Here is a 72,089-nt window from a genome sequence, read left to right on the forward strand (position 1 = left end):
ACAAAATACAACAAAATATAGACAATACATAAATTTAAAATGATAAAACCATAGAATTACAATCACATGCATACATAATTACAATGTAAAACATTAAAATCATAAAATGCAGTCATAGCTGTGATTACCATGAGAGTAACAAGGGGTGCATCTCCACTGTAGAATTCATGCAATTTGACACTACTTTAACTGTAATAGTTCGATACTATGGAATGAAGGGGGTTGTAGTTTTACAAAGCATTTTGCCTTCTCTGCCAAAATGTACTGCTGGTTCATCAACCTACAACTCTCATGATTTCATAGCATTGAGCCATGGCAGTTAAACTGGTGTTAATCTGCATAATTCAGTAGTGTAGATGCACTCATGTCTCCAAACTGTAGACCAGGAAAAAGGTTCCTATGAGCTGAACCAATTTCAAATCAAATCAATTAGACACACTTGGCCATCATTCATTTTAATTTAAAGGCTTAAAGAAGGGGTTTTCCTATTTACAGTTTGTAAATCAGTTACCAGTACATAATTTTGAAACGATGCCAGCACACTAGATGTCTGAAGTATATTCATTCATTTATTCACTCCCTCTGTTCTGATCTCCAATAGTAAAGTGCACTCTGGACTGCTCCTACAAATAAAAACAATGCAACAAATCTTTCAGTTTCATGAAACAATTAAAAGAACTGCAAATAAGAACACAACGGATAAGGAACCCCAATGCTGTAGAATAATCTAAAAGATCTGAGGAAATGGTTCATTATATTGAATTAAAAACAGAAGAAGTTGCAGGCTAAAGATTTCAGAGACAGGGTTCCACAACCGTTTAGGCCCCCTTGACACCCCCCATTTACACCACTATAAGGCCATTTAAGGAAGCATCCATATTTTAAATTGCACTCAAAAACAGACTGAGAATCTGTAGAGCACAAATTAGATCTGATCTGTTTGGCTACTAATGATGGTATTTTCAACAGAGGTCACTGTTCAGTTCTTAAAGGCAGCCCAATACACTCCATATTATAGCCGTGCAAGAGAGACAGAAAGGTGCAATGGTTTGACCATTAGACTATGACCCTGAAGACCAGGGTTCAAATCTCTACTCAGTCATGGCAGCCCACTGAGGAAGTCACACTCAACCATGGAAACCCAGGGTCCTGGTCTTAGAACTAGTCTTAGTCTCACTATACTTCTGACTCCATATTGGCCTAGTTTCCCAATTTCTGTCCTATAGCAACCCTCAGAGATCTTAATATTTCCCTTAATGTAAAAAATGATACTGTGGATAATTTATAGAGTTTACCTAGATTATGTGTATTCATGGAGATGATAGAGCTCAAGGAAGATGACACTCACTTCAGTTCCTGATTTAAAGCTACTGGGGCTAAAAAATTGGTTAGATGCTGAAAAAGCATTGCCAGTGCAAAGCAAGGTATAACAGACAGGAGACATTATTATTCTGATTCAGTATAGGGTGGTTCTTAGGATCCTTGCCTATACGTAAAAGAGGCTGTCATAATTATGTGAATGTAGCTGTTCCCGCCCCTGTATGAGAAGAACTACGTAAGAAGTGATGTTCTTTCCAGTAGTAGCTTGTGGATTTTAAGCCAGTCGGGCAGTCAATTTTCCCAATGGTTTAGTATGAACTTTAAAGGAATCTTTAATTTTCTGCATCCTAGTTCCCTGAGTCCCCAGTGGTGCAGGGGGTTAAACCGGTGAGCTGATGAACTTGCTGACCCAAAGGCTGGCAGTTCGAATCCGGGGAGTGAAGTGAGCTCTCACTGTTATCCCCAGCTTCTACCAACCTAGAAGTTCAAAAATGTGCAAATGTGAGTAGATCAATAGATACTGCTCTAGCGGGAAAGTAACAGTGTTCCATGCAGCCACATGACCTTGGAGATATCTACGGACAACGCTGGCTCTTTGGCTTAGAAATGGAGATGAGCACCAACCCCTAGAGTTGGACATGACTAGACTTAGCGTCGGGGGAAACCTTTACCTTTACCTTGTTCCCCAAACAAGGTTCAGCACCTCTGATAAAGTTCTGATTAAAATTTAAAGTGATCTACTGCCCCATTGATTGTGAATGAAAACCAGTCACGAATCCATAACTCTAAGTTGCACATTCAAAAGCAGATTAAACATTTGTAATATTTTGGCCACTATTTTTTAAATTTTCACATCTGCTATCTTCCTTTTTTATTATATAAAATTTCATGACCCAATGGAAGTCACAAATCTCTCCGCTGGTTCTATTAAGAGAAGTAACATCTCATCTGAACCATATCCAAACATTTGGCAGGTATAATTGATTAATGCTTTTACTTGGTTTTAGTCTTTAGATTGGGATAGGAATGACATCTCCAATCATCTGACAAGAAGAAATGAATAAGCTTCCTTATTTACAACTTCTCTCATTATGGAGGTCTTGAGGCATATTGGCACTAAAGTATCCATTTAAGCCGTTTCTATTTTTACATGACGATGGAACAAATCCAGTCCATAGTTGAAAAAGCACCATAAGTGAGACAGAGCTTGTCTAAGGTCCATGACCATATGAGTTTATATTGTCCCATGTCAATAGATTTGATCTACTTAGCCCACTGGTAGTATAACTCTGCAATAAAAACACGCTTTAGAATGAATCCAAAGCTTGGAAAATTTCTCAGCAATAACAGATTAGCATACAGATGATGTCTGGGACTGATTATATTGTATTATTATCACATATATTAACACATAGAAACCGTCTGAACAATACTATAATACATTAAGTCATTTTGGAGCAGATTTCCTCCAAAGGCTGATGTCGTTCCCATTGGCTATCCTCCAGACAGAGCTATTCTGCATTGGAGAATATATTAAAATACTGAAATAGAGGCTTACTGTGGAATGCTTGAGATCCCCATTCTGAACATAAATGCATGCAATACATACTCATTAAAATTATATAAAAGATGAGACATATTGGCAGTTTGTTTGCGGAATAGTACTGCATTCCATCAGGCATAGCTTTAGCATTGCTGCCATTTATTTCATTAAATGTTGTGCACAATCCTCACATACAAGTCCCATGGGAAGAAATGCCAATAGAACTTTGTTTTGAAAAGCAATAGCTGGTAGCTTGTTGTTTTTAAAGATCTTTACAGCCAGTAAAGCCATATAGTGTCTATCTTTTCCCACCTCATGGCTGTTTGGAGTCTTGGATGATTGCTATCCAGCTATGTGGTCCTCTCTTTGGAGTATTCCAAAAGCTTTGCTAGCTCTCCACATCCATTACATAAGACCTGGAAAACTGGTCCAGTAGTATGCCTGCCTATGAAGAAGTACCACACTGCGTAACAAGATTTATTTCAAAAATGTATTTGGAAAGGCCTTGAGACAGTTATCTCGACCATCTTTTAAAGAAATCTCTCTGTTAAATGGAACTGAATAATAAGACTAAAGCTTTGATTAATTTACTTATGTGTTAGTTTTGGTAGAGGCTTTGGAATTTCTTAACAGTAAATCTAGGGAACAGGCAAGGGGGATAAAGATTTTCTTGCATAGTTTCTCTTTGTTTTCTAGTTCCCAAATTGTAGGAATGATTCCAGAGCCAAAATGTGAGAATGTTTTATGTCATTTTCAACCTCAAACTCCCCTGAAGCTGAGCAAAAATATGTCTTTTCTGTTCAGGGGTGAGCTGAAATGTCCTTTAATTGCCAATTTTTCTGAGTATTTTTAGAAGCAGTATTGAGCCATCCTTCTTGGATTCAAGGGATCATGATCTGCCTAAAGTGATATGAATTACATATTAACAAAATGATATGCCACAGATGACTACATGGGGTTTTAGGCAGGCTTTCTACAAGGTTTTGCTGATGCAGACACTTCGATAAGCAAAACCTACTCAGAGCTTTACTTGCTGCTGTGCTACTGGCCTTGTTCAGCTCAAAGAATGTATGGATTGGTGAATTCTCCAGTTCCTAAGAGGTGTTGATGCCTTAGGTATGAGTGACTCTCCCAGCCTTCCAAGTGAGGGAAGTAGCAAGAATTAAAACCATAGTCAAAATTTTCCAGAGACATCATTTACGTGTCACAGCAGGCTTGAAAAGAGAAGAGACATTCTAGAATACCCCAGCAGAAAAGAAATCATACATCCATTACCTTCAACCCACAGGTTAAACTATGTTCTATGTTCTAAAGAGGACTATGGGGAAAGCTTTGATGGTAACGCCAGCTGTGTATAAGGCCCTTCCCCAAAATCTGTGTAAGACCCCAATAGCAAGATAGTGAGCTTCTTACCTGGAAAATTGAGTGGAACTATTTATTTGGCCATTAACATTGGATAAACCAGGCTAAATTAGTTTAATCACGTGTTAAGTAAACCCAGGGAATGCTCCAGAGTTTCACTAAACACTTTTGCACTGTCATCCCCTTTCTCCTCCACTCAGTAGCGCAACATAAAGATTGGGGCTGTTAGCAAAGGCCAGGAGATACAATGGTGATGAGATTACAGAACAGATAACAGATAAAGATGATGATCCAGCCAGGCCACATTGGTTTCAGCATGGCTGGACCAGCTAAACTCCATCCCACCACTGCTGCAGGCCAGGGGCAGGTGCCTCTAAACAGATCTATGGCTTCTGGAACCAGTATGGATCTTCTGGAGAGGCCCTTCTCTTGCTCCCCTCCCACCACCACCTAAAGCACAGTTGGTGGGGTCGAGAGAGAGGGCCTTCTCGGTGGTGGCCCCCCGGCTCTGGAATTCTCTCCCAGGGAGATTAGGCTAGCACCCATAGTATCTACCTTTAGTAGGGACCTAAAATGTGGATATTCCAATGTACATTTGCAAATGATTAAGCCCTGTTTATGATTGCCAGAATGTATTAACTGTCAGATTGAACTCTGCACTTTACCCTGGCCCTACAATCTATTTTTGCACAAGCCCATACCTAGCCCCTCCCTCTTTAGATTTGATATGCCCACTGTAGTCCTGATTTTGGTTTTGAGATTGGTTTTGATTTTAATGATTTTTTTAATATTTTACTGTTTTTGGTTGCTTGATTCACTAATGTCATATGTTTATAGTGCTAGTATATGTTTGTGTTTTAAATGTGTTTTATTTGGCTGATTCTGTTTTTATTGGACTTGGTCCCACTTATAAGCCTCCCCGAGTCGCTTCGGGGAGATGGTGGCAGGATACAAAAATAAAGTTGTTGTTATTATTATTATTATTATTATTATTATTATTATTATTATTATTATTATTATTATTGAGGAAAAATGCTCTAACTGGTTCCAGATTTTTGGATATGTGTATATGAGCCATATATCTTCCCTAGAATAGATTCACTTATTCATTGTGTCTACTTCATTTGGGACTAATGGGTATGATTCAGCCCTATTCCTGTTTTATGTAAGCTATGTTGTGAAGATTTCACCTTAAATGGCAACCTAGATATTAAAGCCTTTGACATTTGAAACCATTAAGAAAACAATTACTTTAAAATTAATATCTAACTTCAGCATGGCTTGAACATGCTAGGACAATCAAACAAGCACAGCATTTTTGTGGAAGAAAAAGTGGACATAACTGGGAGAAAAGCAAATCAAGAATCATTCTGCAGAAAGCCTGAATAGTTTGCTTTAAGCAGTAATGCAAACATACCTGAATTCTTTAAATAAGAAATGCCAGGCTTTTATAAATTATGACAGACTAAACTCGCCTGATGCTCCTTTAAAAAGATTTTAAAGCTGCTTTCTTTTTCTTCAAGTACTTCTTGAAACCTTTTCTTGGCTCCCGTGCCTCAAAGACACCCACCCTAGGTTTACTCCATTATTGTTCACTTTAATGGCTTGAATAACAAAGTATGACTCAAACGAAGGTAAAAGAGTGTTGAACTGGATATATTTATCAAGTTCTTTTCTTTTCTTTTTTTCCTTTCAGTTTTTTGTTGGCGCCAACAGCTTCCACTTCCTAAGATGTTGTAATTATGTGTGTGTGTGTGTGTGTGTGTTTTGTTTCACTTTCAAACATATGGCCCCCTTTCCCCATTAGTTTTCTGATATACATATAGTTGTGATGCATACTCATTTTGTGATGCATATACTATTGCTGGGCCACATGATTGACAACCTCTGGCTTCATAGAGTTAAAGAACAGGATTTATCCTTGGATGTTTTAATATCGAACTTTATTTTCGCACTATAAGGCAGGCATCATGTTCAAACTCAGGTCTGTGGCTGTTGGAGATAGCAACTTTTTCAAGCCTCCTCAATCTAAAGTTTTGCCTGTTTATAATGTATTGTTTATTTTCTGAAGTGTATGTCTTCTTTGGTTTGCAGTTTTCTTAGCTCTATGTATTTGAGGCAGTGGAAGTGGCTGCAGACCATGTGACTGGTCCAGTGATAGTTTTGAATGCAGTTTTAAAAAGGATGACAGTTGAGGAATGACTGTTGAGGCTTGAGTTTGTTTGAGTACAGATGCCAGTGTTAGAAGCTAGAAGTCATTTGAGGCTTGAGTTCCTTGGAAGTAGACTGTTATAAAAGAAAGCTGTACAGAACAATATCGTTTTAAAGAGACTGTTAAAGACTATAAGTTAAAAGATACAAACTGAAATATTTTAAAGCTTAACCTAACAAGAAATGTACCTGGATATTTAAATACACGAAGTTGTGAGTAAAACAAACTTCTTATTTAAAGATGTCTACTTGAATTTTGTCTGCTGAGAGCATTGAATAGAAACACATTTGGAACATTTAAATGCCCAGTGATCTTCCATTACCAAATAAATAAACCAAAGGAACACTCCTAAAACTCTGCTATGCAATAGGTTATGATCCTAAGAAGCTCATAATCCAATACCCCAATAGTGGCTTCCTTGATTGAGCCTATCCAGCTAGTCTTCCTCTTTTCCTATTGCTTTCAATTTAATCAAGCATCATTGTCTTTTCTAATGTGTCATATCTTCTCATTAGATATCTAATGTACAATAGTCTCAGGCCCAATCTACATTGCCATGTAATGCAGTTTCATAATGAAGTCTGCTTCTACACAGCCACTTAATCCCTATCAGAATGTGGATTAAAGAGATACAGACCAGTTTCTGAGAGTCTCCACAGGCACACCAGGAACCATAAAGGAGCTCCTGTTGCATCCACAAAGCTCCCCTCATGCCAAATTAATCCAACATAAAGAATTTATTTTCTTAACAGCTGGGAGAAATGCGCTGAATCAGCCCATCAGATGAGAATCAGCAATGGGAATCATGGCAGGAAGAAAATAAAAAAGGAAAAGCAATTCCCTTTGGGGGGGGGTATTTGTTTACCTTCTTGAGAGCACCATCTGTGTATCTGGATATTCCAGTGGTGCTGTTTCCATGAGCGCCGAATTTCTTCTCTGCAGTGACTATAAACAGGTTAGCTGCACCACATTTTATCACCGATTTTGGACTTTCCAGTGAGATTTTTTAACATACTGTATTGGGCTAAACATGTGCTCCAGCGCACATTGGAGCTGTGCATTTTTTTGACATCCCATTTCTTTCCAGATTTTCAAGCCTGTGTTCATGCTGTAATATAATACAGTTCAATGCAGTTAAACTGCATTACATAGCAGTGTAGATGGGTACTCAGTGTAATCTTCATGGCTTCTAGGAAGAATTCAGATCTGCCTTTTTGGCAGTCTATTATATCTGTAGAAATCTCCTCCAGCATCACATTTAAAATCAGTTGATTTTCTTCCTTCAAGCTTTCCTCACTATCCAGCTTTCACCATAATAATAATAAATAATATTACACTTTATTTGTATCCCGCCACCATCTCCCCAAAGGGAGATAATATCAACCACAGTCAACACAAATAACATAAGATGAAAATGGAATAATTTTAAAACACAAGGCATCTAAGGAAACTAGCTGCCATCAATTTATAAGTAAAGTGCCAACGTTTCAATCTCAAAAGCCTGCTTAAACATCCATGTTTTTAAGCTGGATCGGAAGGATTGGAGATTGGGGACTAATCTAATCTCCTTTAGGAGGGTATTCCAGAGCCGAGGAATGACCACAGTGAAGGCCCGCTCTCTCGTCCCCACCAACTGCACTTGAGATGGTGGTAGGACTGAGAGAAGAGTCTCCCCTGCCGATCTTAAAGCTCGTGCCGGTTCATAGAAAGAGATGCGGTCTCAAAGGTAGGTTACATAGGTTGCATGATACATAGAATGGTATATAATGGTATACCATGGTATGGGCAATCCTGGTTTTAGTATTCAATTATACTTGTCTGGTTCCTTTCTAGTAGCCTTTCAAGGTCCTAGGTTTTTTTTTTAATCTAATTCTTGACTACAGTCTCCATTCTGATTAATGCTTGAACCAAGGCATGCAATTGTTTTAGCTATTTCAATGGCTTCATTGTCAACTTTATAGTTATGTAAATCATCTGTGGTTACCATTTTTGTTTTCTTTAGAAAGTTCTAGTGTTGTAGTATTGACTGATATAATGTGCAGACAAACAATAGTGCTGAAATTTGTTCAGTATGTTCTTTTCATGAATGCATAATTTCAGGGATGCAAGACCAAAGGCATACACACACAAACATGAAAGGAACATACGGTATCAATTTGATAACTGCAGTGTCTTGTCACTATTTGAAGAGTAGAACACCTTTAGGATTGTCACATCCTTAGCAACACTGCCATATAAAATCCAGGTTATCTGATTTGAACTGGATTATATGCCAGTGTGAACTCATATAATCCAGTTCAAAGCAGATAATGTGGATTATCTGATTTGATAATCTGGATTATGTGGCAGTGTAGCAAGGGCTTCTCTCTTTCTTTCTGAATGGTTTTAGTATGCTGTGGATCTGGCTCCTAGCTTTAAACTTAACAAGAAATTTCGATAGCAATAAAAACAACATGATTGTGTTTATGAAACAGGCAGTTTCACTTGCTTTCTGGAAAGACAAAATAAAGTTTGTTTCATGATACGGCACAAGAATTTAAAATACTGGACAAATCTGCTAGGGATTACTTTGTTGGAAACTATTTGCTAAATAGCCTCTCTGTACTCATAACCCAGTTATAATGATAACAATATCTTAAGTTTAGTCCCATAGAGCCAGAATTTAGTACCTATTCCCAAAGATGACAAAAATATCCATATTTATTAGACAACTTCCTGACACACAGACATGGAAGGAAAAGAACTACCATATATTGCAGGCTGATGGCAGATGGCAAATACTTGACAGATCAACACATTCCATTCTGTTGATCAAAACTAAAGTCTTAGACTGAAATCCTATTCATAATTACCAAAAAACAAACAAACTCTCAAACACCCAAAGTCTCATTAAACTCAGTGGGACTTATTTCCAAGCAAATGTGCTAGGAAGTAGTTTGTAATAGACATAAAACTGTATGCTGATACACTACAGAGAGAGAGAGAAAAAGGATAAACACTTGAGATGCCAGGAATTTTTCTTTTGTCTTTTTATTTTACCTTTTAAGTAGTGTTGTCAATTCCTGGCATGCTAAGTTCTAATTGAGCTAATATGTAGATGGCAGAATCAGAGATTGTTTATTGCTCCGTTGGTCAGAGAAGAATGTAATGGGAAATTTCCCAGATCTGACATACCCCACGGTCACAGAAGTGGACATTTTATAGACGAAGGGTTAGAAGGCACAATCATCAAGTTTGCAGATGACACCAAATTGGGAGGGATAACTAACACTTCAGAAGAGAGGAGCAGATTTCAAAATGATCTTAACAGACTAGAGAGATGGGCCGAAACTAACAAAATGAAGTTCAACAGGGACAAATGCAAAATACTTCACTTCGGCAGAAAAAAATGGAATGCAAAGATACAGAATGGGGGACGCCTGGCTCGATAGCAGTACGTGTGAAAAAGACCTTGGAGTCCTCGCGGACAACAAGTTAAACATGAGCCTACAATGTGATGCGGCTGCTAAAACAGCCAATGGGATTCTGGCCTGCATAAATAAGGGTATAGCATCTAGATCCAGGGAGGTCATGCTACTCCTCTATTCTGCCTTGGTCAGACCACACCTGGAATACTGTGTCCAATTTTGGGCACCTCAATTGAAGGGAGATGTTGACAAGCTGGAAAGTGTCCAGAGGAGGGTGACTAAAATGATCAAGGGTCTGGAGAACAAGCCCTATGAGGAATGGCTTAAAGAACTGGGCATGTTTAGCCTGCAGAAGAGAAGGCTGAGAGGAGGCATGATAGCCATGTACAAATACGTGAGGGGAAGTCATAGGGAGGAGGGAGCAAGCTTGTTTTCTGCTGCCCTGCAGATTAGGACGCGGAACAATGGCTTCAAACTACAGGAAAGGAGATTCCACCTGAACATCAGGAAGAACTTCTTCACTGTGAGAGCTGTTCGGCAGTGGAACTCTCTGCCCCGGACTGTGGTGGAGGCTCCTTCTTTGGAGGCTTTTAAGCAGAGGCTGGATGGCCATCTGTCGGGGGTGCTTTGAACGCAATTTCCTGCTTCTTGGCGGGGGGTTGGACTGGATGGCCCATGAGGTCTCTTCCAACTCTATTATTCTATGATTCTATGATTCAATGACATTTGAAAAGAATAGACATTGCTGTAATTGGTACAACTTACAATCTGCAGTTCAAAATACATTCATTATTGAAAGGTTTGCAGTTTGTGATTAGTGCACACATGGCGGGAAACTTCGGGCCCATCCCGACAGGCCCATATCATGGGACCTGTCTGGGTTTTTAATGGGGGCGTCCAAACGACGCCCCCGGTAAAAATGAATTAATTTGGAATAACCTTGGTTATTCTGAATTAATTAAATACTCAATTAGATCTGGGCCTTCCTGAAAGGCCCGAATTGGGCCTATGGGAACCCACCCGCGGGTAGTTTCAGGACCAACTGGAACTACTCAGGGGTGAGTCCCCACAGCCATCATGCGCCTTTTGGGTTCCTGGAACCTAAAGGTGTGGGATAGCACCCACCCCTCCCTCCAAACCCTCAAAAACAACCCTTAAATCCCCCCCCCCCCGGTCTCCTGGCGTGTCATTTCTTCATGCCAGGAGGACTCAAGGAATACCTTAATGGCAGGAGGGTTTTTTATTGTTAAGCATTGTTTTGGGGGTCTTCTGGGTGGCTGTATGCTCAGGCTTTTGAGGAGTGCATGGGGATGAGAATCCGTGCCAAAGTGTGTTTCTTAAACCTGCTTTGGTGTGGATTTTGGTGCTGCCTGGAAGTGCCCTTAATAAAGCTTTTCATTGGAAGAATTTTTGAGTCTGTCTTCTGTATCCACACAACCCCTTTCTCCCAGTGGGAGATTATTAACATAGGGAATGATTACTTTTAGGGGAATCAATGTTTACTGATTGATATCAGCTGGGAAGGGGAAGCTCTCCTTGATTGAACAATTGATGATTATTTTTGGGATGATGGGTTTGAGACTTTTTGGAGAAGAGTACATTGTGTTTCCTGTGGGATTGAGATGCTCTCGGCACACATCTGATGGGGTGTGTGTGTGGAGTTGGCTTCATTAAAAGGTGGGAAAAGCGAGAAGGGTGTTGTCATTGCCACTCAGCTGGAGGTCTTTTTCCAGCTTCTGAAGTGGAGTGGGGTAACCATAGGTCATTTCTGAACTTCAATACTCTTGGGTTTCCCAGCTTCAGACAACAGTCACACAAGGCATAAAGAGATGCACAAATTAATAAAATACCTGACAATGTCATGGCAGCTAGATTAATTCTTTCCCTATGAAGAAATGTTTAGACCAAGAAATTCATTTGGAAGCTTTGGGCAGAGGAAGAGCGGATGGCGAATGGAGTCTACTTATGGCAAAGGAATAGATGTGATCCAGTCTCTATGATAAAAACTTAGAGATACATTGGGAAAATCTACACTGAGCATTTAATGCAGTTTCAAATCAGTATTGAAGAAAGTGTTTTTGATGAGCAGATAACTACTACATAGGAAATCCTGGAATCAGTTTGAGGCCTGGATGTTGATTATAAAACTACAGAGCACTGATGCATATTTTAATGGTTTTCTTGTGCATGCTTTTATGGCAGTTTGTTTTCTGGCTGCCAGAGTTTGAATCAAGCAAGCTTCAAACTGCATTAAATGGTCAGATGGGGCCATTGTTTCAGAAACCACTGTTTCTTTCATCAATGGAAATACAATATTCCCAGGTGGAGGGTTACTTTTATAAACACCTGTAAGCACTTGGGTAGATCTAATACTTGTGTGCAGAGATCAGTGAAATGTTAAAGAAAAGCACATGTGTTTGTACTGTTTAGAACTATGCTAGAATGTGTATATGTGTTGTTATTGTTAGTTTGCTTGTTTGTCCAGAAGTCAAGCAGAGGTCATGCTCAAATTGAGTCTGTCAATGAGTTGCCAAAGGTCACATATTAATTAGAAAGAAAAAGAAAGCATTCCTTCGTGGAATTCTGACATTCGGCTTCGTTTTCTGCATTAATGGTTGTTTTACTGGCTCTGTATACAAGGATCCCCAGAATTAGGAAAAATGAAATTCCCCAGACAAACAAAAAAGTTTGCAAAACTGTTTCTTCTTCCTGGACTGTTCTGGAATTCCCAGTAATCATAGTTATTCTTTTTTTTAAAAAAAATTATATTGTGTATGAATCTTTCATTTGGATCAGGTCAGCTGCTCTACAGCAGAGCCAAGGTTTGAAGTCTCCTGGATTTTACAGGCTTAGAAAGTTATAGGCATTTGAGACTTGATCAATGCCTAAATCAGTGAAGTCCAGGAACAAGACAGATAACTGTGGCTATTCTGAACCATTTCATTAGACTTGATCCTTCCACACATTCCATGAATGCTTTCAGAATCATTCTCATTAAGTAGGCTGTATGTGCCTTGGGAGTACAGTAGTTACAAAAGCCAGCTTTTAGCCAGACAATTCCATTTTACAAGGGCCTGTGTTTTCTCTACAATGAATGTGACTTTCTTGTACCTTTAAAAAAAATCTTGTGCTACCCCTATATTTTGAGTGCATCCCTAGTCAGGAATGTAGAACTTTCTGTTCATGGTTTCTTTCACTCTCAAGTATTTTTGTTGTGCCACAATGACGGGAACAGTGAAATCAAGCAGCGTATCATAACTTTCACTTAATGGACCAGAACCCAATGGGATTGAGTTTACAGGAAATGAACCTGTGTGTACTATGCAAATGCCTTTTCTATTCCAGCATGGCAAGTTCAATAACATCACCTCATTTGTATGTAAATTCAGTACCTGCTGTGAGAATATGAAACAGACAAATAAGACTAAGACTTTATTCTTTCTGAAAGACAGATAAAGAACTACAGCAGTGTTCTTTTGCTGAGCAGGCAAACAAAACTATAACACTTTTCTTTTGTACTCAATGTCTGCATTGCTTTTTGTTTGGTGAACAGACTTCTGTGATGTGAGTTACTTAATAATAAAAAGTGCATTTTCATCTAGTCCAAGTCTGATGTTTGACTTAGAAAGTTGGAGTCAACTTTTATGTACTTCAGTGGTTCTCAACCTTTTAATGCCATGACCCCTTAATACAGTTCCTCATGTTGTGGTGACCCTCAACCATAACATCATTTTTGTTGCTACTTCATAACTGTAATTTTTCTATTGTTATGAATCGTAATGTAAATATCTGATATGTAGGATGCATTTACATTCATTGGACCAAATTTGGCACAAATACTCAATATGCCCAAATTTGAATATTGGTGGGGTTGGGGGGGATTGATTTTGTCATTTGGGAGTTGTAGTTGCTGGGATGTATAATTCACCTACAATCAAAGAGCATTCTGAACTCCATCTACAATGAAATTGAACCAAACTTGTCACATAGAACTCCCATGACTAACACTTTAGAAATAGCAAAATACCTCAATCCCACCGTTGAAGTTTGCTCCATGTGAAGGGCACTGTAAGTTGCCATTTCTTAAATGTCTAGAAACGCTGATGAAGTTCATATTCTTGACTGTTGACTCTGGACAGAACACTGTTGATGTGCTACACTAACAGTTGTACCCCTTGCAGGACTGGGCAGCAATAGCAAGATAAGTCATGCAATATATGCTGGCTCCAAGCATCTTATTTCTTCAATAGATTATTACCTTTATGGCCATTGCACCCAGGGCCTTTAAATTCCTACTGCCATTGTCTAGACCAGTAGTTCTCAACCTGTAGGTCCCCAGGTGTTTTGGCCTACAACTCCCAGAAATCCCAGCCAGTTTACCAGCTGTTTGGATTTTTGGGAGTTGAAGGCCAAAACATCTGGGGACTCACAAGTTGTGAACCACTGGTCTAGACTTTTTGTATATAATCACAGGATTTTGTCACATGTTCCTTTGGGTTGATAGTTTTAATTTGTTGCTTTTTAATGACATTGTCACATATAAACAAATTTTTTTATTATGATGCTATGTTTTTGCATGTGAATTTGTCTATTTGCCTTTTGGAATTATATTTATCAGTTTCTTGCTTATTGCCTGTACTCCAAGAGATCTAACCACATGCAGTAGAAGAAAGAAATCCCAGATGAATGTGACATTCCCTGATATGTATACCTGTGAAAGAATTATGCTAAGGATTGCTTCATTATCACTGCAAGTCCACACGTGAGTAAATTTGTCCTTCCCTGTCTTTTTTTAGAGGAAGATTTATATGTTGAGCCTACAAATACTTCAGTTAATCACCTGGCTATTCAAGAATAGGTAGTTAGGAAGAATCACCCTGGCTACTTTAGAATGTGTAGTTTCAGATGTTGATTTTCTTGCATGTATTAAATCCATGCAGTATTTGCAGTTTCAAGCCATGAGGTTCATAATAATATCTCATTTGTGAATTCTCAAAGAACCCAAAAGAAATTTCATTCTATCATCTCTTTCAGGTAACTTTGAAAAGACAACAGCTCTGTAAGAATTTTCGAAAGATAACGACATTTAACCAGTGCACTGAAAATAATCCTGCCTTTTCTCTGAACATTCCCCTGATATTTTCATTAAAAATGTTAGACCAAACAGAATCCCATCAGGAAATTCCTCAACTCTAACCTTTCAGGGTCAGAGAATGCAGCAGACGGTTTGTTGTCTTGAAGACTGACCTCAGTTTGTTTCTATTCCAAACAAACTGTTCAGATGTTATCTGTGTGTTGTCTCAGGAGACTTTGGCACTAACCCTCAGAGATCAACAGTAGCAGTTTTTGAACCACTTTCTATAAAGAATTACTTTCATAGGGAAGTGACCCTTCCAGCTAATCATTTAGTACCACTTAATTTACTGAGTGATTTCACAGCTGGCTAATGGAAAGTGTTCATTAATAAGATGCCGCATTCCTCTGCAACATTATTCAAACATCTGTTCCATGGATCTGTTTATTCAAATATTCAGGTTCTAACAGTTCTCAAAATCCCCACAGCATAAGTGGCTTATATTCCTCCATGTATAAATAGCTGTATGTTGCCAAATAGTATTGGCTAAAGATAAATGTTATTTACTGATCTATTTAGAAGTGAATGGGTAGAAAGAGTATTAGAGGGAATAAGCAAAAAATCCTTAAGTTGTTTGTTAACCTATTAGATGTCCCCAATATCCTTTCTCACCTCTAGTGAATCATAGTTCAGAACTTGTATTTGACTGGAGAAAAAACAGATGTCAGGAGAAATTATCTGATAAGGGAGTTAAATTATCTGCCCTATATTTTAATCACTTCATGCAGGTGCCCTCCATCATAGGAACACATATGTTTTGCAATTCTATGTTTCAAAACATGCAATTCCATCCATCCATAATTCCAGCGGAATTTATTTGATTGAAGTGTTTTTTGATCCCATTCTGGATATGACATGATCAGAGATCCAGATCATGGAAAGCTTGCTCCTATGTTCATATGCTTTTACTTGCAGATGTACCTGTCCAAGTATGAATATGGAGCAGGTGAATTTAACATTGCCATAGAACCTTTAGGTAAAACTGAAAATGTGGCCCCAGAATACTGAGGAGACTAAATATTTATAGTCAGCATTGTCTAGTTCAACACTAAAACCTCCATACTCACTAGGGATGCCTTCCTGAAACACTGTGGAAACAAGAATACAAACCCTATTGAAATGAATGACTTCTGTAAAATGTTATCATGGAAATGCTCCAAGGGACCTAGAAAATTCCTAGAGAGGACATATTTTGTTGGATATGGGAAGGTGAAACTGCAAGTACTAGCCCTGTAGGTACAGGGGTCATACTGTCTTACTATAACTTTTATTATATTCTACCTTTCGTCCAAGATACTCCAGTAATATGTGTAATTTTTCCCCTGCTCCATATTTTATCCTTGTGGAACATGTCAGGATAGAAATTAGTGGGGATTTTAATTTGTGTCTGTCAAATCTTTGTTTAAATCTTTGACCCTATACGGACTGAGCCCTTTTACAAAACACAGTTATAGTACTATGATTTCACCATGGCTCTTTCCTATCAAATCCTGGAGTTTGTAGATTCATGAGCCACGAGAGCTCTCTGGCTGAGAATTGTAAATGCCCCTTCTTGAAATGCAATCACAGGATTCTATAAGATGTTGTCATGGCAATTAAAGTGGAACATACTGCTATGAATATGTTGTGTAACTTCTGGTGGAGGCCCTGCCTCCAACTGGGTTGAAAGTGTCACTGGAGGATTCACCCACAACACATGAGCCTTTTCGTGATGATCTGATCTAACAGCCAGCACGGGTCCTTTGCAGAAAGGCAATACTTCCCTCATGTGATGGGGAAAGCATTGCCAAGAAAGAGGTGCGTGTGGGGTGACAGATTTGCTCCACTGCCCCTCTCATTTCTTCCCGAAGCCAGGCAAAGCGAAATGCTTCACCTGACCTTTGTGATGAGACCCATAGAAAGGAGTGTGCTGATAGATACATGTAAATGTGAGTCCATTAGTGTTTTTATTTTTTCAATGGTGTTTTATTATTCCAATTAATTATATGCTTTGTTTTCTAAAGCACTTCCTAGCTTTATAGCAAGAGTAGAAAAAGTGTTACTATTCACTGCAACAATGTTCCCAACCAGAGATATCCCCTAACAGCCTGGAATCAAAGCAGTTTAGCTTCTCTCACCCCTACAAAGTTCAACCCAGGTGACAACAGAACAAAAACAAAACTATGACACCAATTTCAGGTCACTGGAAACATGCTTGTCCAACTGGGGAGTGAAGGTGGGAAACAGGGGTGAAAATTCGCCCCAACCCTTAGGACAATCTTCCATTTTTGCTTCATAGAGAGAAACAATTTCCTATACTGTGTGCCTAGAGTATCAAGTCACGTTTCTGATACCATTAGAAGCGTTAATGATGAAAACAAGGTTTGTAGGTATACAGAACTTTCTTGTAGGCATCTGTGCATAGGAATGTAATCTACTGTTTCTCTCAAGGAGGATTCACTCAGGTGAGAAAGGTCAAACAGCAGCTTTGTGTTGACAGTAGACATTCCTGATGGAAAAAGTGTGGCAAGCAATCCCTTCTTTCTCTTTATGTGACTAAGAGAAAACATTCCTTCCTTCTGGATTTTCTGCAGAAGGATCTCAGGATGATACCCTTTCCACTGCTTTCTTTAAACAATCTTCAAAAGACATTGTCTTTAATTCTTACTTTTTATTGGTTAATTCATCTTGGACAAATACCCTTGGTCTTCTAATTTATTTATTTATTTAATATTTATTTATTTTTACCCTGCTCTTCTCACCCTGAAGGGAACTCAGAGCGGCTTCCAAGTTGGCAATATTAAATGCTGTACAAACGGCATTCTGAAAGTTTGTGAAAGTTTGTGCTTAAAGTTACCAATTTGCTGCTTGATGCATTATGTTGCTCCCAGCAGGGGAAAGACATAAAGATTCCCAATGGCACTCCAGCTGTAAAAGCATGTCTGCCATATCAAGTTAGATTGACAGCTTTCTATAGTCAAGGGGCAGGCTAATGCTATTAAACCTTAAGCTGTACAAGAACATTTTGGTATTCAATTTTAAAATATGTCACATACCAGAAACAGTAAATCTTTGTATATAAGAAATCAACAGGAAAATATAGCCAGAGATGAGACCACAGAGGAAACACAGTTCATATTTAGTAAAGAAGATAGATGGAAGGTATGTCTGTGGGGATGGATTTTGGAAAGGTGCCTGGCTTGAGGCCAGGGATGAGAGAAGCTGGAGCTGAAAAGAACAAGCTTAAAGACTGGTATGTCCAAAAGAGAAGACTAAATAGACGTTGTTGGTTTATTCTTAATAGGGCTGTGCACAGATCTGTTTTTTAAAACGGGCTCCGGCTGTTTTAGCCAGCCATAACAGCACAGATGCTGGCACCATTTTTCCTGGCCACAACAGACCACGTGGCTGTCGAAAATGGCTGCCTTTGATTTCTTTCAGCTATATGTGGAGTGTGGGTGGAGTGTGGAGAGAGGGGCAGCCATGCACACAGGATTCCCTGTGAGGTTGTGAGCCCTGCTGCCTGCCTGAGCCAATCAGAAGAAGAAAGCTGATCAAGTGCTCCATGTTCTATCTCAGTGTCTTTGCTGCTCTTAGGATCTTGCTTTTGGACTCAATTCCAATCTTTTCCTTTGGCGATTTCATTTTTGGGCTGTGAAAGTGCATTTGGGGGGTATTTGTTTAAATATTGGGGCGGTTTACTGAAGGGAGGGTATAACCTAGTCAGGTTGAGTCCCCACGGGGAGAATTCAATTCCTCCCCAGGTCTAGTTGAAGGAGATTAAAGGAAAGGATGCCAGAAACAGTGCTTTCTTAAGTCTGATGCCTTAACCCAGGGCTAGCTGAAAGAGATTAAAGGAAAGGATGCCAGAAACAGTGGTTTCTTAAACTAGTTGCCATTCTCCAGGCAAAATGTAGCTATTTGGATATTTTGTTATTTTTACCTTTTTACCTTCCTTAGAAGCTAGCCTAGAAAGCTAGTTAGCTCCAAGAACCTTTTCTGTGTAAAGTGGATTTCTTTTTACCAAAATAAATATTTTGAACCTATAATTGTGACTCTGGAATCCTTTGCCATCCTAAGGAACAAAGGCTTATCCCAGCTCATCACACGTAAGTTGCTGCTTATGAAGTGTGCTTCTGCCACTCTGCTATATTTTATGTGGAATCACCCCAAAAGTGGGTTATTTTTTAGTCTAACCACTCAATAGATTCCAAACAAGAAATGATGCCAGAAACAGTGGTTTCTTAAGACCGATGCACTAAAAATAATGGAAAGGGGAGCCTCGTAAGTTCCTCATTGCTGCCAATGGGTCGGATCTTCCCAGATCTTTTAGCTGCCAAACCAAAAAAAAAAAAAAAAAAGGATTTTTCCCTGGCCAAATTTGGGAGGCTCCTGAAAAACGAATTTGGGGAGGGGGGGGTCACTGAAAGCTAGACATCAAATTGCACACCTAATTCCTAGTCTTTCAATTACCATCTGTTTATCAAGAAGCAATGCTTCACTGCTTTGTTCCAAAAATTGCTGCATATATTATACAGTTATATCCTTTGTTACTACCTGGAGCAAGTGTGGAGATACCAGAAGCAAGAGATGCAGTCCCATGGGAAGTAGAATCCCTTGTTTTGTGGGGGTAGTAGAAGAAGAGGACTTAAAATACCATTTTAGGAAAAGATAGGGAAAACTATTCCCTTTTATATAAGTTCCTGGTTTCAGAAGCACCCAAGACTTTTCTGGGTAACCTCTCATAACAGCATTTCTGGAAATATACACAAATATATGTTGTTTCGTACTTAGACAACTCATTCCTGAGACTCTTTGTACAATGAAGCAAACCAACCACTCAATCATGTTAGATTTCTGGCAAACTTCATGGGATTTTCACATTTATAGTTCATCCCAATAGAGTGATCCATCAACAGGCTATCCTCACAGACTGGACAAAATGGACATAGATGTTTTAGTAGCACATTAAGGAAATGATGACTTGCTTGCTTAAAGTGAATATGGCCGGACTTCGAAGTATACTTTCATAGCTATTGGAAAAATGTATCTTGCATAGAAATCAGTATTACAAATTTCCTTCTGACTAGGACAATAAATGTACAGTTTATCACAAATGTGGAATTTTCTTTGGGTAGATGAATGAGACTATTTATCCTGTCATGGTCATAACAGTTTGAATCCTCACAAATGTGGTTATTCTTTGGTCGATGGCTGCTAAATTGCTTTAAGATTTTGACCACTTTTGATCTACATCAATATATAACTACAACAATATGTTGGTTGTGTGTTGTATATGTGTGTGTCTATACCATATGTTGACTCAAGCATCCATGACTTGAAAATATATATTTTTAAAATACAGAAAGCAAACCTTGAGTTTGCCATTTTATTATGCACATAGAATGGAACTTGAGCATTCACAGATTTTTATATTCATGGAGAGTATTGGAAACAAATCACATTGGATTGCAAGGGACCACACGCACACAACTTGAACAATATTAATACATACCAGCCAAATACATTGTGCATTCAAGGTGTGGTGTTTGGTTAGTCACATAGAGTCAACAACGCTTCAGTTATCACAAAGCTAATCCCTACAACCAAGTGGCTAGTTTGCATGTTAAAAAAATTACAAGAAAGCAAGGAAACACAGTCTTGATGCATTTTGTATACTTGAGAAAAGTTTTATTCAGAGTGAGAAAGGGGGGGGGGAGATAGAAGAGGAAGAGACAGAGTAACTATGATCGAAAGGTCAATGATTAGAATCTGAGGAGCGGTGTGAGCTCCCGTTGTTAGCCTCAGCTTTTGCCAACCTAGCAGTTCGAAAACATGTAAATATAGATAGATCAATAGGTACTACTCCAGCGGAAAGGTAATGGTTCTCCATGCAGTCATACTGGCCACATGACCTTGGAAGTGTCTACAGACAATGCCAGCTCTTCGGCCTAGAAATGGAGATGAGTACCAACCCCCAGAGTCAGACACAACTAGACTTAATGTCAGGGGAAAATGCTTACCTTCACCTAGACTGGAGTAACACTTTAAAAATGTGCCTGTTCTGACTTACTTACAAATTCAACTGAAGAACAAACCTATAGAACCCAACTTTTTTGTAACTTGGGGACTGTCTTTATTTTTAAAACAGCGATACAGCAAAAATGTTTTGAGAAACTGCCACAAATTATGAAAAGTATATCCTTGCTGATCGTTTCAAACAAAAAGTATATGATTTGTTACCTGTGCTGACATTTTTCTTGATTCATACTTGCATTTCTCTTGATTCATACTTGCACGTCATCAGTAATAGCAAATTGGGCATCCTTTATTCCCATTCTTCTTCCTTCCTTCTGGAATTAAGGCATTTAAACTGGCAGAATGGTTCAATAAAACTATTCTGCTACAGATGGCCATCCAGTCTGACAAGGGGGAAAATGTCATTATAATGAGTTTGGAAAAGTTACATTTAAAATGGAAGTTTTCATAAACCTCCAAATGTAACTTTCCCAAGGTCTACTTTTGGCATTTCACATTGTATACACGAAAGACTTTAAATGACTTGGAAGATGTCCTTCCCAATGTTAAAATCCACTATAGATTGGCACCATCATTGTGACGGCGTGAGTGGCGCCATCTATATGTCAAACTATAAGTTTCAAGATTTGAATTGTTGTATCATGCCTGATTTTGCCCTCACCCTGTAAATGTAGTTGGATTGGTTATTTATATCTGTCAATCAATGTTGTTTGTACCTGTTATATTGCTCACTCAGCAAAACTGTTTGGCTCCACCTCTTCCTGGAGTAGGACTGTGTTTCCTCCTTTTTATTCCACCAGCAAGCTCTCTACCAGATGGACGTGAGAGAGAGACTTGGCTCAAAAAGCCCTTCAAAAGTTACCTCTCAGCACCAATTCTGAGGTTCTTACCCTTGGGACTCACACTTCATGTTCAGGGCCAACCTGAACAACGTTGAGGAGTCTCGAGCGCCTTCACATCAGTCCTTTGGCAACAGAGGAAGACTCTTGTCTTCAGATATAGGTCATTGGACTGAGGCTGAGTTTGCTCCGGCATTCACAGCCAGAGAAAGAGGGATCTAGAAGGCTCCACGGACTGAAACAATCAAAGACTGTAATGTATATTTTCTTTTACCCCCTTTGTGAACAATAAACCCAGTTTTTGAGTTAACTACAGTGTTTTGGTCCTTGGGAGTTCCAGTTTCCCTAAAGGAGGGCAAGAAGCAATCCCCTGGGGAAAGATGTCACGTCCATGCCTCTTTCACTAAGAGTTTACAGCCCCAGGCGCGACGGCACAATCATGCTTCAAAGTTGCAGTCTTGATAGCAAGCGACTGATTTCAAGTTTGTGGCAGAGCGATTCAAAATTAAATTCTCAAATCATGAGTGTAATGAAAGGCTGACCAAGCGTTTTCCCAGAAATGGTTGCCAAGTGTGTCTGAATCCTTCATATGGTCAGGACTACTCCCATGATGTCAGTGAAGCATTAATAATATCACACTGTTGAACTGTCGGATTAGCAAGCTGTTCACAAGTGCAAAGGTTTTGCTTTCCAACGTATTAGTTATTACCACTATGTTAATGAGAATTTCTTGAAGAATAACTGTATTAGTGAGAACTGAAACCCCAGCAGTATTTCAATTTGGCAGCATGAAGGAAAATAATGTGATTAATGCAATCTTTTGCAGGGGCTTACAGGCAAAGCAAAATTGGAATCGCTGATGCTTTTGAAAACAAAGATCCCCCTTCTCCTCCCCTGCAGGGCCAAAGGATATGGGCACTTATTTCTCTCAGTCTCTAACCTCTGCCTACTCTACAATTTCATCAGTGCTCTCATCTGTGACCAATAGTATGTTAGTTTTTGTCATTTGTATCTCTCTGGCTGAAAATGTTTCACTTTCATAAACAATTATTGCTTCTAATTTTTAAGAGATGTTCATGCCCCCAATGAAAATTACATGGTTAGTTACTGACATGGGTAGGGTACATACTCCAACACTTCAACAGATGAAAAGTGAAATACACAGCCAAGCAAAATCATAGTGTAACAGACAGGACTAAAATTATTAATGAAGAACGTACAAGATAGAGTGTCTGCAGCAGTTTGCTTTTGCCTCAGCCTACAGGGAAGGCAAAATTCCACAATTTTCTGCCCTCTGTGCTAATTAAATAGAAATTGCTTTTACATTTTCAGAGAGAATATGAGAGGAGGGTAAAGAAACGGGGACATTTTAAACGCAGTTGACAAAGTCAAATAATTAATTGGGACTGTCCCTGTCAAACAGGACAGTTTGAAAGTATGTGGGTGACTGTATATTATTGCTATGCTGTGATTCTCTTCACATTTTTTTCTGACAATCTTTAAATCTCAGCAGGATTTTTCTCTGTTTCAGATGGTTGTGGATTAGGGAGTGGAACACCTGTAAAAAGATTGCCTATTTGAATGTGAAGTGATATAGATTTGGAGTTCATCTACCACTGTAGAATTAATGCAGTTTAACACCATGGCCCAATGCTATGGAATCCTGAGATTTGTAGTTTGGGTGAGGCATCAGAACCCATTGGGAGAGAAGGCTAAAGACAGTGTAAAACTACAACTCTTATGATTCCATAGCATTGAACCATATCCGTTACAGTGGTGTTAAGGTGCATGAATTCTACAGTTTTCTTTGTCTGTTTTCCTTGAAACCTACTTCAGAGCACAAAATTGAGCGTATTTCATTGCGATATTCAATGTGAACATGATTACAATTATGAGAACAACTGGTTGTTCTGTATGTGGCTTGAAAGTAACTCAACATACAAACAGTTTGAACTGAACTCAAGATAGCTTCAAACTACAGGAAAGGAGATTCCTCCTGAACATCAGGAAGAACTTCCTCACTGTGAGAGCTGTTTGGCAGTGGAATTCTCTGCCCCAGAGTGTGGTGGAGGCTCCTTCTTTGGAGGCTTTTAAGCAGAGGCTGGATGGCCATCTATCGGGGGTGCTTTGAATGCGATTTCCTGCTTCTTGGCAGGGGGTTGGACTGGATGGCCCATGAGGTCTCTTCCAATTCTACTATTCTATGATTCTATGAAAACAAAATAAAAATAATAGTCAAGGTTGATAATAAAATGTTGTCTCTTGCAGTTACTGACTGGGCCAGGAACTGAAGCAATAACCTTTGCTTCATAGTCTGGCATATGTAATCTCTGAGACTCATGCTGAGCAGATGTTAGTCACTACAGTTACACAGCAATAGCCTCACTTTTCACTCAAGGTTGTCATATTTTATTTATTATCCAATGAGTCTCATTAGAAGTCAAGATGACTAAGCTGTGACTGTGATACTTGGGGGACATCAGTATAATGCTTGATTACATAGAAATGAGTAAAAAAAAAAGAGAAAGACCATACTACACGTAGATTGATTCAATCAAGATGCCATGTCTTGAATTTGCAAAATGTTAGCAGGGAAGTTGATGACTGGGACCCTTGGAAGTCACTAGGTGTGCCATAAGTCAAAGTTAACTTGAAGGCAAATAAGGACAAAAATGACTGATGATATTATATATAGAGGATGTTTACAACTGTGAGGAAGTTCATTATATAAATCCTGGAAAACAGGTTGAGAGTATCTGGGTAAAAATTAAGAGGGGGGGGGGGAGAGAAATAACGGGGATGTCACTGTGGAGGTCTACTATAGACTTCCAAGCCAGAATGAGGACCTGGATGAGGTCTACTTTATAATAGATGACTACACATTCAGGGCCTAATTAAGCATCCCAAGGATGCTTTTGAGACACTTCCTCCTCTTCACCTGTCAGACATCATCACATGACGTACGGCAACCTCCGGTGGGGCCCCATGGAGGAAGCCTCCTGATGGCAGCACAGGAGGCTTGCCTCAGAACACAAGAGGCTTGCATGGACATTAAATGTCATACCGGACAAAGAAGAATGGAAAGGAAAAGATATCATGAACATGGACACCTTAACTTCACTATTGTCAAGATCACAAGGAAAGAACATCAAAGCAACGCACTGGACCCCCTTTACATATTGGCTGAAGGAGAGAAAAATCAAATGGGCATTAGATGTAATGCTATCATCTACCGCCTTGGGAAATGGAAAAATGGACTATAAACAAACACAGAAAAGAAATGATATATATATACGAAGAAGAATGGAAGGACAACTACTATTTTTATTCTTATTTGATTTTTTTCTCTTCTTTTTTATCTACATTTTTTCCTCCTTCCCCCTTTTATCCTCCCCTTCTACCCCAACCCCAACACCAAATTTTTGATATTTTCTTTTCTTTTTTTCCTTTTCCTATTTGTATTAAAAACTCCTTAATAAAATTTATTTTTTAAAAAGAGCACAAGAGGCTTGCCATGTTCCATAGAAAACTATGGGGTCACATGGGATGGGGAAATATCCACTGTTGCTGAGGTGGGGTGCGGGGCACTGTGATTACTACGCTGTTTCACTGATTCACCATGGTGGGCAGCAAATTGCCCTGCATCCATGTGATGAGGTCCTCAGAAAGGAGAAGTGTAATACTAATGAGAGATTTTAACCATACTGATATTTGTTGGAAGGAAAATCCTGTTAAGAATACAAGGTCCAATAAATTGTTTACTTGCCTTGTTGACAAATTTCATGGTCTACAAGGTGTAAAAGGCAACAAGGGATTAGCTATTTTAGATATAATTTAACCAAGAGTGACAATCTGGCAAATGGGTTGGAACTAGAATAGCTGCCAGAAATACAGATGAGTAATTAGGAACTGCCCTAGCAGCTGTGAGGGGACTCAGAGCTATAAAGCAGAAGCAGGTGCAGCCAGCTCTTGCTGGTAACAAACTGACTCTAATGCCTTCGGTCCCCTTGTGCCTGCTTCGAGTCTGCATCTGGATTTATTGCTGTTTCTTTGTCTGAAATAAGACTGCTATTTGTTTTGGTAGACTAAGAACTGTGTTTGCCCTAAGACCTCCTTGCTACCTTTTGCATTATTCCACTGAGTGTGCTGTACTTTATGTTTTGCTGAAGTAAAGCAGTTTTCCTTTACTTACCACAGTGTTTTAAGACTGTTCTTGAAAGACAAAACAGGACATATGGTCAGGAAGACTAGAAGGATGGATGTAAGTTTCTGAAAAGCGAGATATTGGAGACACAATTTCAAACAATTCCAATGAGGAGAAAAAATAGACATTTTTGAGAAAATAGGAAGAATAAACTTTTCATGGAAGCAGGAAAATGGTTTTTTAATTTTCTAATGGAGGGAGAGTCTTCAATACACATCCGCATTACGGAAGAGAGAGAAGGGAAATTACTGCAGTTTCAGAAGGATGGGGTGGGGGGAAACATGGACATGGGGCAGCAAACAAACCCAAATTCTGCAAACCAGCCCTTGATAAATAATGAAATGCAAAGTTTGCTAACTCCAACATCCACAAATGTAAGTTTACTATTTCTGTTAGTATTTCTATAGCACTTCAGCAAGTAATCCCATTCTTATCAACTACTAATATTGCAACTGGAAGTGAGGTTAAGACTAGTCTGTTTAAGACTTTTTAGTAAGGTTAGAGTTTCATGGCTCCCAGGCTTATCCACCACATCTCTTCAGCTATCTTTATGTAAGGTATGGAACTTCTCCTCTGGGTAGTTACAGAACTGATATATAAAAGCTTTTCACTAGCAAAAAATTACCCCACAGTTTTAAAAGTGTCACAATTGATTATATCCACTATATTCAATGTAAAATCTAGAGGATGCAGAGAACTGTCTTGAGTACTGACATATCTGGGCTATACATACATATATAGTTTTATTCACTGAACTAAACAGTGGGCAAGAAGTTATCTTGAGTGCAATATCTTTCTTGCTGTTGACCAGACAGCAAAGCAGAATTAATGAGGTCAACCTTAGGGTCAATCACTCTGACCAAAGTGAGGCTAACACAAGAAGTGCATAACAGGTTTTGGAAAGAACACTCTGAACTCCTGCCTCTCAATAACTAGGAGGAGGAAGAACAGGAGCTACACTTACAGACAGGTCACAAATATTGCAATCTACATAAGGACATTTCCATAAGACAAAAATTGCTTGTGACTGCCAATTTTCTGTAGCACCAAAACAAGCCAAATTACTTGGTAACATGTTTGACTTATGAGGCCACTGTGCAGATATGACCAGCATGCCATTATAAAAGCAATGTTTTAAGGAACAGTTCATTTCAATTCCTCAGGACATCCTTAACCAATAAAATAATAAATTTATATACTGCATGTGAAGGATTACTAAAACGAACTGTTTGACTCATACTATTGAATGGCTTTCAGCATAGTAAAAGTACCAGCTGGTGTGTGGTTACCTAGCCCTGCAGTGTGCTGAAATTAATGAAATGGAAATCCTGGATAGAGAGCCATTCCTCCATGCAATGTGTAGAAGGTGTGTAGGAAACAAATGAATGTCATATGCATATGCATATGCAAATAGAGGTCTGAATTCAGGGGGTGGGTGGCATCCCAAATACTTCTGGTCCCAAGCATTTTGGATAAGGGATACAACCTGGTACTTTAATAGGAACTTTGAAAGTTTTATTATAACAGTGCATTCACTCATTTCCAACTAATGGCAACTCAAAAGTAAAATTATCATAGAGTTAACTTGGCAGGATTTCCTTAGAGACTTGCCATTGCTTTTGTTTGAGGCTTATGCAGTATGACTTACCCAAGATCACTCAGTTTCCATGGCTATACAGGAATTTGAATCATTGTCTCACAGAATCCTAGTCCAACTCTCAAACCACTAGACCAAACTGATTCTCATCATATCAATATAGCCAACCTTTTTTTTTTTTTTTACCATTACAGCTATTGCCTAGACCTTTCATATAATGAGATAAGAACAGGTGAATATAAGGGAGTGATAACAAGGTATCTGTGAGCAGACAAGATCACGACTCATATCTAGTCATCAAAAAGGATCAAAACAAATTAACTATAATATTGAATACTTGCAGAAAACAGCTGGGTGTATTAGCTTTCAAAGTGGTTACCATTGTTGTCTTTTGTAGTAAAACCAATTTGTGGCACCTTAACAACTAACCGCTTTAATACAATTTAATACAGTTTCATGGATCAGAGTCCAGAGACATTATCAGTTGGCACATGTGTATAAACATGATAGCAGAAAGGTGAAGCTGGGTGACATCCAAAGATTTTATTCTCCCGGTAAAAGGTACCTCCTCTAGAAAAGACTCCAAGAAAAAAAATGAAACCATTGTTAGCTATAGGAACAGATGGCAATAAACTGCCAAGGTTTTTTTTTGTGATGGTTTTGTATAGAGTTCAACCACCTAATCACATTGATAAATTCCCCAGTCATAGGGACTTCAGGCTTTTTTCAATCATGGAGAGGCACAGAACTCATCACATGTTCCAGAGTTCAAAAGAGGTAGAAATGTCCTGAAAGGAGGAAACTCTGAACACGGGCCAGCAATCGTGCTCAGAGCTTCTACCTCTTATCACACTTTACTCCCATCTTTACAACTGAAAAACAGATGGGATGGGAACCATCAAAAGTTTCCCATCTTGTTTCGTTGCTCAGCTGTTACTAGTCTCTTGAATTCTATGGGGTTTGATGCAGAATGATAGGATTGCACAGAAAGCAATTATTTTAACCTGGATCACTGTCTCTTGTATCCTGTGGAGTTTGGTGCAGAACAATAGGATCCCATGGAAAGCAATGGTTTTAAACTGGTGTCAGTCTCTTTTAATGTAAGTGGTTTTGGGCAATATGATGAGGTGGTAGGATGAGCAAACTTGACGATTCACACCAATAGAAATTGTTATAATGCAATCATCTTCATTTTGCTCTGTTAACGAAACCTCAGTGTTTCTATCCACCCTGCCAATGACTTAAAACTATCAGGGGAAGTTCTCCTTCAATACAGTGGGTATATTATATCTCAGGATGGAGATAGCCTCTGACAGTTTGGGCTTCTCTAATGTGAAATATCCTTCCCATACAAGGGTGTCTGATACTGTAATGCAGTTTGGCACCAGCTCAAAATGTCTTTGTTTGACCAAGCTTTTCAATTACCCTGTTTCCCCAAAAATAAGGCCTACCCCGAAAATAAGACCTATCAAAAAAAATGTCAACATTTCTGAGGATGCTCGAAAGATATGCCCTAATTCAAAAATAAGCCCTAGATATAATTCATTTAAAAAGTCAATTTGGAAAAAGAAAACTGCCTCTGAAAACAAGTCCTAACGCATCTTTTGGAGCAAAATTTAATATAAGACCCTGTCTTATTTTTTGGGAAACAGGGTATGTGACTCTGTCCATTTTGTTGTATCTGCTACAGGTTTCCTTGATTTTTCTTATGAGGACATTTTGTGTAAGTGTATTTTTCTTGCTTTGTATACTCCCCTGGCATCTATGTAGATGAATGCTTTAAAATGTGTTGATAAATATATGCACAAAGGTTGGACTCAGTATCTTATTTCACTTTCTCTTTGCCTCTTTGTCTCTTAGAGTACAATTTGGGGGCACAGAGGTTGATTTCTTTTGTGAAGCAGGTGAAGTGGGAAGATGCTGCACTCCAAGGTCTCCCGAGGAACTAATATGGCCGCCTATCCTTCTATAGTCACCCACCTTATACAAATATATGGTGCAACCACAATTGGGATACGCTTCTTGCACATTATTTCAAATGTGGTAATCACTATTGCAAAAGGATGCAGTATTGCTGAGAGGTACAGAAAGGGGAAACCAAACTCTTAGTGATACAACTTTGTTGCTCTGATATCAACCCTTTCCTAGGGTTTTCTTGGCCAGATTTATTCTGAACAGGCTTGCCCTTGCTTTCATTTAAAGTTGAAAATGGGTGACAGCTGGAAATTAACCCTTCTTGTACTGCAGACATCAGCTACATCATACTGGTTCTATTCATCAGGCAAACACCTTCCAAGGAAAAGGTAGAAAATTGGAGGCCATTTATCTGAGAAATGGGGAAGAAAGTGAAATATGTTTCCTCTGTGTTTTTCAGTTGTTGGAAAATGCAAGAGACAGGGGACTGTTGTACTCATGTTTTGGCTGTGGGCAGCTGACTGACAGTTGTGTAGACATAGTGGTGGCTTAGATAAGATTTTGGTGAACAAAATAGGATAAAGTGGTTTGAGTTGGACTACGACTCGTAGATCAGGGTTCAATTCCCCACTTGGCCATTGTATGACCCAGAAAACCCCATGATAGATTATCCTTAGGGTCACCATAAATCAGAAATTACTTGAAAGCATACAACAAGATGAGAGGAATTTGGCCAGCATGACTATTCTTCTTCCCAGTCTGGTCCAGTCTGTGTCATTCATCTTAGGCAGATATTAATAAAATAGCTTGGTTTGACTGTTTTTGTCTACTATGAGGACTAAAGTGTTTCCATAAATAGATTAAAAACATATGGAATTCAGTATCAACCTAAAAGCCTTGTCTGCTCTGCCCTTGTATAGGTAATCTCATGAGGGCAGATAAGGACAAACAGAATTCTTTATGAAGTGCTTTGACTGCTTTAAAACAAATTTAAAGTGAATATGATTAGAGCTTATAATAATTCTACTTACAATGGACTTTTCTGTCAAGCTAGTACATATTTCTGTTATTGTTTTTGGCTCAAGCCAATCATTTGTTTCTTGCAATTACATTAATTATTGTTTACTTAGAAATGAATAAGCAAAGCACTAACTGAAACCATACTACAAATTGGGCCACTTACAAAGTATGCTTGCACAAGTTATGAAAACCTAGTGTAAAGTATTATATTTAGAAACTGCAAGAACTGGAGGGATTATTTTGTTCTTATTCATTGATCTTTAACAGCTCATTGAACATCTGTGTGTCTAAATTATCTCACTTCTTAAATTATGTGCCAGCAATACCACAATAAAAGCAAACATTTAAAGCCATTTCAGTTTTTGTGTGCATTAAGCTCTCATAAAAGTGACTAAAGTAAACTAAATGCAATCACAGAATCATAATAATAATACTACCATCCAGAGTTCTTTGTTCAACCATTGTTAAAGGAACATGTCAAAATCCTGAATGATGGGATCATTCATTTTGTTCTCTGTTGTTATTGTATGTTTTCATGTCATTTCCAATTTATAGCAACTCTAAGATGAACTTTCTACAGCGTATTCAGAGAAGATTTGTTCATATGGGCTTTTCCCTTTCCCTTCCTCTGAGCTGAGTAATTGTGACTTATTCAAGGTCATTCAGTGGATTTCCATGGACAAGATAGGACCGAAACCTTGGTGTCCTGTCCTAGTCCAACACTCAAACCATGACATCATGCTGTTCTCTGCATGACTAAGGACCTCATCCGAAAGCCCAGGCAAAGCATTTCACTTTGCCGGGCTTTCATCAGGAAAGAAGGAGCAGTGGGATGAATTTATCACCCTGCACGCAGCTCCCTTTCCGTGACACTTTCCCCATCACATGGGAAAGCTTCTCCCTCGCAGGGAGTCCCTCTGCTAGCTCCATTGGAGCTAGCACAACACAGGTTGCCTGCTGTGTTAGGGTGAAAGTGCCCGGCAGTGCTTTCACCCTGGTGGGGGCAGGGACTCTGCCGAATGTCAAACAATGCAGTGTGATGTCTGGCATCGGTTTCTGTCCCCCAGATGGGGTGAAAACACCTTAGGATGCAAAAATTACCCTGTCTGATGAGATAGCATGTGTTTTGACTTTCTTTGAGCATCTCATCCTTGGTAGCCCCAGAAAAGATGGGGGAGCCACTTTGAATGCTCTCAAGACAATCCTCCCCAGAGAGGGAGGCAAACTGGTAGCATGACAGTCTTTCTTCTATGCTGGTTTGTGATAAAGTCCAGAAAATTAATCCGGACTTTCCTTGTCAAACAGAGACATTTGGCAGGTATCTACCATGTCTTTAACTGCTAGTAGCATGGCTGTTTAGTATATGAAAATACCACAAAGAAAACATCCAGCACAGCCACTATCTACAGATGCTCAGCTAAAATCAGTTTCTGGACCTATGAATGCCACCCTTTTAAAACACAGCTGATTGGAGAATTTAACCGATTTTACACACAGACACACACATGGAGACTTTCCAACAATTCCATACCAATATAAGTTTTTTTCACATCTGTTTCATATGCAGAACTTGTGTGTCAATTACATGCTGACTGCATCCACAACATTTTGTCAAAGAGTATTACAGGAGAAGAGGGGAAGTCAGAGAAAATAATCTTTAAAAGCTATCTATTCCCTGGAGAAACAAACATATATATGCCCCAAAAATTCCTGACTTTGGGCTAAGAACACGATGAAGAGAAGAAAACAACAAGAAGTAAAAATGATCATCTGTAAAAATTCAAATCTTAAGTTATACAATCACTTTTATAGCTGCATTTTAAAAAATATGTTTCAAAGTAATATAGAAAATTGATAAGGCATAAATATGTTATGTTTGTGTGTCCATAGTCAGGAAGGGAGCTGCATTTATAGTCTTCTCCCATAAAAAAATATATTTTTGATTGAAGCCAGCTGTTGAGGTGGAAAGTAACAAGATACTGGTTGTCTATAAAAAGATACGTGATGATAGATCCATCCCACCCACATGCATTGTTTTGATATTATGTATGTCAGTTAGGGTTTGGGGTGCGGCCAAAGAAACATGTCACTAATTCTTCCTCCAAATTCCTAAATTGTATCAGTAATCCATTCCAAGACTCCATGGGACAATGCTCTGAGCAATGTACTCAAATAATGCATGATTTTTTAAAAAAGATTTTGTATTCAACTAGATCTTGATTGCCATCCTCTTGAGGAAACCAGTGGATTATGCATTTTTGACAGGCGTGGGAAGGTCTTTTCAGCCCAGGGGCCAAAGTCCCTTTGGAGAAGGGCTTTAAGGGGTGCATTTTAACAGTAAGCTCCAGGCTAAGGGGATGGGATGATGCCAAAGCAAATTGAGAAGGTCCCGATATAAATGCTATCACATTGACTCAGTGCACCAACATTCAGACATGTGAAATCTTGATAGTTTGCAGTGAGAGAGAACAATTAGAAAGTTGGAACAAAATATTAATAATTCTATTGAATGTAGTAGGTATTTGTTTTTCATATAATAATACAGTTGGAAGACAGGGTCATCCAGCAAATGTACTGTACTACCTTCTTTTTTGACCAAATGCACTTAACTAACCCCAATTCATCTCTTTTCATTTTCGTCCTGGTTCCTCACATCCAAAATCTTTCTGACTTCCCCTATTTCCAACACTTCTGGTAGCCTGTTTTCCTTCGTCCACTTTGAGCTTGCTTTTAGTGGCTCTTCAACTTCGTATTGTGTTCATGTATGCCTCTCCTTCTCCATGTTCCACACATCTAGCTTTCTCCCTCTTTTCTAGATTCCAAAATCCCTCCTGTATTTCTTTTCCCATTGACATGAATGCCCACTACTTCCTCTTTTCTATCATCATCATCATCATCATCATCATCATCATCATCATCTCTCTCCCTCCCTCCCTCCCTTCCTCCCCCACTCTCTCTCACACACATTGCCAGCTTCCTTTCTGTCCTTACATACAGAGTGTATCATAAAACAGCATACAGTAGATTTCCTATTTTGGTTCCTTTAATCTCCCGCTCTTTGCTGCCCTGCCCATTCTGCTCATTGCTTGGCTATGCCCGGCAATAAACTAGTAGTACCCTCTGCTGTTTGTACTTCTTCCGACTATTCCTTTTTTTCTCCTTCTTGTTCCCCTTCCTGCAAATTATGCATTCAATTGTTAATACTCTCATTATTACAATTGAAACAATACTGAAATTCATGGTCAGGCTTGTGGGCTTTTGTACATAGAACAGGGAAAGGTTGCTATCTAATCTTTCACCTCTAGCAACATAATGCCTTAACCTGATCATGGAATTGAGTCAAATCACATCTATAAAAGGCTCTGTACTGATAATTATTCTAGTCACACAGCACTTTCCTTATATGTACGAGTAAAGAAATTATTCAGAACATTTTGAGAAAGTATTGGTAGCAATTAATCGTAGTGGACATCTACTCCGTTCCTTGTTTATACTATGCCTCTCTTATTTCAGATGATATATTCACATAGGCTGATATGTCTAATAAGGAGGACTCTGTTATATAATAATTGTGATGTTAAGCTAAAGACATAAATTAAGCATTAGCTTGCTAATGCACTTCAAAATCACTTATGGATGGCATATGGATAACAAATGTGTGTACTGATGTGCCAGATGTCTCATGGCCAAAATCTTGACAGTAGTCTTGGTCTGTAGACATTGATAGTCTGTCAACTATCAGCATAATTTGAGTCTAGGATATTTGGAAATCAATGTTCATAGCTCCAGTGTCTGAAACCCTTAGTGACACTGTTGGCTACATCTATAGCAGACATTCAAAAGGAAGTTGGCATTGGTATCTTTTCCCAGGGTTGTATAAATATGTCTGTTTATGTTATTGCTATCTTGGGAACTAAGTTGATACATTATTCTTCACTATGCAAAGCCTAGTCATATACATGACATTTTAATACATTTTTACTTCTTATATCAGTTATTATTTCTCATTGCTTGGCAATCTAATTATAAACTATGCACCTTTATCACTTCTCCTTTCCCCATGACCATCTTGGATAACAACAACAGCAGCAGCAGCAAAGACAGCACCCATAGCCTCACTGATCTGTCAGTTACTGTAATAAAAGTGCCATCTGATCCAAGAGCATTATAAATGCAAAACCTAAAACAAACACACACACACACACACACACAAGCTTCTGGATAAGAAACACCTAACACTTCATTATTTCAACCCAGAATATATTACCTGATGCCACTCATGCACTGCAAACACCACACCTCATAATACTATATCCTCACCATTCTACAACAACGACAGAGTATTTTGATTCAAATCAGAGCAAATGAAGAAAGAAGGCTGAAATGCTGTGTTCTAATATTTATGTTGTGTTAGTCACTCTAATCTCTCCCAGAGCAAAATCAGTCTCCAGCAGCAAAGCAAGTAAATGAAGGTCCCCATGGGAACACTGGGAAATGGTTGTTTGGTTTACTCTTTGCCAATTTTGCATAGCAAAACACTGAATTAAGGACTTTATTGCACACAGCCACTATTTGTGCAATTGGGGATAGCAGAACTTCCTGTGATGATCACCTTCACTATCACAGCTCTCCATAGTCCCGCAACTACAACAATCTGGTGAACTGTGGATCTGTGGCTGTACTTCTGATTAGGATTATAATTTCACCCTTCCACAGTTCAGTTGATTTGGATTTTTTAAAAAATGATTCTTTGGAACTCATCACACTAGAGCATGAATGCACTTTAAATCCAGTTGCTTTCTCTTACAGAATTCTGGGTTTTTTTAAGTTTAGGGAGGGGGCTTTAACCTGTTCAGCCAGGAAGGTCCTGGGCCTTACTAAACTATAAACTCTGCAGGAGAATTCTGCAGGAGGGATCAATTGGGTTCAAAGTGGATGCATGTTCTAGCTTGATGAGAATTTTTATTGCAGGGAAGTAGCAGATCAGCAAGAGGTTGTGCATGGTGATAGGCCTTTTGTCTTGCTGGCCTTTTCGCAACTTGAAGTCATACAAAGTGGGATGTTCATAACTCCGGGACTGCCTATTCATCTGCCTATAAGATGAAGATGTATTTTGGAACAAGTGGCTTCTGATTTTCTATATTTCATAAATGTTATCAACTATGTAGTACAGTAGTTTGAACACTGGAGTAGGATTGTGGAAATGTCATGCCATGGAAACCCACTTGCTACCTCAACAGATGGGCTGATTTTCCCAAAGTACGCCGCTCCTCCTCCATTTTTGGCATGGAGCCCTTCACATGATGTACTGGCACTTCCGGTCAGGCTCAGTGCCAAACAGGGAGAGAAAGCAGTGCACGCTGCTGCCACAGCAACATAGGAACCTTCCCATATTGCCTTCCTTGTAATGGGGGGAAGCCAGGTGGTAACACTTCCCCCATGGGATGAGGGGAAAGGTAAGGAGGGTGATGTGGGGCTTCTCCCCCCATTGGGAGCCCATGGATTTGACCCAATGTGGAGCAAATCCATGGGCCTTTATGATAAGGTCCTTAATGGCCTTGGGTGAGGAATATTCTCTCAACCCATGATGGCAAACTTTATCTGAATAAGTTTTGCCAAAGTAAAACAAACAAAATAAAAAAACTAGGATAGAATCACCAAATGTCAAAGTTAATTTGAAGGGCTATAACAGCAACTACAGCTGCAAAGCTAAATCCAATACTATGATGATATCTTTATTAGGCCAACCAAAATTTTCAATCTTGTTTGAGGCACTTGCATAAGATAGTGTTCAAGGTGGTCTTGATGGATAGTTGATACAGAAAGTTAGATCATACCCTCTCATGATCAAACATTGATTTGAAACAAAGGCTTTAAAAGGGAAACCATATATGTTTGCCCACTACTGTCTTCCATGTTTGCCATTGTCTTTGTCTGTTTACATATGATTTGCATTTATGAGCTACTTAAAAAGTAAATTGAATAAAGAACAAATTTGATATGTAAAAAAATTGTGGGTTCTGTGAATGCATAATCTTTTGGGTTAAGTTTCATGATGACAGAGTGCTGCTTTTGATTAACAGGTAAAATATCCATGTGATCATTGACAATTTGCTAGAAGTGTTTTCTTAAAGCAGAAATAATGAAAGCTACCGGTCAATAATGGTATATTCATGACACATTCAAAAAACGAAATCCAAAAGATCCATGAGATCCATAAGAACAAAAAAAAAAATCTAAGACGCAGAAATGAAAGATGATATGGCTGGACCTATGCTCATCCCCACTAGGCTAGGCTGCAGCTGTTCTGTCTAAATGTATAGCTATGAAGATTACCAAATTTGCTCATGAATTTACTACCCTGTTTTCCAAAAAAAAAAAAAAAAAAGACAGGATCTTATATTAATTTTTGCTCCAAATGATGCATTAGGGCTTGTTTTCAGGGGCAGTCTTAGTTTTCCAAATTGACTTATTTTTTTAAATAGGGTAGGAGGATATTTTTATTCACAGGAAGTTTCAGTCTTTGACATAACACAGGGCCCATCCAGACAAGTCCAAAACCTGGGACCTGTCTTGGTTTTTACCAGAGGTGTTCAAACGAAGCCTCCAGTAAAAATGATTTACAGTGTTCCCTCCCTACTTTGCGGTTTGCTTTTCACTCCCTCACTGCTTCGCGGTTTTTTCTGAGCAGTGGTACCTACCAATTTCCATTTTGCGCATGTGCCCTCCCTCTCATCCACGTCCAGCCAGGCCACTCTGGATGCCGACGAGAGGGAGGTGCATCTGCAAAAGGGAAACTGGCAGGCGCCGGAGAAGAAGCTGCCAAGAAGAAGTGCAGGAAGAAGGCCTGTGAAGGGGAAAAAGGCCACCTAACTACTAATATAATGTGTAAATATTAAAATAAATATAGTGGCCCTACTTCATGGATTTTCACTTATTGCAGGTGGTCCTGGAACGTAACCCCCACAATAAGTGAGGGAACACAGTAATTCAGAATAAACCAAGGTTTCCTTGGTTTGTTCCACATTAATTTGATACCCCATTAGATCTGGGCCTTCCTAAAAGGCCTTGGTCTAAAGGGATATTGAGTCTGTGGAAACTCACTTCCAGGTAGTCCCGGGACTATATGGGGCGAGTCTCCATTGCTATCAGAGCCGCCCCTAGGTATTTTTCAAGTGTAGGCAAACAGAATTTTGGCACCCCCCCCCCCCCAAAATAATCACTGAAAAATAAAAGCGTTGGATAAGCGAAAATGTTGGATAATAAGGCAGGATTAAGGAAAAGCCTATTAAACATCAAATTACATTAAGATTTTACAAATTAAGCACCAAAACATCATGTTTTACAACAAATCAACAGAAAAAGCAGTCTCGACTCCGCCCCCGTATGTTTGGCGCCCGAAGCGACCGCTTAATTCGCCTCATTGTTGGACCGGCTCTGATTGCTATCCCAAACCTTTTGGGTTTATGGAGCCAAAAGATATTGGGATAGTGCCCACCCCTCCCCCCCAAGCCCCCAATAAAGTTCCTAAAAGTGAATGAAAAGATATCTGGCAACCATAATTTCTTTCCTTGCATTCTCCTGGTGTAAGAAAATTATTTACGAGGAGATGGGGGGGGGGGAGATCCTCCCTATACTCTCTATGAAAATGTATACCATATTCCCAGTAGGTTTGAACACACTCTGTAATAATGGTTTCCAATTATTAGTCCTCCAAATGCTTCAGCTTCCAGAATTCCTGAGCATTGGACAAGCTGGCTAGGCCTTCTGGGAACTGGTTCCAAAAACCTGGAGGATCAAAGGTTGGACATGACTGCTCTATAAGAAAGGCTGTAGTTCACATCCCATCTGCACATTTGTTTCGTTCTCCTCTTCCTCCCCCTCTTTCTCTTCTTTCCCCTCCTCCTTATCCTTCTCCACTCCTCTTCGCTGTATGTACAACTTCTTTCAAAGTTATTTTTCTCACTTTCTTGTTGGCTTGATGGGTTCTTTCTGAGGCATCATATTGTAGCAAAATACGCTAAAATAAAAAAGAAGAAGGTCACAATGTGTTGTTTATGTAATTTCTATTTTTGTCTTAATCATGTTCCAGCAGTACCATTGTACTTCATAATACTTGATCACAGGATTATGAGTTCTCGGTTTCTTTCCGGCACTTCTTTTCAGTTTTCAGTGTGGGCCGGGATGACAGAATTTTTGACGGAACAGAAACTATCTGTGCTGCCTTTTCTTGTATCTAGAATTCACATTAAGCTTAACATGTCAATATTACGATCCTTTAAAAATGTAAATCAGTAACTCTGGGATTTCAAAATACAAATGTTTGAGAACACAGTACTGGCAGATTGTGCAAATTTAGTTCATCCCTGTCTTTGGACAAGCTCCACTCTCATACTTTTGTACGAGCTGTTCACAACAAAGAATGCTTTTCGAGTCAGGCAGAAATTGGAGGAAGGGATTTAGCAGGAAATTAGTTTTAGGTTCTGATTATGATGGTGAGGGTTTTGCTTTATCTTCCAAAAATCCTGCAAAAGCCAATTTAAAGAAGTTGAAAAATTGAATAGCAATGGTTAGCATCCCATCAATGACATAGACAGGTATAATACCTGCAATGTCACTTTAGGATTGTTGTAAGTAGTATGTAACAGTTTTTGTAACAGTAACAGTATGCAACTATTATATCTACGCAGCTGGCTTGTCAGCTGCTGCTGCTGTGTTCCCTAAGGCCATTCAGTGGTCTAACAAAAACTGTGGTACACAGGCATTGTGGCTGCAGGTAGATGTACAAGAAATCATCAACATGATACTCCAAGAGATCCGGGGAATAATATCTTCCTTCCTTCCAGCAATATGCATTTTGTGAACTGAGATGCTATATAGAAAGTGTTCCTGAAGGAGTTTAAGTTTCTGGATCTGAATTAAAGGTGCTGTGATGATAACACTGGCCAACACATGTTTTGGTTCTTCAAATGTTAGCCCTATTTTGGGGTATATTTGACCTGCTGATTCCAAAGATGGCATTAGTTTTTCCCTATCAGTTCTAATTTTTGATATAGAGAACATATGGTCTACCAGTCACCATTTGTTAGCCCATAGAAAACCATGATAACCATGCCTAAGAAACTAGATTGGATGTGGTCTATCCAAATGCAGTATTTTGAATCAGCACTCCAAACACCCTGGAAACAAGCCTAAAAATCAAGACACCAAGAAAAAAAATTATAATTAAAATCCTAAATGACCTGAAATCATAAAACTTGAAAGAGCACCTATCGCTTGGAATGAGGTCTGTTTGAGAGATCTTCTATTCTCCATCAGTAGTTTTTTTGTTTTTGTTTTTTGGATCATACAAGTAGAATATAACATATCCATATTCCCTCACAAGGATGTTTAGAAAACAACAAAGTCGTTGTATACATACATACATACATACATACATAAATACATGAAAAAATCTGTATATATTTGCCCTCTTCTGATGTTGCCTATTCATAGAATCATAGAATCATAGAGTTGGAAGAGACCTCACGGGCCAACCCCCTTTATTGTCTACACCTTATTAATTCCATATTAATCTCCTATTTCTATCCGTCCCTTTTCCATTGTTCCCCTCTCCATTTCACCCCCTCCCTCTGGGAACAGTTGTACATTTTCTTTATCATTCATTCTATTTGCTTGATCATAAGAATAGCCTGGTTCAATTCTTTGTATTTTCTTTTGCCTTTTATCTTGGCTATCAGTTCTTCCAATTTTTTTCCCATTTCCCCCTGGGATATCCATTAGTATATTTATTTTTCCTATCCATAATGTAATCTTGAATCATATAATCTGCTAAAATGTTAACGTTTTAGTTCATTGTATAATGGTGTAACGGCATCAATTGCCACTTGTAAGCCGCCCTGAGTTCCCTCGGGTGAGAAGGGCAGGGTATAAATAACTGAAATAAATAAATAAATAAATATTCATGCCATTTTTGGGTATCCTATTTTTATGCTTTTTCCATCCCAGGGTGACTGTAGCTTGTGTCGCTGCTAACATATATTTTGTTGTATTGGCCCAATTTTATTGCTGCTTTTCCCTTCCAATTTGGGGTTAAAACTATTTCTTATTCAACACTATTTTTGCCCTAATATTACTTCTATTTCACCCTTTATTTTCCTATAGAATTCTTGTACCTTGGCACAATCCCACCACATATGGATAAAAGTTCCAGTTTCCCCACATACATGCCAACATAATTTAGGTGTACTTTTCGTAATATCGACTAATTGCTGGGGGGGGGGGTATGTGTGTTCTATACCACTTTGTCAATGGTAAATCATGTTAGGAGAATATATCGACATTCCCACACTGCTATGGCACTGCTCTTGTGGATTACTCCCTTTAGAGGCATGCTTGATGCTTATCATGGGTGATCACTCGTGTTTGAGTATGATCAAGTGTTGTGTCTTGGCGGTAGGTCCATAGGTGACTGTAGACACCTATTCTTGATCTGCATGTTATTCCACAGTGAGGACATCGATTTCCGGATGGAAGGCGATCCAAGGTCAGGGTTGGCTTGACACACTTTCCTCTTGAGATGTTTCTCCCTTTTGCCCTCCATTCGTGCCTCTTCAAATTCCATAGCATTGTTGGTCACAGCTGACCTCCAGTTAGAATGTTCAAGGGCCAGAACTACCCAGTTCTTGGTGTCTATGCCACCATTTTTAAGGTTGGCTTTAAGACCATCTTTAAATCTCTTTTCATGCCCACTAACATTCCGTTTTCCATTCTTGAGTTGGGAATATAGTAATTGCTTTGGGAGGCAATGATCAGGCATTCAGACAACGTGGCAGTCCAGCCAAGTTGGTGGCAGAGGATCATTGCTTCAATGCTGGTGGTCTTTGCTTCTTCCAATACACTGCCATTTGTCCACCTGTTTTCCCAAGAGATTTTTCAGAGGCAGCGCTGATGGAATTGTTCCAGAAGTTGAATGTAACATCTGTAGATGGTTTACATTTCATAGGCGTTTAACAGGGGTGGGAGGACAATAGCTTTATAAACAAGCATCTTGGTCTCCCTACAAATGTCCCAATTTTCATACACTCTCTGCTTCATTTGGAAAAATGCTGCACTCGCAGAGCTCAAACAGTGTTGTATTTCAGTGTCAATGTTGACTTTTGTAGAGAGGTGGTTGCTAAGGTAGTGGAAATGGTCAACATTTTCTAACATTAAATCATTAAGCTGTATTTCTGGCATTACAGAGGGATTGTCTGGTGCCTGCTGAAAGAGCACTTTGGTTTTCTCGATGTTCAGTGAGAGGCCAAACTTTTCATATGCTTCTGCAAAGGTGTGTAGAGTGGCTTGTAGCTCTTCTTCTGAATTAGCATATTGGAGTTCTATAATAGATGTTGTTGTGACTTTGTTTTTGTTTTTCAGCTTACCCTCTGTCTGATAGATGATAGATTCATGCCTCTAGGAAGCGTGATGGTTTGATGCTAACACCAGCTTCTTTCTCACATAAAGCAGGAATAAGTTGTTTATTAGAGTATTTGGGAACTAAATGTTTTCTTTTAAATCAGCATGTTTTAAATTGCTTGAAATGGTTCTAACTGGTTTAAATGGTCTTACTTAAATCTGTCAGATTCTGAAATATGCTTATTGTTTGTTTAAATGATCTTTACTGCCTCAAACCATTTTGAATAAATTACACTGGTGTTATATGCAGCACTGAGATGATATAGCACAGGATATACATATTTTAATAGATAAATAAGTCAGTTCTTAAGAGTGTTCAGTTGAATGGTATATCACCTACCCTATATAAAGCTTCACTTCAAAGGGTAACTTGCCAAGTTGATTTTGAACATTTGCTTTAAAAGGCGATACAAGGAATAGCTAGGATTTAAACTTGACTCTCCTGTTTTGGGTATGTAGGATTAGTTAATAAACCCAAGAAACATTCTATTAACTCAAGCCAGGAAGGACTTCTTTTTGCCTGAGTCATAAACTGAATGCCCCACATTAGTCTGACTGTATACAATCAAAGCAACCAAATTCCTGGAATGCATGAAATTAGCTTTGGTTACGAGATGCACAATGAAACATACAAAAGCTGTGTTAAACCTGAACTACTACTGCTTTCTTGTGGGTATTAATAAGGCACTCATAACCTAGAAAACACATGTCAACCCCCTCCCCCCAACACACACACACATACACCTTTTACCATGTTATTCTTCCAGGAGCAGAATGATTATTCAGCATAGAAATGCAAGTTTAGCTTCAAACAACTTCACTGAAAATTTCAGCCACCAACTGTCCCTAAAGGTCAGTCCCTTTCCAGTCAATCTGGCTTTGTGAACATGCTTATAAGGAAATGTCTCATTCATACAGCACCTTAACAAGATGGAAACCATCGCAACAATAGGGTGCTTGTTTTACCTTGAGGAATTGTTTATACCAAGTGCTCTTTTAGAACATCTGACCGCTCAGTTACCTTTTCCTTCAAGGAATCTAATTTAGTCTCTGTAAAAAAACCAATAAACAAATATGAAAGAGATCTTCTGGTTGAAAGGATAAGAACAGTTTCATAAGGTACAACACCACAAGACAGAATGACAAGAAAGGTACCTAAAAAAAAAAAAGCAGTGTTTCATTCTTGGATTCTAATTCCACTAAAATGGAGAGGCTACCTGAACCTGAAATTTGATTTAACGTTTCAGGGATAACATTATTCTCTGTTTAGCTAAGTGTTTCTCCTGGCCTTTCCTCCTTCTTTTCCGTGCCTTCAGGCTCATATCCAATGAAAGAAACAGAATATATCATATGGGCTTTATTTAGTCATTGATTAAAGGTAAAGGTAAAGGTTTCCCCTGACGTTAAGTCCAGTCATGGCTGACTCTGGGGGTTGGTGCTCATCTCCATTTCTAAGCTGAAGAGTCGGCATTGTCCGTAGACACCTCCAAGGTCATGTGGCCGGCATGACTGCATGGAGCGCCGTTACCTTCCCGCCGGAGTGGTACCTATTGATCTACTCACATTGGCATGTTTTTGAACTGCTAGGTTGGCAGGAGCTGGAGCCAACCGCGGCCGCTCCCGCCGCTACCAGGGTTTGAACCTGGGACCTTTCGGTCTGCAAATTCAGCAGCTCATCTGTATCTTGTGTCTTGGTGGTGCACGCATACATTACAGCTTACGTCCCATCTACACTAACAATTTAATGCAGTATGAAGCTACCTTCAAATTATAGTGGCCAGACAAACTTTCACAAAAGTATGTGAAAGAAAGCTCTTAATAGGAATCAGTGCTTTATGGTTTATGTAATCACCCTCTGGAGCTCAAACTGGTTCCAGGATTTTCTATGTAATCATCCACACAGTGAAACCACTTTCTTCAATACCAGTTTGAAATTGCATTAAATGGTCAGTGTAGATGGGACCTCAGGAGGGGCATTCATTCACATAGGAGGGACTAATACCTCTTCTCTGATGTCACCAGAAAGTACTTTACAAACTTTAATAAAGAACTGTCAACTTATAGTCAAATCAATAAGTAATGAACATTATGCAGAAGAAACTCTGCTTTTCTTTTCAGATTTGCCACAATACTTAAAAATGGTTGAAGTATACAGAAACAAAATCAGCTTTAACTTCACAGCAGTAACAAATTGTCCAATTTGATTACATCCAACTGAGATCCTTTTAATGCAACAGATCCTTCTGAGGGCAGAAGGAGGAAGGTAGCATTTTCTAGCGATTCCCCATATTCCCATAGTCAATAAAACCCATCTACAAGGAACCCCACATCATGAGGGAAAAATGTGAGGGCAGAGGAGGAACAACAGGTGCCAATAATCTTTGCTGGATCAAATTGCTTTCAGTCAGAGGAGGGTCATCCATCTAAACCAGTGGTTCTCAACCTGTGGGTCCCCAGGTGTTTTGGCCTACAACCCCCAGAAATCCCAGTCAGTTTACCAGCTGTTAGGATTTATGGGAGTTGAAGCCCAAAACACTTGGGGATCCACTGATCTAAATCATCTTTGTGAGGAGCAAAGTCAAGATTTGCCTTTCCCACATTTGTTGCATACCACGGCCTTTAGACCTTCTGAAAAGATGTATAGTTTATAGCAGGGGTCCCCAAACTAAGGCCCGGGGGCTGGATGCGGCCCTCCAAGGTCATTTACCTGGCCCCTGCCCTCAGTTTTATAATATAATATTTTTATATCAGTTTTAATCTCTCTCTCTCTCTCTCTCTCTCTCTCTCTCTATATATATATATATATATATATATATATATATATATATATATGAGTGATGGAATCCTGGCGACTGACAAAACAACAAAACTAAACACCCCACAACCTCAAAAATTGACAGCACAACCCCTCATCCACGCCTCTAGGTTGATACAACAAAAAGAAAAGAAAAATGAAGTCCTAATTAGAGGGAGAGGAATAATTGTTTTTATCCAATTGCTGCCCGTTAGAAGGCTAAGCTCTGCCCACTTTGTCTCCTAGCAACCCACTCAGCAAAGTTAGGCCTCACTTAGGCCTCTTCCACACTGCCTATAAAATACATACACCACCAGACAACGCCACAGCAACGCGTGGCCGGGCACAGCTAGTAATATAATATATTGTATATACATATAATATTGATAATAATATTATCATGTTATACAATATAATACTAATAATGCCATATAATAATATTAAATATATGTTATATATTACATATAATATTTCAGTATAGTGGTATAGTTCAATATGATGATATATAATGCTAATATTGTGCTATGCTAATAATATAATATATTGTATGTACATACAGCTGTTCCGAGTCCCCTTCGGGGTGATAAGGGTGGGATATAAATGTAGTAAACGAATAAATAAATAATTTTTTACTTAGGCTCGCCCAAAGTCTGATATGACTTGAAGGCACACAACAACAACAACAACAATCCTAATTAACTTGACTATATCATTGGCTAGAAGCAGGCCCACACTTCCCATTGAAATCCTGATAGGCTTATGTTGGTTAAAATTGTTTTCATTTTTACATATTGTATTGTTCTTTCATTGTTGTTGTTGTTGTCGTCGTCGTTTTGCATTACAAATAAGACATTTGCAGTGTGCAAATTGGATTTTTTTTTCAAATGATAATTCGGCCCTTCAACAGTCCGAAGGATTGTGGACCGGCCCTCTGCTTTAAAAGTTTGAGGACCCCTGGTTTATAGCCAGCAATTTTTGTGTGTAGGTGAGTCAAGAAGGAGACACACACAATTTTCTGCACTACAATTATTTTGCAGGAAACAAAATTGAAAAATCTCTTCCAGGAACAGAGAATATATCACACTCTAGATAGTGTTGAACAGTCACTTCTATCTGTCCACATGTTGGTTGTGCTGGCTAAGTCTGATGAGAGTATCTCGTCAACAATGTCTAGATAAATGTATATCTCATACCCCCATCGTATAATGCAGCAGAAAGAAGGTCTCAGAGAGACTTGTAGATCCTTTCTGCATATACACACAGTCTCTCTTTGTGCATTTGTGTGTATGTTTATTTAAATCTCTCGTTGACATTTGGCAACCCTATGGGTTTTTCAGAGGGTTTTCTTGGGAAGGAATACTCAGAGATGGTTTTGCTAGTTCCTTCCTCTGAAAAATAGCCTCAAGTACCACTTGTCGGTGGTCTCTGATCCAAACATAAACCAGGCCTGACCCAACTTACCTTTCAAGATATAAGAATCTGGTGCCTTTAGGCCATTTAGGCCCCAAAAGTCAGACACAATAGAGCCAAAGGTAAATGTTTTGAAAATCTTATATATTTCAGTGAAAAAATGTGCACCTAATGTGAGAGCACATATGCAAATGTCTTCTACTGAAATAAATAGGACTAAAAACTATTTAGGTTCAGCTGGATCTGTACTCTATAATTATATAGTTATCCAAGGAAGTCTTCCCAAATATTCAGGCATATGAAAAGGAAAACGTATGTGGTATACATTTCTAAACATAGAAATGTCAGAGGATCATGAATAAAATGAAAGGCATAATATTGGCATTGGTGGACCTGGCTGGAGATGGTACATTTGAGATTTCTGTTTGCATACCACTTACAGTTGACCTTATTGCCAGCTGGATAGGAAACAGCAAAAACAGCTTTCTTTCAAAAATTGACTTGGTTTCATTGAAGAACACTAAAAGGGAGAGATTTGTCTACTTGGTAATTTCTTTGATTTATTGAATGGAATACTCTTTGCCACAGTGTACTTGCTGTTTTTGTGCTTATTTTTCATTTGTATATTCTTTGTTCCATGTGCTTTCCATCTCCATGAATGAAAAATGTTATCCATGGCAACAAAGTGTTTTTATGTTTTTGTGTAAATCCGTATCAGGTCAAACACATTATTTTATGTATTTTTCCAGAGAACTGTGGAAAATAGAAGCAACACACTCTCGTCCTCTGCCAAGTGTCATCTTCCACACTTTTCTAAATTAAATGCCTGGTTGGATTAAGAGAAGGTCCAACATGAACGCCAGTATAGACTGTGTCCATGCATAGAAAATGCATTATTTATTTTACAGTCTCCATGTTTTGTGCTGAAAAAGAAACACTATTATACTACCAAGTGAATTGTCAATACACCTCATCAGTAGTCCATGTGGATGGTTGCCATACATATATCATTTTGGGTCCAATAAGATTCATAAGAATTGTCCTGGTTAACTGTAAGGATTAAGGATTTGGCTCAATGTAGTGTAATATATTCCAGAATCAGTTTTCTTTAACTTTCAACCATGCACACTTTACTATGGATAATTATATGTTCCCTAACTGTACTGAATGGCTAGTTGAGAGTAAGAACTCAAAGAATGTTTGTAATAATTCATTCCCAGGTTGAAAAAATGGGTTTCCAGACTATTTCTGGTGGAAAGAATATAGACTCATGAGAAATTTGCATAATTTTCTCCTGGTGGACAAAGTCATGAAGGAATTATTTTGTAGAAAAAAAGAGTTATTTGCATAAAAGCCAACAACGGATATTCTGCATCACAAGCTATGATAAATAAGTTTATGATGATGCAACTTTGTCACTTACTTTTTTTTCCATGTCAGGAGTGACTTGAGAAATTGCAAGTCGCTTCTGGTGTGAGAGAATTGGCTGTCTGCAAGGACGCCCGGATGTTTTGATGTTTTACCATCCTTGTGGGAGGCTTCTCTCATGTCCCTGCATGGAGCTGGAACTGATAGAAGGAGTTCATCCGGGCTCTCCCCAAGTTGGATTTGAACCGGCAGCTTTTCAGGTCAGCAACCCAACCTTCAAGTCATCAATCCTGCCAGCACAAGAGTTTAACCCACTGCGCCACTGGCATGATAGACTTATAGTGTGGGTAACTGTGAAAGATTCAGCTGTCTTTATGGCTCTACCAGTCTCTGGATTCTCAGTTCGCTCTAGCTTTGTTGGTTGGTTATGCCCCCTTTGCACTGACACTGTACAAGGGAAACCTGTCCTGCAGTGTGCCATGTCATTGCACTTCATAACTATTGCAGAATAGTTACAATATTCACTCCATGTGTACAGTGTTTTTAATGGTACAGTTTTGACAAGATTCTCTTCCACTGGTATATTGACATATAATGTCATTCATTCCCAATAGCCCACATTTCCCCCTACAAAATAATTACTCTATTTGAATATGTGAGGAATGTATGAGAGGAATTTTTTTCACTTGCAGCAGAGAAAAATGTGTCCAACACACATTTGGATGCCTTAAATGTTAGACCTGTTTCTGCATGTATTTGACCTGCTGATTCCAAGAATCATTCCAGTTTCTCCTAAATCAGCTTTAGTTTTTGAGATACAGAACATATGCCATATAACAGTCTTTATCTGCTTGCTCATGGAAAGTTATGATTCTATGAAACTAGAGCAGATGCGGACTATCCAATGCAATTTTCTGTAACAGTGCCCCAAATAACCCTAGGACAGGTCTAAAAACCAAGACACCAAGATTAAAAAGGGGTTTTTGGTTGAGCTGTTATTCATCTTTGCATTTGAGAACTCAATACTTTAAGATTATTATTATTATTGTTATTATTATTTTTATTTATATCCTGCCTTTTCTCTCCAAAAGGAGACTCAGAGCAGCTAACATTAAAAGTATTATAATACAACCTATATCCATAGCTGCAAACTTTGCAAGTTTCCACATTCTCAGTAATTTGGAAAGAAAGACTTCTTCTTGTAATCCTCACATCCGGGTGAATGAGTCCTAAACCTACACGCTGGAGAATTCAAACACATTGGCATGTTCTTACAATAATATGTGCATTGTTAAAAGGGATATTAGAAGTGATATTACCATGCCCATTCCATCCCTTCTCTCTTTTCATGGGAAAAGTAACTTCTGGATTCTAGCCAACAGTCTAAATTGATTAGATTTATAAGCATTTGGCAGAAATTACATCTAATTTTGCTGTGCTTCATCTTTGACACGTAACCTCAAAAAGGGACTAATCAAGTGCATCTGAATGTGGAGAGTAAAATATAGAGCAAACTGACCTTGCATGTTTATTGCAGCCCAGCAATACTTGTCTCTTCTTCTGTTGCATTGGAAAGGGATAGCCGGAAAGGTTCAAATGCTAGCAAAGAGATTATAAGGATCCAGTCTTAAATAAACTTACTAAGCCTGCTCAGGATCAGGTCGAAAGATGGAAGAGAATGATTTGTATGCATCTATAACTATGGGGAAGTAGAAATACATTAAAGCACCAAATGAGCAAACCTTAGATGAAATATTTTGATAGGATAATTCAAAAAGGGGTAGTTATTAATTTGGGTTATTCTTTTTTGGTAATATTTTGAGCTACTTTCAATAATAAAAGTAGCTTACTTGAATATCTAAAAATTGAGATCATCACAACAGAAAAAAGTAAGCTAGGGGCATAAGTGGAAGCAGGAACCAGTTGTAACCATTGTGTCCCTGCCCTAATATATTGTCACAAAGTTGCCGGAAACATTGCTTGTCATCAGGGGACATAGGGAACCTGGCACCCCATGCCTGCATCATCTAGCTCTAGTTGAGGGCAATCCCATGGGGGAAGCGTAGATCATGATGCTTTCCCCCCTGGATCCCAATGGCAACATGGGAAGACTCCTGTGTTGTCGTGGCAGTGGCATGCACCAGCTCCACCCTACTTCTTCCACAGAGGCCCACTGACATCATTTGACGGGAGCCGGTGGGCTCTGTGGGTGAAGTAGAACGGAGCCAGCATATGCCGTTGAAATACACTCTTTGTGATGAGGTCTCTAGTGAGCACACTGATGTGTTTTAATCTGAAAAACAGATGAATATGAAACTCAAAATTGACCATTTTCCACTTCCCTTTCAGCTGTTCTTTTTGTGTATGTATTGCCAAGGGAGAGGTATTATCACATACTACATTTTATTTCTGAGTGGGGCTTATTGTATAGACTACTACTGCATTTAAAGCAGTTTTATGGCCTTTTGAGTGCCTTTTAGGCTTGTATTAATTTTTATCTAAAAACAGCAAGGATTGGAAGGCTATGGCAAGGCATCATGGGGAACAGGGAGCTGCAAAAATGTCAGTTGAGAGCCATATAAGTTTTCCTCTCCCCAAATCCATTCCATCAAAGCGAAGGATCTTTACATGATATCCACCACCCCCTACAACTGTGCTTATACTGCCATGCTCTCATTGTTATCATCAGCAAACAGATATCTCATAAATAAATATGATCTGAATTTTATAAGTCAGGGATCTCAAATTAACACATGAATATGATATGGTACTGCAGCCATTTCCATAGCTTTTATCAAACACAGATGTTGTAGAGATCTTACATAGCATATAGGTGATAACGACAAAGGACAGAGTAAAGAGGAAACTGTACTCTGAGGAAAACGTGTACTGGAAACGATCTCCATAACAATATTCACAATGCATTCATATCTATACGTAGCTGATTTTTTGGCTATTTAAATAATTTAGGTGGCCAAGAAAACTGCTTTTCATCTATGGGAGTTGGAGGAGATTTTAGACTTATCTTCATAGATACAGGCAGTCCCCAAATTATGAGCAAGATAGGTTCTGTAGGTTTGTTCTACATTGTTGAATGTGTTTGAAAGTTGTAACAAGGATATTTTTAAATGTCACTCCAGCCCCCCCCCCCAACACACATACACACACATTTTGATAGTATAGGGTGGTGTTTGTTTGATTTCTGTGCCTTTGTTCAAAAGATTTCTCGTTTCTATTTCTGTGATGATTGGATTTTGAAAAATGTGTTTTGTTGTGGAAAAAGGCTTAATGACAAAGCCTCAGTGGAGATATCTTTCCCTTATGATAACCCTTTTTAAAAGTGAATTTCCCTTCCTGTGGGTAGATTTCTCTCACTTCCATTTGTCTTGCTGAATCATTTGTAAGTTGGATGTTTGTAACTCAAGGACTACCATCAGCCCTCCACATTCAGTGGGGCTAAGACCCAATGAAGGTGAAAAACTGCAAATAAAGACATTTCTATTTCTCAACCACAAAATTCCTTTAGGAATTTCTAGATCATCCAGCATGACTCTGTAATCAGATTCTGCTGGAAGGTGAACACAGAATCACTTGGGAAGAAATAGAGAACCCTAGAGAGATCTTATCCCTAGAAAGAACATTTTAATTAAATCCATGATAAACTTGCCCAGTGGCAAGTTGCATTCTCTCAGCTTCAAAGGAAGGCAATGGCAATTTCGCTATAAACAAATCTTGCCAAAAAAACTCACATGATAGGCTCACCTTAGGGTCATTGTAACATATGTTGCTCACCTTACAAGGTTGGTAAGTGGCCCACCTTGCAGGACTGGTATGCAGCCATTTTGTAGGCAGGGCTGATGAGCAGTCATTTTGCATGCCTTGCTTGCAGCAGCTCAGGAGAGCAAGGGGGAGGAGCAGTCAAGCATACATTACCATAGGTGCAGCCTGATTGGCTGAATGCAAATGAGAAGTTGCTTAGCAACTGGAGATGAGCAGAGCCAAAGTGACAGTTGAGCCAGGATGCCAAAACATTCTTTGTCAGTTAGGTTTTGGAATTCAGGTAGTTAGCAGTTAGAGTTTGAAAGTCAGTCAGTTAGGAGTTGGTCTTGGGAATTCAGTCAGTTGGGAACTCTGTTTTGAAAAGGAAGCCTCTTTGAGGAAATATAAGTAAGGCATTCAAGAAAGGAGGGGCTGGCACCTATATTTGTGAACCCTATAGTCTAGAGCAATGCTGTTTAAATCTCAGGAGAAGTGGATTTGAAAGTAAATTGTCCTGTTTGTTTCCTTGGTGAAGGAACTTATTTACACAGAAACCCAGTTATATGAATATCCTTTGAAGAGAAAAGCATAAGCCTTTAATGAAACCGTTAAGCAACTCTACTGTTTAATATTAATGAAACCATCACACATATTTACTGTTCAAATTGCAAATAAACAACCATTTATTGTTTCTCCTCATATAAAGTGTCATGTGTCTCTCTCTCAATATCCTAATCTAGAAAAGGCTCCTGAATAAAGCATTGATGGCAGCATTGGTAGAGGTAGCGAGTTCAAATCCTCTACATATTTGGTGGCATCAGAAATAAAAGCCTTTGCAATTCTGGCCAATTTGGAAAATCCTCTCCAGTACTTATTGTTGAAACCCCTAATCCTCTATAGTCATCATAAGTCAGAAATGACTTGAAAACATACAATAACATGTGAAGAAACTGTAGTATTTATACCTACACATTTATAAATCACAAATTCATGGGAGATGGTTTTGGCATTATGATGAAGCTAAAAACAGGGCTCCACCCCATGATTTCAATTGTGTTTGAAAGAGGGGCACAAGTCTTTCTTTTCCTTTTTTTGTTTCATTATTTTTCTTTCTCTTCCTTCCTTTCAGCAAATGATATATTAACTGCAGTCATGCATCTAACATTGCACCTAGTTGGGTCATCAGTTTTATCTATGCCATTACAAATAGATCTGTGGTGGCATGCAGGAGATAATTCGATCCACATGGATGGATGGTGCATAAAAACGGCTTACCACATGATGACAGTCACCATATGGAACAATTTAGCACAACCTTCTTTTCACAGCTGTAATGTGTAAACTTCTGCTAAAAATGCATGATAATGTAATGTAGGAAAGGTTCCTGACCAGCCTCTGAAGCTTTGCCAAGTGAGTGCCTTCAACATAAAACAAGATAGTTGAGTAAAATCCATCCTAGTTGATATGCTCTATAATACCTGGTACTGCTCACGCTCAGGCTTCAGGAAATACAATGTCCAACCATGTAAGAGTAATACTGAAATTCCAGTCCAAATTTACACACAATGTTTGGCTCTTAAAATTGCTTTAATTAGTTTGGAGCAACAAGAAATGAACTGAATGGGTGTCAGGTTATCTAATCAAAACCGTTGATTTAGCACAGGTCACTTTACAACCCAAACTAGAGCTCTGTAAAGCACACAAAATCCTCCAAGGAATTTCCCTTTGGCAGTGAGATGGGTTTTCACACATAAACCTCTTGATGCTGGGATTCCATTTCATAGAAATGGCTATTTGAGGGATACAACAACGGAATTCCTAGGTGCGCAATTAAGGCAGAGCCATTAATAATAACGTACATTCTATACTTCATAGGAGAGGTACGCAAGAAATAATACAGGAAAAAGAATGTAGTGTGGGGCTGTTTCCAATACTTTATTAAAAGCTGGCATTGACTGCTAGAGGACAACAAGATGGCACCAGTACTGTCCATTGTGTCCTTTTCTAGCAATCAGCTATCACCAGAGGTAGCACAAATGTATTTCTTCATGTTTATTCCATTTTGAGAGTGTAACTCTGTTCTCGATTTTAAAAAATGGACTCACAAACAGGCTTACAAAGGAAGAACAGTTTGGTATCCCAGTGTAGCCTACCAATAACAACAGATGTAGCTGGCTGGCCACTCATACACTTATAGGATGGCAACTCTAGCCATGTAGAAAGAAGCCTCTGGGAAGACCGATCTTGCTCCAGTAACTATTTGTGGGAAATGAGGCACACAGTAATTGTTGTCTGATTTCAAACTATGTTTGAAGAAATACAAAGTGGTCTTAGTCCTATTGATAGTCCCAGGCAGGATGCCAAATGTATTGTGGAAAGGCAAGTAAACACTTATGCCAATCACTTTGATGCAATTGGTCGATTCTATTAGGACAACCAATAGGGTTCAGGCCATATATTTAATGTTATAAGGCACATCTGTTTATTTAACCTAGATGACACTTTCATATTAACCTGTCTCTATTTTATGGATGGTCTTCATGGACAAGGTCCTACTTTACATTTAACTCATCATCCTAAATCTAAAGAATGCTCTGTGAATGGTGGACCCATAAATGGTGGGTTTTATCACTAAAGACTACTAAGTGCCATCATTATACTTGTATGTTCACCTTGCATTTCAGAACCAGTTTCCATGACTAAGCTGCATCTGAGGTATTAATCGTTAGATTGCATTGAACTCGGAAATGAATACAGAAAGAAGTATGGAGAACATACTTCTTTAAAGTGCCTTTGTTCTTCTTTCTAGCCATTCAGCTCTTCTTCTTTAGAGGAGATTGCATTCTATCCTTCCTCTTGGTTTTCCAGTTCAGTTTAAAAAGTATAGAACCCTCTAACCCAGTAGTTCCCAACCTGTGGTTCATGGACCACTAGTGGTCCCCAAGAGCTAAAATATGGTCTGTGACCTCACCGCTACTACACCGTTGCAACGAGAGCGGCTAGTCTCACGAAACCCTCTTATAGTGCCCAGGCAATGGGGCTGTCAGGAGGGAAAGACTGACTACCCAGAAAAGATGTGACAAAAGCCTCCTGACTGCTGCTTCTCCTCCTCCTCCCTTCCCCTAAGCAGAGCTGTTCCATGTGGCTCCTGGAAGCAGAGGCGTCTTGGTGTTTTCATTTTTAGGTCTGTTCCTGGGGTTATTTGGGGCGCTGATTCAGAAAATTGCATTGGATAGACCACATCAGCTCTAGATTACTAAACATGGTTTTCTGTGGGTGAGCAGATGGTGACTATTGGATGTCTTATGTTCTGTATCAGAAACTAGAGCTGGTGTGGTCTATCCAATGCAATTTTCTCAATCAGCACCCCAAATAACCAAAACAAATCTAAAGTTGACCAAAAACTGATTTCTAATGATTTTGGTACTAATGTTGGAGAGTGGCCCCTGGTCAAAGTGCTCCCTGGTCAAAGAGGTCCCTGGTCAAAAAAAGGTTGGGAACCATTTCCTGTTCCTTAAAAAAGTTCTGTTTTAAAAATATTTCTAAATGAAAAGGTTGTAGCCTACTCACAGAACTCTTTCTCCTTCTTTCTTTCTTTTTGCCTGAAGCAAGCCCAGGAGAGCATGAAATAATGTTTAAATGGCACATTGTAGCCAGTGGAATTTTGCTTTTTTTATCTGAAGGGATTGGAATTAGGAGTGAACTGTCTAAAATTGGCTCCAAGCTCTCAAAAGTTACCCACCACTAACCTAAAAATTAAAGTTTTTGCGTCTTTTATTTTATTTTAATGGGGGTCGTCAAGTGAAACAGGCAGAGTGCCTGAGAGCAAATCATTATTCAAAATGTCCAAGATCTCAGCATGAAGGAAATATTTACAATTGGAAAATTATGACCTTTTGACAATCTATTGTACTAGCAATAAATAAGAACATATCTTAAAAACATATAGTTTTTAAAGCCTTTTGGCAAAAATGCTACTGATATGCAAGATTTATTTTTACACCTCCGTCCCAAGAAAAACTATTTAACTTTGTCTAATGCAACATTTACTACAATCTCAATATATTGTTATTATCCCAGTAAATCTATATAGTGTGCCAAACTGTAGCTTGTCTTAACTATCTGATTCTAATGATTTAAAAGTAGGAAATGCCTTAATGTTGTTTTTTTCCCTCTTCTTTCATTGTCATTACTACAGGAGCATTGTTTTTCAGAAGCATATCACAGTATCATCCACTTTTTATGGATAAAAGCTTCCCATCCAAGATATAAACCTCCTAGCAACCATCATAATTATGGATATGACCATGGTATGTTTCATAAATTGTAATAATTAAATTAACAGAATTAGTAGCATCCTCTGAATTCACTCTCTGAATTTAAATAGTAAATGGTATTTTGTCCTTCATAAATAGGAGTATAGTCTCTAGATTCAGGGAGGTCATATGACCCCTCTATTCTGCCGTGGTCATACCACACCTGGAATACTGTGTCCGATTCTGGGCATCACAATTTAAGGGAGACGTTGACAAACTGGAATGTGGCCAGAGGAGGGTTGGATCAAGGGTCTGAGGAACAGGCCCTATGAGGAGCGACTTAAAGAGCTGAGCATGTTTAGTCTGCAGAAGAGAAGGATGAGAGGAGACATGATGATTATGTATAAATATGTGAGGGGAAGTCATAGGGAGGAGGGAACAAGCTTGTTTTCAACTGCCCTGGAGACTAGGACATGGAACAATGGCTTCAAACTACAGGAAAGGAGATTCCATCTGAACATTAGGAAGAACTTCCTAACTGTGAGAGCTGTTCAGCAGTGGAACTCTCTGCCCCAAATTGTGGTGGAAGCTCCTCCTTTGGAGGCTTTTAAACAGAGGCTGTATGGCCATCTGTCGGGGGTGCTCTGAATGCAATTTTTCTCCTTCTTGGCAAGGGGTTGGACTAGATGACCCACGAGGTCTCTTCCAGCTCTATGATTCTAAGTCAGTTACTCTATTTCTGTGATGCCAGTGTTCCACCAGTTCTCTGTTTAGCACATTATTTTAATTTCATTTTAAAAAACTTCATACAAACTTCTGTACCATAAATATCCCTTATCACTCCAATCCCACAGACAGGTCACATTTTTAACACCATCCAAGAATGTGCATTTGTGCAGACAGGATTAATGAGGCAATCACAGATATGTCCAAAACAATACTTGGATCTCAAAGTCTGGAAAAAGACCTGCAGTGCATATGATAATTATTGCCAACTAATTGCTCAATCCACATATTACATTTGTGCATGTGATTGCGTGTCCTAGGATCTCTCAAATATTATACTGCAAGGTCAAATTTCAACTGTGATTTATGAAACACTTTATTTCTTGTAGTTGGCTTCTTTCAGTGTATATTTTGGTATTTTCACCATCCGATGATAATGCAACATTCTTCATTCTGAATCCTGACAGTTGATTAAATTGCATGTATTACTCTACGTGAAGCTGCCTTTGAAGACGGTTCAGAAACTGTAGTTAATGCAAAGGTCGGCAGCCAGATTACTAATTGGAATTAGCTGTAGGGAGTATACCACGCCCCTTAAAGCAGCTCCACTGGTTATACACTTCAGGTCCAAACTATCTTCAAAACTGCATCTCCTTCTATGAACCAGCTCAGGCTCTGAGGTCTGCCGGGGAGACTCTCCTCTTGGCTCTACCACTGTCTCAAGTATGGTTGGTGGAGATAAAAGAGAAGGCTATCTTAGTGGTGGCATCCTGGCCCTGGAATGCCCTCCCTAGAGAGATTAAGTTAGCCCCCACTCTCCAAACTTTTTGGTCTAGTCTTAAAACATGGCTTTTTAGACAGGTCTTTGGCCTTTTAATGGTTAGAAGGCACTTGGATTGCTAATTTAAGACAGCCAGTTTTATCCGCAGGCACTGCTATGCTTTATGAATTTAATTTTTTATTATGTGTCATTTATGTATGTTTGCTAATAGAAAAAATAAAATGTATTTTTACACAGAAAATGTGTTTATGTACAGAAAAAAAACACATATTTCTATAGAAAAGGTATATTTCTGTAAGAAAAAAATGTTTCCCCAGGGAAAAAACCTGCATTTTCCCACAAAATACATATTTTCTGCATGGAAAAACCATATGTATTTCTGGAGGAAAAAACATGTATATCTGCACAGATATTGTATATCTAAAAAAAATGTTTTCTGCACAAAACCTTCTATGTATACTTCTAAACAGAAACATGTATTCTGCACGCAAAACATGTTTCTAGAAACCTTGCATATTTCTGCACAGACAAAACTTCCCAAAGAACAAGCAGTTATTAAGAACTACAGTAGAGTCTCACTTATCCAAGCTAAACGGGCTGGCAGAAGCTTGGATAAGTGAATATCTTGGATAATAAGGAGGGATTAAGAAAAAGCCTATTAAACATCAAATTAGGTTATGATTTTACAAATTAAGCACCAAAACATCATGTTATACAACAAATTTGACAGAAAAAGTAGTTCAATACGCAGTAATGTTATGTTGTAATTACTGTATTTACGAATTTAGCACCAAAATATCATGATATATTGAAAACATTGACTACAAAAATGGCTTGGATAATCCAGAGGCTTGGATAAGTGAGGATTGGATAAGTGAGACTCTACTATACATAGAAATTATCTTTTCTTATCCAGCTGGTAGAATATTTCAAGAATTATTCATTCTTTTTTTTAGAACAAAGAATATGAACAGTTTCATCCCAAACTCTAGAGTCTTTCAATGTGCCCTGCATGTGTTGGTTTTTACACTAGCAATTGCAACAAAAATTCTGTTTATGTGATTTGAAGATACAAGTAATTGTATTTCCTATTTTGTTCCTCCTTTTGATTTGGCTGGGCCCTTGTAACTCTTTGCCAGGTTGTTGGGGGTCATCTTGCATGTTTTCAGTTTAGAATGCAGGAAATTGTTGGCTCTAAAAAATAACTATAATGAGGAAAATCTCTTCTCCAAAGGCTTCCAAAGTTCTTGATACTCTTCATTAGGAGATGGTGTTCCATATTTCCTGTCAACCACCTCAATCTTGTGCTATATATTAAATTCAGAATGTTTACTTCCACTCACCAGGAAGCCACAATTTTATGCCTTCAACTGCCAGTGTTCTTGGTTACACAGCCACCAAGAACAATATACTACTGGAGAGAAAATATCAAATTCCAAAGGAAAAAAAATCCATAGAGGCTATTTGGAGTAGTATATTTGAAAAGATGACAGAAGCCAAGGGCTGGTTTAGACATTACTGCCCCCACACGAACATGATAGGCATGGAAATCTTGGCTTATTTCATTCTCATTCTCACTTGCAAGAATTAAAATTTCAAAAGTTACTTCTCTGCTGGGTGAGACTACAGGGGTTTAAAACATTTCCAATGAGATTTTGCACAGAGCAGTAAATCAAAACAAAAATTTGTTTTGTACATATAACATTTCTACTCAAAGAGACAGTATTGCATGACATGAATTATTTTTAGGGAAAAGCTTATTGGCTACACACAACAAAAAATTAACTAATGTGAGCTGCTAGAAGATTGGCATTGACCTTATGTTAACCGCATTAAGTACTAATCCAGTACCACAAACCTGAAACCTAGGAATAGCCTCTGGTTGTGTCGGTAAGTATTATGCATTAAGTACTAATCACAGTTACTCACAGCTTGTCATTCAAACACACAAAATACATTTTCTTGTTTGTATTTTAAGGCAGGAATTTTCGAGGAATTTTCCTAGATCAAGGTGAAATGTAGGTGTCTACAATGCAACCTGCATTTTCTGGAACCAATTTTCCCCTGGATCTTGGCTATACGGAGATCCGCTGTAGCACTTTTGTTGCTGAACTCATGGCCCTTCCAGAAAAGCACTATATCCCAGGATCCGATCCCAAGTTTTCTTCTTTAAACTGTATTATATGAGTCTACACTGCCAGATAATCCAGGATAAACAGAAAACCTGGGATCTGATCCTGGGATATAGGGCCTGTCTGGAAGTTCCCTCAGACTTTCCTGGGACTTTTTAAAAGTGCTATGTCATTCTTGATATGTATTGTAACACACATTAGTGGTGTGCATTTTGAGATTATCACGGCCTCAAGTTGGCTTCGAACTGTATTACAATGTCAGTGTAGAATGACATTTGAGAGGGAAAGAGTAGTTTCCTCTTATTCTCTCATCTGGGACAATGGAAACTAGAGACTCAGCCCCCCTCTACAATGCCATCTAATCTGGATTATCAAAGCAGCAATCCACATTATCTACTTTGAAATTGATTATACACTGCCATATAATTCAGCTCATGATCTGGATTTTATATGAAAGTATAGGGCCAAGTTCTGAGCTTTGGCCAACCTACTCCAAATGGCAAGAAGAGTTCCATCTTGATATGAATCTAACAGTTCCTACGCTGACACTCATTCTAGTATAGATTCATAGAATCATAGAGTTGGTAGAAACCTCATAGGACATCTAGTCCAACCCTCTGCCAAAAAGCAGGAAAATCACATTCAAAGCACCCCCGACAGATGGCCATCCAGCCTCTGCTTAAAAACCTCCAAAGAAGGAGCCTCTACCACACTCCGGAGCGGAGAGTTCCACTGCTGAACAGCTCTCACAGTTCTTCCTAATGTTCAGGTGGAATCTCCTTTCCTGTAGTTTGAAGTGTAGTATTCTTTCACCTATGCTTGTGGCTACAGAAAGGTGCTGTGTCTTGTTCAAGTCATTCTGTAAACTGAGCATTAATCAGTCAGGTTGAAATCTGTATACATGGATAGCAAAATCTCCAAATTTATCAGTTCAGTTTCATCTAGCATTAGGTTGGGATTACTTTTAAACCTTGGCCTATATTTTTTTACTTTGGGATACTGCAACACACTATGTCTACAAGGCATAGCATTGCTAATGAAAAGCAAAGCCATTTGATTCAAGACTTGAAGTGTAAAGTCCCTAGGGTACTAGCCATAACAAATTTACTCTCAATTTTGCAGAAACAGTGTGAATGTGACGAAAGCTACAATTATGCTGAGCCCTAAAAGACAAACACTGAACTGATGGTAAAAAAATGTTCATGATTTGGATACTTCAACACCTGTACATGTTTTTTAAAAATATATCACTCATTACTGCAGTTTTTATGTGTTTCTTTGACCTATAGCATCTGACTCAAGAGCATTCTCCTAGTTCAACGTCCATTCTTTAGTCAGTCCCAGCTGGATACTTTGAGGATTGCTTTGTTCATCTTTTGTCCTTTTCATTCTTGGAACAAACCAGAATCTCATTGGATTTTGAATAATGGGAAGTTAAAGTAAATTTGATTACTTTCTCAAATGATTTCCAGCTGCCCTGTGCCTCTTTGGTATTTTATGTGTAAAAAAACAAAATACATTTTAATTATTAGGTACTCAAGGGAGAATTATATAGTGTAAACTGACATGTAAAATAACAAAAGCACATGTAAATACACATACTTGCTATCGGCAGCTCACTGTGTCAGGTTTCCTTGTGATTAATCATGAATGTCTCTTTATGAAAGCTCAGGTTTGGAAAACAGTACAGGAAAAGTTTACAGGATAAGGGTGCAATTCTGCATAGGCATCCCCTACTTTTTTGTGACTTGTTCTTTCAATGTTCTAAATTATACCCAGAACCCATATATTAGATATATATGTGTTATATCAGTCTTCTCTTCATCGTGTCCAGCTCCTCATATGTTTTGTTTTCCACATTTCTCATCATCCTTTCTTATCAGCTTCAACTCCATTGCGGGACATGAGAGAAGCCTCCCACAAGGATGGTAAAACATCTGGGCATCCCCTAGGCAAGGTCCTTGCAGACAGCCAATTCTCTCACACCAGAGGCAACTTGCACTTTCTCAAGTTGCTCCTGACATGAAAAAAATCATCCTTTTTGTCCTAGTCTAAACCTACTCTAACTTATCTTTATACTTTTTAAAATGTAATGCCCAAAACTGAATTCAATACTCCATATGAGACTCAACCAGTGCAGAGTATAGTTGGACTGTTACTTTCCTTGACTTGGAAAGTAACAGTCCAACTATATGTATTAATGAAGGCTAAAATATAATGTACTTTCTTTGACACAATATCACACTTCTGCCACATGCTCAGCATCAAACCCAATTTCTGGAACAATCCTATACCTGCGCATTTGGTTTTTGTGGCCTAAAATGTAGAATTTTGCATTTGGCTCTATTGAATTTCATTTTATAATTCCATGTTTATTGTCATGGCTGAATTCTATGGAATCTCAGGGTTGGCATGTCAAGGAGAATTAGTTAGAGTTCTAGTGACTCACCAAACTACAAACTCTGGCAGTCAATAGGTTACAGCTGTGGGAATTAAAGTCCAACTGCAATGCTATAATTGTATAGTATGAAAAGGCCCCAGAGGAGATGCCAATTCATGATGATGATGATGATGATGATGATGATGATGACGACACAGGAGACCCCAGCAGTGTAGTGGGTTAAACCCTTGTGCCGGCAGGACTACTGACTGAAAGGATGGTGGTTCGAATTCAGGGAGTGGGGTGAGCTTCAATCTGTAAGCTCCAGCTTCCTATGCAGGGACATGAGAGAAGCCTCCCACAGGATGGTAAAGCATCCAGGCAGCCCCTGGGCAACGTCCTTGCAGATGGCCAGTTGTCTCACACCAGAAGCAACCTGCAGTTTCTCAAGTTGCTCCTGACATGGAAAAAAGGGTGACACACGTATTGCTGCTGTGGTCAATGTTGATACCTCTCTTCCTGTGCCATTCAATGGGAGTCTTTGGGGGTTGAAACAGGGAAATTACATTTTACTTTCTATGGCTGAAAGGGGCAGAATGGGACGTTTCAGATATCAGACAACAACCTTCTGAATTCCTCATTAGTGGCTATGCTAGCTAGAGTTGATGGGAGATGCAGCAAAACAAAAACTGGAGACTCACATTTTGCCAGTGCTTCAGGAGAGAGCCTTTTAGAATTTATGAGGGAAACGAGTGTTACCCCTACATTTTATGAAGCAGTTAGTGTGGTGGTGAGAACAGGATGTGTATAAGTGGGAAAGGTATGCTAGGAATGCCCAGCAGAACTAGCTGGGGTGGTGAGGGATTAGGTCACCAGAAGTTGGCTGGGGTGCTTGTGTGCAGGCTGTAGTATTTCAAATTACATATGAATTCCCTCAGGACATTCGGGTATCCCTTTGAAGCAACATATACACCACTGAGTCTCAACTCCTGGCATTTGCGTGGCATCACTGTGGCATTGTATGCATCTTGTATCAGACAGCATTGGCTAGATCTCTCTATTTCTTCTTGGTATGTTGTTGCTATAAGGTTTGTGGGTAGCATGCTGCCTCTATTTCTTAATGCTCTCAGCTAAGATAATATGTTGATTTGAGTGTGGACTGAGATTCTGGAAGACTAGGGTTTAAATCCCTGCTCAAGTATGGTGACTTTGAGCAAAATACTTTCTTCATCTTAGAGGAAGGCAATGGCAAACCTCCACTCAATAATTTTATCAGAAAATTGACTTGAAGAAATCTAACAACAATATGTCATCTCTGCTATATCCTAGGAGTAATTGTAGCATTGCCAAAGATGTTGAGAGTTTAGTGGAGTTTCAAACATTTTCTTTCCACTGTGTTTCCTTCTCTTGTTCTAATCTGAACACATTGTGCACTGCAGCTATTCTGGCAGCATTGCATAGCTGTAAATATTGTGTCTTTTCACCACACTATGACTTCTCAGGCCCCATCTACACAGGCTCCAAAACCTGAAAGAAAGTGAGATAAGGATGGGGCCGGCAGGCAGCTAAAAAACACTGGACAATACTGGGTGAAAAATTCCCTGCGACAGAGCACTGTATATCCCAGCACTTCCAAAAAACAAGACTTCCCCATTTTAAAATCCCCAAACAACTGATGAGGGATATAAACAGATAGCGCCATGGACACTTAGGTGACTAAACTGAATTTCCATGAGAACTCTCTCCAACCATTTCTGAAAGGAAATGGAGCTTCAGTTTACACAGTGGGCACCAGCATGGTAGGCAAGTGACACTAAAGAGGACAAACCTAAAGGCACCAGGAGGATAAGGAGAGATGATGACAGAAAATCTGCTTATGTGCACTTTGTTATATCCACAGCAGTGCATTAGTGCTCATAAGCATTGGCAAAATGCTTACAAGGTGCAGTAAGCTGAGAGAGTGATGAAGAAAAAATTTGAAGAAAACTTCTGGAAGATGTCCCGTACCATTTGCTGTTCCATTCAATCTGCTTTAACCAAACTTTTTTAACACCTTGGGACCATTTCCCAGGATTAATAGCACCATGTGTGCACTCTCCTTATAACACCGGCATTTTTAATCCTTACTCCGGATTAGGTCTGGAAGAGCCCTTACTGAACCACATGCTTTCATTATCTAAATGATAAATTAATGAACAGAGTCATTCAGATTAGAATAATCCATTCTTTGGTAATCTTGAGTGCTTCATAAAATCATAAATTTGGGAGGGACCGCAAGGGCCTCCTGCCATACAGAGAAATATAAATTACTCCCAAGATACATCCTTTATGCTTAAAAATTGTCAAAGAAGAGACCCAACAATTTCCAAGGCAGCCATATTTTATGGTCAAAGAGCTCTTACAGTTTAGAAATCTGTCTAACATTTAGATGTAATCTGTTTTCTTGTGATTTGAATACACCGGCTTGTGTTCTAGTCTTTGGAGCAGCATTGCCATAAGTTGACAGGCAACGTTAAAGCTCATACACATACATTGATTGATGTAAATGTATTAACAGAGGTCAATACAATGGTGGCGCAATGGGTTAATCCCTTGTGCCAGGAAGACTGCTGACCGATAGGTTGGTGGTGCAAATCTGAGGGGAGCAGGTGAGCTCCTGCTGTCAGCTCCAGCTCCCCATGTGGGGACACAAGAGAAGTTTCCCACAAGGATGGTAAAACAGTAAAAAATCCAGGTGTCCTGTGGGCAACGTCCTTGCAGACGGCCAATTCTCTCACACCAGAAGTAATTTGCAGCTTCTCAAGTCGCTCCTGAGATAAAAAAGAAAAACCCAGAGGTTGATTGATTATCCTGGCTGAGGGAATCAGGAAATTGTAGAACATACAGTAACTTTTCCAAGCTCTGATTATTCTACATGTATTTAGGTGAAATATGTTCTGTGATTTGCAGTAGTGTCAAATCCATGCCTGTACCTAGTTCAAAGTACTGATAACAAACATTAAAGTGCTTAATGGGCTCATCTACACTGGTCACTTAGGTCAGGTTGGAACTGGATTGGCAGAAACTGGTTTCGCTGTATGAATGATTAGATTGACTTCTATGGAGCAGGTCTGAGGCCAGGAGGGTGATTACATTTACCACATTTGCATTTATATCATCCAAGACAGTTTGGAGTTTGGCGTCAACTACCAGATGTTCATGAATATGCATTTCTTTTCCTTTCTTTCTTTCTTTCTTTCTTTCTTTCTTTCTTTCTTTCTTTCTTTTTTTTTGTTTTGTTTCTTTGGTTCATAAGTTTAAGAGGAATTAGAAGTGGACAATTCGATGTGAAAAGCAATATTTCCCCTTCCAATTCCCTTTCAATTTATGAATCAAAGAAACCAAAGGGAGAATGGAAGGGAAATGTTTGACTATCTCAGCAAGGATTGGGTTGCTAAACTTTACCCATCAATCTCAGAGTAACCCCATTATCCATAAGAATTACTTATGAGTAGATATGTGAAGGGATGTGCTGCTAAAAATTAGCAATTTTAAAATTTAATCTGATTGGATGAAATCAGGATTTGTAATCCCAAGATTTATCCTAAGCTCTGTGCCCTAAATTTATAATTTGAAAAGGAAGCTGTAGGCTTCAGGACACGGACTATTTGTCTATGCCTTTAAACATAGTTTAACTGGTAGCAAGTGACCAAAAGCTTCAGCTCTTGCATTCTACAGATCAAGCCACTCTTGAAAGGTAAAACTGCAAGCCAACTATTTTTCCTGGTCAGTTGGCAATCCTATGAGCCAGTCCTTTAACCAACACAATTATCTAAGCCTTTCAACATTCTTTATGCAACATAAGACTTTTATATCATTCATAGTTTGGAAAATGGTATCCAAGTGGCCTAATATGAAGAATCCTCTCCAAGTCACAGTATATGGAAAATCAATTATTTTCTTATTCATGAGTCTCTTAAAAAACAGAACTGGCCCTCTATAACACTTCCAAGAACAATAGAACATAACCCCAGGAAAGCACATTGAATACGTACAGCACAGTAGTTCCAGGGCTGGCTGGAAAGCGACACTGTGTTCAGTGTCTGGTGGAAAACAGCAGCGCATTGCTAGTTCCTTTGCAACTGTCTGAAAGTAAGATCGATGTGATTTAGTGTTATTTTTTCGTAACAAAGCAAACTGCACATCAGAGACCTAATTGCTAAACAAGCATTTTTGTATGCCTGGTCGGGTCTTCATAGTGATGGATCATGGTAGATGTATAGCCAAATGAAGGGCTACCTCAAAGAATTCTTTTCTAGCCATAAGGGGAAAAAAGATTGGGGGGGGGGGGGGAACACCAGAGACTATTATTGCTGGTCTTTTTTTAGAAACATATTTTTGCTATTTTGGCTTGCTTTACATAGCTGAAGTAATACTGCAGTTGCTTTTCAATATAGATAACCATCAAAATACAGTCATTGTGGTAGTGACATAAAGTTCTGTTTTAAGTGGGTGAGTGAGTTATATGCGTGTTTGTGTGTATGCATACATTTTTGTTGCTGTGTTCCTTCAAAACATTTCTGAATTATGGTGACCCTGACACTAACACTGGGTTTTCTTTTGTTGGCGAGATTTGTTCTGAGAGTGTTTGCTTCTGCTTTCCTTTAAGGTTGAGAGTGTGACTTGTTCAAGGTCAGCCAGTAGATATCCAAGATCAGTATAAAATATACTTTTTTGTATAAGGTGATTGAGACCTCTTCTATACTGCCATATAAAATCCAGATTATCTGCTTTGAACTGGATTATATTTATTTTATTTTATTTTATTTATATACCACTCTTCTCCCCCAAGGGGACCCAGAGTGGTCTTACATAATGGCAAGATTACTGCCACATATAATACAAAATATAGTAAAAACCAACAATCATAAAACCCACTTAAAAACCAATATCATACCCAATTAAAACAGTAAAACACTCCGTGGCCGTTACAATAGGGCCAGTATCATTGGGCCAAATGTCAGAGCCAGTCTGTATTCAACTTCACATTGATCCAACAAATACATCAGGTTATACCAACTCGTATCCTAAAATGGGCCAAAAGCTTAAGCCCACATCCAGGTCTTCAGCTGCTTCCTAAAAGACAGTGAAGCAGCTGAAGCCTATATGGCAGTGAAGACTCATATAATCCAGTTCAAAGTAGATAGTGGATTATCTGCTTTGATAATCTGGATTTTATGGCAGTGTAGAATGGGCCTGAGAAGGCCGTTGACTCTCAACTCCAGGCTGCCTTGGATGATACAAGTCATTTCAAAGTAACATATAGAGATACAACCATTACTGTTGAATTAGTGCATTACCTTCACTTAACCATTAATAGGGGGTATGTATCCCTGCTGGTACTTTTAGACCTCTCAGTAGCATTCAATACCATCAAGCATGGCATCCTTCTGGAATGCTGGGGAGGCGGGGTGGGAATTGGAGGCACAATGATTCTGGTTCGATCTCTCAGGTAGTTTTCAGATAGTAGTGTTTGGCAATAGCTCCTCCTCAAAAAAAGCAGTGATATGACATCCCACAAGGTACCATTCTATCCCCAATGCTGTTCAATATTTATAAGAAACCACTGGGAGAAATCTTTTGGAGCCACAGAGCAGGATACTATCAATGTGCTGATGATATCCAAAAATATTTCTTCATGTCTTCAAAAGCAGCATCTGATAAAGACAATGACTGACTGGTGGAATTAACAGGCTGGATGAGGCAAAATGAACTGAAGCTGAATCCAGACAAGAAAGAGGTGCCTACTGTCAAGCCTCCTATCCTAAATTTAGAAGAGTGTCAGTCAGTCCTGGATGGGCTCTCCCCCGAAAAACTATGTTTGCAACTTGGGAAAGCTTTTGGATCTGTCACTTTAAATTATTATCAGCTTCAACTATTATGCCAGCTTTTTCTCTTCCTAGAGCTGGAAAATCTAAAGACAATAATGCACACATTACCTCATTGCTGGATCTCTTCAATGCATACATTAGACTACCACTATACCACGTTCAGAAACTACAATTAATTGAAAACATGGCAGATTTGTCACTGGTCATCTAGATAAAGGGTAAAGGTTTTCCCTTGATATTAAGGCTAGCTGTGTCCAACTCTGGGGGTTGGTGCTCATGTCCATTTCTAAGCCGAAGAGCCAGCATTGTTTGAAGATGCCCCCAAGGTCATGTGGCCGACATGACTGCATGGAACATCGTTACCTTACTGCAGAGTGTACCTATTGATCTACTCACATTTGCATGTTTTCGAACTGCTAGATTGGCAGAAGATGGAGCTAACAGTGGGAGCTACCCCACTCCCTGGATTCGAACCACCAACCTTTCGGTCAGCAAGTTCAGCAGCTCACTGGTCATCTAGGAGTGATCATATTACACCTCCATTAAAATCACTCCATTGGGCAAAGTACAAAGTATTGGTTATTACTTTTGTATCCACCTACTGGATTGTCTCTCCCAAATAATAAATTCTATTAACACAATAATTTCTTGAGAGACTAGGCTGGCAATGGTCATCCATGGGACTTTTCCTTCAGCCAACTCTAGATTGTGGGATGACCTACCAGAAGGGATTTGACAGATTAATAACCTGTTCTAAATTTAAAACAGCAAGACCTATTGTGATTATTTTTACATTATTATTTTTAATTCATAAAATTTAAATTATGCAATAATAATAATAATAACTTTATTCTTGTATATAATAATAATAATAATAACTTTATTCTTATTCTTTATTCCATCATCTCTCTAAAGGGACTTTGGAGCGGCTTACAAAAGGCTCAATATGCCTAAAAAGCAGAACATGAAATAAATCACAATATAAAATATAATTAAATAAAACATATAAGCATGTAAACAACAACATAAAACTCAGAATAAAACAGCACTCATTTATCAATGGCGGTAGCTAATGTAAACATGGCCAGGCTGTAAACAATAGGGCAAGGGAATGGGGATCAGTGTAGAGCTGTAACCATGGGACGAGAGTATGGGATAAAGTGCTAGGCTGCATAACAAATTTGTAGATCGACTAGGGACTAGGCATTCACAAAAGCTTGTTTGAACAGCCAGGTCTTCAGGTCCCTACAAAGGACGACAGTGTGGGGTCTTCCCTAATCTCCCTGGGGAGGGTGTTCCAAAGATGGGGGGTCACCACCAAGAAAGCCCTCTCCCTCGTTCCCGCCAACTGTGCTTGAAACAGTAGCAGGACTGAGAGGAGGGCCACCCCGGCTGGTCTTAGCGCCCTCAACAGTTCATGTGGTGATACGGTCATGAAGATGCAGGACCTGAACTGTTTAGGGCTTTGTAGGTAATAATGTACTGATTATATTGCATTCATAACTGAATTATTTGTTTTTAATGAATTGTATATGTTGCATTTTCATATGTTGTTGTTCCTCATCTCAATATATTTGGTAAGATACTACTGTTGTTACTGTTGTTAGCAGCCAGGAAGCTCCACTGCTTTACCAGACCACAATCTCCAATATGAAGGCATGTAATGTGAAAGAATCCATTTAATTTTTTAAAAAACTGTGGTACAGAATATGACATAATTTTAACATTATGCACATCTATCTGCTTAGTGTATCATTATTCCCTTAATTGTACTGTAGATGCCTTACATTAGTTTCAATGACTATGTAAAGTCCATGTTCTGTTAGCGTACATTGTAATCATTGTGAACTAATCAATGCATTTTCACATAACTAGATATCAGGTTCTAATTCAGGACAGCATAGAGTACCTGCAGTCACCCATTTTCTCTTCATAACAACTAGAGAAACTATTCACAGCCAACTATTTCAGTCAAACAACTAGGAGGGTTTTTAGCAACGAGTCAAATGACAGGAAACAATGAAATACGATTTGTAAAGACTGTGTTGAGCTGGTTATCATAAACTCTCAAACTGATCTGCAAAGATTCTTCATGATGGTGATTTTCTCAAGACCAAGAGCTTAGTAGAGCAGTACTGATAATGCATTTGCAACTGTTATCTGAAATTCCAGAAAGATCGTTTAGTCTGAGTCTGCATGATGATTCAGAATGTGGTTCATGTTAATGACTTTCTTAATGCTTCACTAGAAAATAATGGTAGAATAGAAAGGGCTGTCTTAAGGGACTGTACATTGATTCCTTGCAACATCCCAATTCCATGAGTGTCTTAACTTTAGGGAGGGAACAAGTGCTTCTCATTTTTGCAAGATAAGGGTCAGGTTTTTTCATGTAAACTAGTTTTTTACATTATATCTTAAGCCTAGACACACATAATGGAGACATGGCTATTTATCCCCCCCCTCCCCCGGCGCAAGTTGTTTAGATGTACAGTATGTTAAGAATGGGATGAGGTTGAAAGATTAATTCTATAGAAAAAAGGGAAATAAATGTGCTGATAGAAAAATGATAGCAGCAGAGATGTAAGTAGCTATAACTAATCAAACTTTGATTTTGCTATTTTTTTCACATAATAATGTCGTAACACAGAAACAAGAGGTAAAAATATTCATATCTAGTATCTATGCAGTATTTGGAGCAGGAGAATGGGTGATTTCTTTCTCTCTTTTAATATCATTTGTAAGTACAAGTACTAACATACAATGCATTCTGTCAAAATGATTTTCTAGACAGAAGAAAACTCAGTGGTCTCAGAAATGTGGGGCTACATTCTTCAGAGACATAGATAGATTTCTCCCAAGTGTGTTCCTTTCAGACCACCTGAGAACAAATATCCCCCAGCAAAATTTATATTTCTAAAATTATCCTTTCTCCCTAATCCCATAAAAAAGACCACTCACTTTTCCCCTTTGCTCCAAGTATGCAGCATTCATGTTGGACATCTTTCCTCAGTGTTCTTCATTTCATCATACAACCCACATCTGGTGGCTTGACCTTGGGATTTGTGCCATTGGATTGCTACATATATCAATGTTTTCTTGGCAGAAACGTTCCCCTCTACCATCTTTCAAACTGAAGTGCATGCTTTTTATACATTGTGATAAATATGCACTTTTGACTGCTAGTACATGCCAAGAGCAAAGCCACACAGTTAACCGTTCCTCTTCCTTTAAGTATTTTTGTTTTCTTTTTGCTGGCATATTCAGCATCACATGCAGCCGTGAGGTTAACCTTATGTAAAGAAATCAAGTGTAGTTTATTTTAAATTTTAAAGCCCTTTTGAAAAGCTTGTATTTGTTCAATCTGCATAGATGTTTAAAAAATATTACACAAAACAATACATTTTTAATATTCCCAATAAGAGGCAGTCTGTGATATTGTTCCAATGGCTTCATGCATACCCTGGAGTTATATGTCTACATCTGGTTCTCCCATCTAAGCAAGTGTTGATCTAAACATTTTCTTAATATAATGTTCTTTTTTATATGACTGCTCTTGAAATTAGTCCAGAATCCGTAACCAACACTCAACACCAAAAATGCTTAGATAATGATCCATAGAGTGCTGATGAGAACCTAGTACTTAACATCTTCAAGGGCTACCAATTGTTGCTTGAGCATGAGTGAATATGTTTGTATTTAGTCTCAGAACCTTAGATAGCTTCAGAATCTTAATAATCAATAACAAAAGCAATAAGAAAGCAAATATTTTCTTCTACATGAATTCAAGAGGATACTAAGACCTACTGATGAATGTCTTCTTTGATATCTTTATTGTAACTGATGTCAACTTCTACTAGGAAAAGAGGTTTTCTTTGTTTCTGAAAATCTGTAGAACACCTTTGGAGAGGAGCATCTTCACATTTCCTGGTCCTATTACATAGACATGTGAAAAAATTTCCATCCCACCAGCTATGTAGGAATAAAGAACTGTTTTACTGATAACATCTGCATATCACACTGTGTTTTGCTGGTGCCATGATAAAAATCTTCTTAAAGGAATTTAAATGTATTCTATTGTACTGTGGGTATTTTTAAACCTGAAAATAATGTTATGACATTGAATAACAAAAAGACTGAAGGTACTCCTTTGAAAAAGAATAATATAATCTATACAAAACAAAGTAGATCGGCAGGTTCCTAATATGAAGTCTCTAAAAAATATGAAGTTCCTAAAAATGAAGTTCCTAAAAAGAAGCTCTTCTTGACTTAGTTAGAATTATGGCCCTTCCGGACAAAACCAAGTCCCAAAAGAAACCGGGATTTGAAATCCTGGTTTCACTTGGAATTTAGGCCACATAGCAGGACCAAATTATTTATATTTATTATTTATTACATCATTTCTACCCCGCCCTTCTCACCCATCAGGGGACTCAGGGCAGCTTACAATACACATCGGAAACACAGTTAAAAATCATCCAAGATTAAAAATTACAATAAAAATTAAAATATAAATTAAAAACCAGCATAATTATACATCTAAATATACATTTCAGGCGCATTTTTCATGTCCAGGTGGGGGGTCTGTC

General features: G+C 38.8%; 1 long non-coding RNA gene across 1 annotated transcript; it reads right to left on the reverse strand.

Moving 5' to 3' along the window:
• Positions 1 to 265: 265 nt before the first annotated feature.
• Positions 266 to 51,559, reverse strand: LOC103279004 (uncharacterized). Its single transcript, XR_010006412.1, has 3 exons — positions 51,392 to 51,559; positions 49,119 to 49,198; positions 266 to 623 (listed from the first exon to the last, which is right to left on the reverse strand). It is a non-coding gene; the product is annotated as an uncharacterized LOC103279004 (long non-coding RNA).
• Between the last annotated feature and the right edge of the window lie 20,530 nt (positions 51,560 to 72,089).

This window comes from Anolis carolinensis, chromosome 5 (assembly GCF_035594765.1).
Source record: "Anolis carolinensis isolate JA03-04 chromosome 5, rAnoCar3.1.pri, whole genome shotgun sequence".
In the NCBI taxonomy this organism is placed as follows: Eukaryota; Metazoa; Chordata; class Lepidosauria; order Squamata; family Dactyloidae; genus Anolis; species Anolis carolinensis.